This window comes from Miscanthus floridulus, chromosome 8 (genome assembly GCF_019320115.1).
Source record: "Miscanthus floridulus cultivar M001 chromosome 8, ASM1932011v1, whole genome shotgun sequence".
Taxonomy (NCBI): Eukaryota; Viridiplantae; Streptophyta; class Magnoliopsida; order Poales; family Poaceae; genus Miscanthus; species Miscanthus floridulus.
This window is the reverse complement of record NC_089587.1, coordinates 44001501-44073589: the sequence shown is the minus strand read 5'-3', so window position 1 is coordinate 44073589 and position 72089 is coordinate 44001501. Positions and strand designations below refer to the sequence as shown.

The window sequence follows — 72089 nt, the reverse complement described above, 5'->3', positions numbered from 1 at the left end:
ATGAGTTTAACTTTCTCTTCAGCTTCCTTGACCACATCCGGTCCAAAGAACCAACGTTCTCCAGATTCTGACCAATTTAAAGGTGTTTGGCACCTACGGCCATACAGTGCTTCGAATGGTGCCATTTTAATACTCTCTTGATGGCTATTGTTATACGAGAACTCAGCTAAGGGAAGGCACTCATCCCATTTAGCACCAAAGGAAAGAACACATGCTCTCAACATATCTTCAAGAATTTGATTTACCCTTTCGGTCTGTCCGTCTGTTTGCGGATGATAAGCAGAACTACGGATAAGTTTAGTTCCTAAAGACTCATGTAGACTTTTCCAAAACTTGGATATGAACAATGATCCTCTATCAGAGACAATGGTCTTGGGTGCTCCATGCAGACTGAAAATTCTATCAAGATAAAGCTTTGCATACTGCTCCGCTCGATATTTATCTCTGACTGGCAAGAAATGAGCTATTTTGGTTAGACGATCAACAATAACCCATATTGAATTGTAGCCTACAGATGTCCTAGGCAACCCTACTATGAAGTCCATACAAATATCTTCCCACTTCCAAGATGGAACTGGCAACGAATGTAATGGACCTGCAGTCTTCATATGAACTGCTTTGACTCTCTGGCAAATATCACACTTGGCCACATATTGAGCTATTTCTATTTTCATTTTGGTCCACCAATATCTCTTTCTCAGATCATGATACATTTTGTTGCTACCCGGATGAATGGAGTATCTTGTAGAATGAGCTTCATCAAGAATCTGCTTTCGCAGCTCTGGATTTTTGGGTACTACCAACCTATCCTTGAACCATACAACATCTGATTCATCAATCTTGAAACATGTTGGTCTTCCAGATCTGACTTTATCCTTAATATGGGCTATGCCCTTACTTTTCTGTTGAGCAGCAATGAGCTGATCTTTGATAGTGGACTCAACTACAATATTGGACAGGGAACCTTGTTCTAAGATTTGTAAATCCAGATGCTCCATCTCTTGACACAATGTTCTCTGCATAGTTTCTACAATTAGGTAATGACAATGACTCTTGCGACTCAGGGCATCGACAACCACATTAGCCTTGCCCGGATGATAATGTACTTCTAAGTCATAATCTTTAATAAGTTCCAACCATCTTCTTTGCCTCATATTCAGCTCTGACTGGGTGAAGATGTATTTCAAACTCTTGTGGTCCGTATAGATATGACATATATTGCCTAATAAATAATGTCGCCAAATCTTGAGTGAATGGACAACAGCAGCTAATTCAAGATCATGGGTAGGATAATGTTCTTCGTGCTTCTTGAGTTGTCTGGAAGCATATGCTATGACTCTGCCTTCTTGCATAAGAACACAGCCAATACCAATTCCAGATGCATCACAATAGATATCAAATAGCCTCTCGATATCAGGTTGTGCTAATACTGGTGCAGTTGTCAACAACTTCTTCAATGTTTGAAAGGCCTCTTCACATTCTATTGACCATATAAACTTAGTTTGATTTTTCAGCAATCCAGTAATTGGCTTCGCAATTCTGGAGAAGTCAGGGATAAACCGACGGTAATACCCTGCCAACCCTAGGAAACTACGAACTTGATGAACAGTTGTAGGTGCTTTCCAGTTAAGGACTTCTTCTACCTTGCTCGGATCAACAGCTATACCTTCAGCAGATAGCATATGACCCAGAAATTGTACTTCCTCCAACCAAAATGCACATTTGCTAAACTTGGCATATAGTTGGTGATCTCTTAATCTTTGTAGAACAATACGGAGATGTTCTGCATGTTCCTCTTTGCTCTTAGAGTAGATAAGAATGTCATCAATAAACACCACGACAAACTTATCTAACTCAGGCATGAAAACTGAGTTCATCAGGTACATGAAATGAGCCGGGGCATTGGTTAGCCCAAAAGACATGACTAGATATTCATATAAACCATATCGGGTAGTAAATGATATCTTCGGCACATCTTCACGTCTGATCTTAATCTGGTGGTAGCCTGATCTTAAGTCTATCTTTGAGAATACCTTAGCTCCCGCAAGTTGATCAAAAAGCAAATCAATTCGGGGTAAGGGGTATTTGTTCTTGATGGTGACTTCATTTAATGGCCTATAGTCAACACATAACCTTAAGGTTTGGTCCTTCTTCTTCACGAAAATAGCAGGACATCCCCAAGGTGATGAACTGGGTTGAATGAAACCCTTGTCTAACAACTCTTGTAGTTGCATTTTTAATTCTGCTAATTCTTTCGGTGGCATCCTATATGCTCTTCTGGACATTGGTGCTGTCCCTGGTTTCAGATCAATTCTAAACTCTACGTCTCGGTCTGGTGGCAGACCAGGCAGGTCATTGGGAAAGACATCCATAAACTCACATACCACTGAAATTTCCTCGGCTCCTTCAACACTAGTTGCACAGACTATCTCCACTGTACTCTTAGGAAAAGGAAGTTGGATGAGAAGTTGGGTTTTGCTATCAGGTGCATTTACCCTTATTGTTCTACGCAGGACATCTATGATAGCCCCGTGTTGAGTTAGCCAGTTCATACCAAGGATCACATCTATATCTTGATCCTTTAATATCAGCATATTGGTAGGGAACTCATAACCTCCCAAATCAATAGGTACATGCTGAACTACCTCCCTTGTACAGATTCGTCCCCTAGGCGATTGTATATGATAGGGTTCTTTTGTTTCCCCAATAGCTATCCCATGCTTCACAACAAATGTACGATTGATGAATGTATGGGATGCACCAGAATCAAATAAGGTAATTGCAGGATGCTTAGCAATGGGAAACATACCCATCATAACCGGTTCTCCTTCTGGAATAGATTCCACTTGCGTATAGAATACCCTTCCAGTTTTCTTCTCAATGGGACCCTTTTGATGGTTCTGAGCATTGCCCTTGTACTGATTTTGAGCTTGATTAACAGGGGCTTTGGTTGCATCAGGATTGTTCTTCCTAGGATACGGACATTCTCGGGAAAAATGCCCGGGTTTACCACAATTATAGCATGGAAAATTGTGATTCTGGGGAGTAGCATTACGGTTTGCATTATTGGCATTGTTCTGCTGCTGTGGTGCTTGATGAATATAAGGTGTATTAGTTGCAGGGCGAATGAAGATTTGCTGCCTGCTTTGGCCATGTTGTGGGCGAAATGGCGTACGACCATGATTCTGAGGATGGTATACTATCTTCTGTCGCTTGCCACTTGATGATCCGGAAGCAAATATTTTCTTTTTCTTCGCCTCCTTGTGTCGGCGGTAATTTTCTTCCGAAGCGATAGCAATGTTGATTGTTTCATGGTAAGTTGCATTACCACAGGCTGCCATCATTGTCTAAAGTTTAGTGTTCAAGCCTCGAAGAAAATGATTCTTTTTCTTCCTGTCCGTGTTCACATACTCAATAGCATACTGAGACAGGTGGTTGAAACGCCCAACATAATGCATCACCGAGTGCTCCCCTTGCTTAAGAGCCAAGAACTCTTCCAACTTCATGGTCATCATACCGTCTAGAATATAATGTGCCCTAAAGGCATCCTTGAACTCCCTCCAGTTGATTTGGTGACCAGCGGGCTGTACTGCTACCAAATTTGCCCACCAGGCACCAACAGCTCCTCGGAGTTGCTGTGCCGCAAACCTTGGTTTTTGAACCTCAGTACAGTGGATCAGCTCGAACTTTTGCTCTATTGTCCTAAGCCAATCATCGGCTTCTAAAGGTTCGTCTGCCTTTGAGAACATAGGCGGACGTGTGTCAGTAAAATCCACATAGGTTGACTCGTCGTTTCCATTATTACGACGGCCACGATTAGGGTATGGTGCCTGCTGGTTCTGCGCCAACTCCCTTAACAGCCTGGCATTCTCTGTCATTGCGTTGACGAGTGCGGCTATGGCATCTGCCATAGTCGAGGGCATTGGTGGAGGATTTGGGCACTCATCATCGTCGTGCGAGCCACTAGCACCAGTTCGGGTGATAGGACGAGGCATATGTTAGAGAAACACATTTACTTACATTATTCTTTATTGAAAGCTTTTAAAAGGTTGCATACTACAAAGGGTTCTTATTTATATTACATGTCTTGTATCCCACAAGACAACCCTGGTTTTCTAGGAAAGCAGTAAGGAACTACTTCTACTCCAAGCTCTCTGTCTTCGGCATCCGTGCCTGTATCGGACGAAACCTCATCTTCCTCTGAGAAGTACACTAACTCCTCAGGGTCCTCCTCCTCTTCTTCATTCTCGACTTCTCCTGGAGCTACAATCATTTCTTCATCGGTAACTTCACCATCCCCATGAGGAGGATGAAGTTGAGCATACAGCATATGGACATTCTCATGCAGAATGGCATTGTCCATCTCTAGGTCCTCTACGTAGAACTCCAACTCATTGACGTGTTCATTGGCCGCATCTTCTCGTGTCCAGGCTTCATTCCGCAGCTCCATGGTCATGGTGATACCCCTTTGCATTTCCGCCAGCTCTTCTTGGTCTTTGGCATGAGCTCAACGAAGAGTGTTGAGCTCCTTGTTAAGGTTCTCGACGTTGGCGGGGTTGCTCGAAGATCCTTCCTCTCCTAGGTTCTTGGAACTTCCTTCACCAAGCTCATGATTTCTTGGTGCCAATTGGTGACGAGGGACTCCATGAGGTCCGGTGGACTTGCGTGCGGTTTTCTTGGTCTTTGCCATAGCCCAACCACTATTAAGGGGAATTATTATGCAATGTGCTCAAGCATGATGTATGAATCGATCTTACGAATCTAAGTACAAAAGATTAATATAATCATAAGTACTAGATTTTCATAATACATAGGACAAACCTAATCATATTATCCGCCACAAACTTTTCAAATAAGTCAGGATTGAGTCCAGATCAAAGCTAAGAAGAAAGAAATTGAACTTTCAAAATATCATGTTTACTTTCCTTGATCCAAATCATTTTGAAGGTTTTCCAAAGTAACCTACAATGATCTTAGATGGGAACTGCTCTGATACCAGCTGTGGCAGAACCTCCTAAGGAATCGGGCCCACATGCACCTATCGTTGTCTTAACAGACCTCGGATAGCGTACACGAGTTCCCAACAACTCAATAGGTCTGTCGGGTGTCCTCGGGAAACCCGAATCATCCACGTTTCTCTTTTCAAACAGGATCCCAATCACAGTCATTGCAGATTACAACAGTTTATTCAAATATATACCAGAGTAAAAGATAGCGGAAGTCTTAAGATAACATAATTACAAACCGGTTGTTTTCAAACTTACAATACCAAAAGTGTCATACAACCATAGTAGCGGGATAATATTACATTAACTTTATTTATCATACAAACTAGTGCCTTGTCCAAAGGCCATTCATTACTCCTCATCGTCATTGACTTCGAACACAGATATGCAGCAGGGACCAAAACAAGCCTGCGCATGCGACTCACCTGCAACAAGGGTTAACAAACCCTGAGTACAAAAGTACTCAACAAGACTAACCCGACGTAACGGGGTGTAAGACTTTAGAGATGTAGGGATTTGGGACAAGGTAAAGATGTGGAAAAATTCAAGTCCTTTGCCAAAAGCTTACTATATTTATCCTATTCTCAAATTTTACCCCTAAGTCCTTTTAGTTCTTTATCTCAAACTAAATGAAATTTTTCCCATATTTCATTCCTTCTCATTCCATTCTTTTTCTCATATTTTAGTAATTCACCAGTACTACATTGCTTCTGTAATGAATTGAGTCTCTATATCCGCGGAGCACTGGCAATTCGAATTGATTCAAGTCCCAGCTGGGGATTCCTTATCACACGACATATGTAGAACTTAATCTTGCATATATCAACCTCGCTACAGGATCCTCCTATACTAAGCCATCTCCACGCCACCCGAGAGCACAGCACACCTCAAATCCGGCCACATTCCAGCCACGAGGGTACACGCTACTCCCGCCATCTCTCCACTCCTAGTGCGCGGGCATTCGTCTTAGTATCGGATTAGCCGAAGTAGGCTTACCGGAGTATGTGACCAGTACTACAAAGTGTCTCGTTCAGAAGATCCACAATGAGTGGCCTTTAAGCGACATAGTCGGCAACATTACCCAACGTTCAAGATAAGTCACCCGACTAGTCTCTAGTTCATTCAACCTTCTTTCTTTCTTTGGCCAGTATGCCATCTTTGATTGTATCAAAACTTTTACTTTGAAAGCCTACCATAAAGCATACTAAGCAATCTACGCCTTTATAAATGAAAACATCTTCAAGGATGGTAAACAAGTAACAAGGTAGGTAATGCATCAAGTAGGTAATATTTGAATTGATCAACTTAATGCAATAAGTAACATAGGTGATAAACTTTTCAAAGTAACAAGGTAATGGCTTAATGCATAAACCGGGGCTTGCCTTCGTTGACGATCTCAGGTTCCGGGTTAGTACCACAATTATCAAATCCCATGACAACCGGGGATTCTTCCAGAACTTGCTCAACTAGGATCGTTTCGTTCTCGGGTTCTACACAAAATGATAACATATGCTTTAACATAATGATAATGTAAACATGATGCTTTCACAGTACATGAAATGTAAAATACCCGCAAATGATTTTATTTCACGGTACAGTTGCAAGCCAACAAAACCAACTTGAAATCCTACCATTATGACCCACACATGTGACTTGACCAAATGGATCTTGAAACCCTACTAGTCACAAAACATGACCAAAACAAGATCCAACACTAATCAAACACTTAGGGTTTGCTTTTATCTATTTTTGAATTAATTTGGAATTAAGCCCAAAAATAAACTTGTTCCAAATGACCTAAAAATTTTATGTAAGCTTCCTTATGACAAATTAGTGTATCAAAACAAATTTCATAATTTTTGGAATTATACAGTGACCTACAAAAATCATGGAAATTGCATTTTTTTCAATTAATGGACTGAATATTTGAACATTCAAAATTTATCTAAATTTCAAATTTCAAATTTTTAAATCATACTAGAACATGTACAGAAGCTACACAAAAATTTTCAGAATTTTTGGATGTGTAAATAAATTCCTACAAAATTGCAAAATTGCTGCACTATTCAAAATCAGAAAATAACCAAAGCTCAGTATTCTTCTTCCTCAGCTTCACTGACAGCCTGACCCCACACATCAGCGACAGTGAGCAAGACACGGCGGCGCGGCCAGCTCCGGCCAGCAAAACGTGCCGGTGGTGACTCTCCGGTGAGACGGGCTGCTCCTACATGATCTACACCAAGTCGCGCATCTATCCCAAGTCTCAGAACAAAAAAGAGCACACCGGATGGCACTCAACGCCGGCCATGGCGGCTCAGACCCGACGGCGGTCGATGTAACTGGGGCTACGGCGCAGTAGAGTCAAAGTAAGAGTGAGCAACACGCTCAGGAGCTCACCGTGATCGCGATGATGTGCTTGGTGCAGGCGGAGACGTACGGAATCGCCCTGGCCACGGTGAGGTGGGTTGCGACGGAGCTTCGGCCGGCTCCGAAGAAGATGACGTCGCGCGGTGGTGCTGATCGGCTAGAAGCGAGGCGAGCAGGTCAGGAACGAGCGGCAGGGTAAGGCGGAGCTGATGGCCAACGCAATTGGCTTGAGGTGGTCCGACGAGGATGAATTGGGTGATCGCGGCAATGTCACCGGCGGCGAACAGTCGACGGGAAAACTCCGATCGACGACGATGTACTCCTATTTATAGCCAGCTTGAGGGCGTACGGTGATGACAGCACACGGGCGAACTCGCCACGGAGGTTTGGGCGTGTCACAGCGCGTGAAAGCGGTGAAAACCGATCGGCGGTGAACTCCGCGTGGCGCCGGCGGCAAGCAGTGAGGTGGAGTTGAATTTTTGAAATAATTACAGAACTGCCACTGCATTCATTTCTCAAATTACTCAGAAATTTTCTAAAGAAGTTGAAAATCTCCAAAAATAAAAGTTGTTTAATTTTTCAAACTCTACAACTTTGCTTCTAGGAACATTTTCAAATTCTGCCTCCATTTTGAAATTTGAATTTGGGGTGCATTTGAGCATTTGAATCATTTCAAAATTACTCCAAATTTTATATGTAAACTTGAAAAACTTTGAATACCAAAGTTGATCCTCATAAAATAATCTTCAACTTTGCTTTTTGCCTCAACTCCAAATTCCTCATGGATTTTGAATTAGTTAAAAGGGGCAAAAAGGACTTTTATAATTTGAATGTGAATTCAAATTTGACTTGTCTCCCTTTTACTTAGATTTTGATTTTTGACCAATAACATGGCCCATTAGGATTATTTGAGTCAAAGGACATATGACCTCACATGATCACATGAAATTTAACCCCTGTGGTCATGATCTGTATTTAGGGTTTTTGAAACACATCACATGAAATAACAACATTATGAAATAAACCTTATTTAGTGAATGCATTCAAAACTTTATACTAAATGAATGCTTTGCAATGCACATGATGACATGTCAAATTTTAGTATTAGGTCAAAACACCAGAGGTGTTACACCAAGGCCTCCCCATCTTTCTTTCACGGGTTAGAGTGAGTGACCCGAGGAGGAAGAGTGTGTTGCAGTTTACTTTATATGTGGGTCATTTGTAGGGGCGACTGGTGATAGAGCCGTCCCTACAAATCGGATGTATTTATACGTGGGCAGCCGCCCCTACAAATAGTAATACCGGGGGCGGCTGGTGAGTGAGCCACCCCTACAAATTCGACCCATTTGTAGGGGCGGCTCGTATGACCAGCCGTTCCTGCTGTTCCATTTGTAGGAGCGACTAGTCTCTGGACTCCCGAACACGTCACTATAGGGACGCCTCCATCACCAACCGTCCCTAAAAAAAATTATCCCGTTGCGGCAGCCCGTTTTTTTACGTAGTGCATGTACCCCCGATCCACCACCGAGTTCGTGAGCCTACGGACACGTATTAACCAAACTTTAATTTCCACTGTGTCCAGATTAATGGCAACATCATGACGCCTTCTTAAGACCCACAGCCTCGAAGATGAAGTAGTCCAGCACGCTCATTGACTTGACGAAGATTTTGACAGATAGAATAGAAAACGAAAAGAGATCGAGATGAAATCGGGCTACATCTACTTGCAATGGATGTTGTTGGATCGGATAGCAGCCATGACGATGTCATCAATCAAGACAACAACTACTAATTAGTACGTAAATAAAAAGAAAAAGGAACGGTGAATGGTCAAATTTAGCAGCCCATGGTTTTTGGGTGCGAAACAAACAAAACAACGGGCTGGACTGGAACTGACGGTTGGGTTGGTTGGGCTGTTGTTGCGCGGAAACGGTTGCAAAGGTCGGCCGGCCGGGCTGCGTCGTTGTTGGAGGCTGACATGCGCTGCGCACCGTTGCCTCTGACTCTGACCAGCTGGGCTGGATAGCTTCAACCGCATCGTACATGGAGCTAAGGCTTTGGTGATCTGCCGCACATTCGTTTATGTTTAAGGTTGAATTTGTCTCTTAATGCCCTACCAAAATCCCGGTATCCTAGTTGAAGGTTCTTGGATTTGTGACGATGAACATCCCGTATCCTCAATCTACCATCTGACGAGGAGAATAGCTTAAGTCTGCACAGGGGAATTAGAATTTTTACTCTTATAATTTCAAATTATATAAGTTATTTTAGTCTTTCTAGACATATATGGATTTTATTATGTATCTAGAAATATTGTATATCTAGATACATATAGCTCAGGAAAATCAAAACGACTTACAATTAAAAACATAGGGATTATGTATTTTTCTTAACCACACTCAGCGGTGATGAGCATTTAGGGAATGCTTGGTCAAAGCAAGCCAGGCGATCGAAATCCATAGCCTGGAATAGCTGCCTAGTAGGCAACTCTGTTTGGACACAAAAACAAACAAGCTACTCCCTTCATCCGGGATTTAGACCTTGAGGTACCACTACTACAAAAACAAATTTGCGCAGCGTTGCGATAACGCTCTCCGCGGCGGGCTCCTATTTTTGCCCGCTGCAGTAAATCCCACGATTTACCGCGGTGGGCATTTTTTATTTACTGAGACGGGCACTTTTGCCCGCCACGGTAAATCGATTTACCGTGGCGGACCTCTTAATATGCCCGCCACGGAAAATACCTATTTTCCATGGCGGGCATATTAAGAGGTCCGCCACGGTAAATTGATTTACCGCGGCGGGCATCCTATAAAGCCCGCCTCGGTTAAGGCCGAGGCCCAATAGGCCCAGGGCGAGGCCCGTAGCGGGTACTGGTATAAAATGAACACTTAGGGTTTCAGTCCTCTTACCTCTCATTCCCCTCCGCCGCCCTACGCGCAACAGGTCCCCGTCCAGATTCATCCACTCCTCTTCCCCTCCGTCTCCGTCCGCTCCGCCCCTTTTCCCCTTCTCGTCGTCGCAACCGCCGCCCATCCGGGGCTTGATTGGCCTTCCCCCACTGCTGCTGGTAGGCAAGGAACCCCTTCCGCTCTTCGCTCCGACGGATTTGCTCGTTCCGTTTGTCTCTGGTAGAATCTGTTCGCCTACCGGTGCCTCGAATCCGTTTGTCTCCGGAGCAGCGACGGAGCACTAATACTTACAATTTTCCGATGGTTTGTCATGTTCCCAGGTGGATGTGCCCTTGACTGCCCAACGCCCGCCCGCCCGCCTGCCTTCCCGCAGCAGCAATGGACGACGGGGACCTGGATTTGTCCAACCCGAACATGTACCTATGCCCGGCGCTCGGCACTGACCCGCCTAGCAGCTGCTCCATGGACAGCTACTTTGACAAGATCCTCAAGGACACGAAGCACCACGCCTGCACGCCGCCGTGCCTGGTATCTCTCTCTCCCACCCTCTCTCTCCTCTCAGTACCTCCCTCATCTCTCTCTCGTAGGCGAGGAGCTGCGTGGCGCGCAGGGACGGGTGATCCACACGGCGGCGGATCTAGGCGGCCGCGTCGAGTCCCTACGATGTGGATCCACACGGCGGCGGATCCAGGGCAGCCGTGTCTACTCCCTGCTCCCACGACGTGGATCCACACGGCGACGACACAGATCCACGGCGAGACGGCCCCAACCTACGGCAATGGCGCAGATCCTGCGAGGATGACCTCCCCGGCAGCAGATCTGGCAAGGTGGAGACCCCGGCGGCGGATCCAGCGAGGTGCGGTGGCGCCAGTATTGGGTTGTGAATGGGCTCGTCAGTGGGCTCGAGAATGGGCTCGCTGGTGGGTTCCTGGGTTTTTTTTGTTTTTTTGAAACGTTTAACCGCGGCGGGCATCCTAACGTGCCTGCCGTAGGAACTCGATTAACCGCAGCGGGCAAAGCGGTCCGCCGCGGGAAGGCCACAATTTACTGTGACCTTTTCACGCTGGCGGACGCGTTTGCCCGCTGCGCAAAAGCAAATTCGCCCTCCGCGGAAAACGTTTCTGTAGTAGTGTACAACTTTGACTATGTTTTTTTTTCAAACTTTATACTACGTTCTTCAACAAAAAGGTGTGATTCAAGTTTTTCCTTAGCCAAATTTATAGCAATCTAAAATAGTGTTATAGAAAATAGTACAAATATTTATAATAGGAATCGCGAACTGATCATAGATATTAATCGAGGCGGTTGCGTTAGGTTGCCCGCCTCGGTTAAGCATTCACCGAGGTGGTTGCTGGGCCGGCTGCCGGCCATCGAATAACGGAGGCGGGCAACCGGCCCAACCGCCTCTGAGCCCATTTTGAAAACGCCTTACAAAAGATTGTGTGGTAGTGGTTCATGTACTAAATTTACCATCAATAGCCACACTTTTTTTTGCCTCCCTGTCCTAAGTTCACTTCATGAAAATTTTGCCACAATTTGGCTTGACAAAAACAATATTGTCATACTTTTTTTAGTCACTGACCCATTGGACCAAAGCATTAGGAAAATAATCTTATCATACTCCAGCAGGGGCACCCAAATCAGGGCCCTTACTTTTGATTTGGGTGCTTCCCCCTATTTTTGTTGGCCCAATTTTTTACTTCCACTCTGGCAGCAGCACCCAAATTTAGGCCCCCAGATCCTTTTAGGTAGACACTGACGAAAGGGATCCGCTCGTCATTCTCACGCTCTATCTACTGAGCTATACACGGATAGAGGGGAAGTGGTAAGCATCGCGACATTGCGGCGGAGCTCGTCGAGGCGTCGGGGAGCGCAGGAGACGGAGCTCCGCTCATCGGGCTATCGGGCAACGCAGGAGATGGCAGAGGAGGAACATCGGGGAAGCCAGCGAGGGGCATGCCGCGTCAGGGAGGAAAGCTATCGGGAATCGCACGAAGCAAAGCAGGAACGTCGGGGAAGCGCAGGGAGGGGCGCGCCTCGTCAGGGAGGAGGCCGCGCTGTCGAGCCATGGGGCCGTGCTGGGAGGAGCTCTCGGCGGGCAGGTGGCCGCGCTGGAACGCTCGCGCGCGGGCAGGGAGGGGCCACGTGCTCATTAGGAGGGGAGGATTGGCGCTCGCAGGAGCCTGGAGGGGAGGGCGGCTGCTCTTGCGAGGGGAAAAACCGTAGCTACGACAGGATGGGGGCCGAGGGCTGAGCCCCCATTCTCGCATAGGAATAGGGCCTGGAGGATGAATATGGGTGCCCACCCCAAATTGGGGGCTCGGGTAGGGGCTCTGCTGTAGCTGCGTTTTTTATCTGGGCATCCAAATTTAGCTATGGGGACTGGAACAGGGGGTCCTGCTGGAGTTGCTCTAAGCGTGTCTACAAACCAAAACAGGTGCCTAAGTCCCACGGATATTAAACTATTAGGTTTGTTAGAGATGCTCTCCTCCAATGCCCTGGTGCCACTTTTTTTTTAAGTCATTGGGCACTGTCCCATGAGGCAGCCATGGACACCTGCTGCGGATTTCACAATTAGTGTCCGTGCATAATCAATTAATCATCTAATGCATGAAAGGAGCTGTGGTTTCTCTATCTAACGTCTCCTGAATTTACGCAGTAACCCCGTAGGTGATTACGACTGTTCCACAGAGACTATTCCTCCCACTGTCCCCGTTTTATGGTTGCTGCTAGTGCTGGGTGGGATCAGATCACGGGGGTGGCCAGGACCCTGGAGTGGGGGACGGCCGGTAACTCCAACTGCCCAACCATATGCTTGGGTCATCTATGATGTCATCCGCGGGCCAGAGAATAGAAGTATGGTGTTATGGTGTCTGGGCTCCGCTAGACAGACGATCGTGTGGGGGTGCCTGGGAGGCAGGCAATTAGGCAAACATGCTCCCCGTCATCCTCGATCTAGCTAATGGTTCTACCAGACGATTTAGTGATGCTCTATTTGGCACAGCTTCACCAACGACTTAACGAGCTGTTGTAAGCTGTTTTTTTAGCTAAACATATTTTTTTTCAAAACAGTTTCATCGACGAAGCTTCTTTTTTTTCTCACACATACGAATGAGGTAGGATGAAACAAAAAAAAATAGCTCCCAACTTTACCTGACACATGTAGGGCTAGCATGCACAAATGACAAATTACATGGCAGCCTTCTACAATTTGACGCAGGGGAGGTGGGGCTCCGACCGATTGAAGGCCGGCAGCGAGGCAGGGCCACATGTGGGGCCTAGTATGCAAAAAAAGACAAATTACACTACAGCCTTCTTAAGCGAGGCAGGGCCGCTGCGGCTGCATGGCTGTTGGCTGTGCCCGCGGAAGGCCCAAGCTCGGCTCGCAACGGCCCGTGGTGGCTACGGCTGTGCAGCGGCATAGCAGACCGGTAAAGGGGCACCGGCTCTTGCGTATGGCGGTGGAGGAGGTGTTGCCGAGCTCATTCGGCTGGAGGAGGGAGCGGCGGGGCTAGAGAATGAAGAGAGGTCGCCGTGCCTCTGTTTCGGCGTGCTCTGCTCGCCCTGCAAGAGCGCACAGCAGCGGCAGAGCCTAGTCGGCGTCCTGAAAGCCGTAGTTTTGTTTCGGTGCATGTACTAAGTTTACCGGCAATAGCCACAATTTTTTTGCATCATATTTGTCCGGTAGTAAGAAAAGAAAAAAAAAAGATGTCATTTCCTATGCGTTCAGGGTGACTTTTGAACTAGCTCTGCATTTTTTTCATATTCTAATAGAAGAGAGAGAAAATGTAGCTTTGATCAAGAGCTAAACTTTTACACACATTCTAGTATCACGGGTGTCTAATCATACTATAACTTATTGTTAAGGGAGACGAGAAGGTGACAGACTGACACGGCACGGGCCAACTCATCTACCGCTCCACATCTTGCCAGGCCTCCACGCCACGATCAACCTGAACCACCCGGCGCTTCCACGCGAGCACCGACATCTTGGTCTCTACCAGTACTCTCTGTACATGGAACGATGGAAAGGAAAGGAGGAGTATTTCTTTTCTTAGGCGCTGCAGGAATTTCACAATAATCATTCTATCTATTATAAGATATTTCACTTGATGCATTTCAACAGCACGATTTCAAGCTAGAGGCTGAATGATCATGTTTCGTTGATCTTGATGCTTGACAATCAACAATTATAGCGAACAGTAAATAATAGTACGATTATTTTATTTTATTTTATTTTAACTAGAGTATTTTATTTCAACAGTATTTTATTTTATTTTATTTTATTTTCATGAGGAGATCAAATACCTTAGTCGTAGTTTGACCACCACGATACATGGCAAAGTACAAAGTATGCTTGAATCATTATCATTTTTCCTTTTTTTTTATCACAGCAACCTTTATTCATTGATGATGGTTACATCATTTATCAAACAAGGATAACAATGATTCAACTCGAGCATCCGTCCATGACTCCTGTCCGGACGCGGCTCCCTATGAGTAGGCCCCAAACAAAAAAAAAACAAAATGTCCCACTCCCTCGTGCTTATATGTCCGCCCACCCCTAACTCCTCCGTCCTTATCCGCCAGGCCCTGAAGCAGCTTGCCCTCTCATTATCCGCGCCCATTCCCCCACCGCGCGCTTGTTCGCTGCCACGCCGTGCTCCACCGCCCTACGCCCCATCACCGGCCGTGCCGCGCACTCGTCCGCTGCCGCGCCGTGCCCCACCGCCCGGTGCCTCATCCCCGACTACGTCGCGCACCCGTCCCAGACACCTGTGCCACTCGCTCCCTCGCCGTACGTCTGTCTCCCATCGCCGTTGCGCACGCCGCTAACCCCACTATGGCCGCTAGGGCAAATGTGCAGTGGCGCCTCAAGTCTTCCATGGGCGAGCCAAGTGCACCCACGAGTGCAGGCGGTGTTGGTTGTGCTCACGCGCCGCGGCTCGCCGGCGGCTCCGACCCCGACGACCAGAATCAACTAGCCCGGCCTTCCTCTCCCCTATGTTGCATATATATGTTTCAAGTGTTTCATACATTTCAGAGGCATGTTGCAAGCATTTGTTCAAAATATTTCATCTATTTCCAGGCGTATGTTGTAATCGTTTTTTATCTAAATGTTGCATATGTTGATACAATATCTTTCCAAATGTTTCAGTCTTATGTTGCAGCAAGTGGTTTAATGTTGCAGGTTGCAAGTGTTTTATTATGGATGTTTCATGTGTTTCACACACATATTGCAAAAAGCATGTTTCTAAATGTTTGATCTGTTTTCAGTCTGATGTTGCATTCATATGTGCAAGTGTTTTATGTTGTTCGACCAGGACGAGCTGGGGGCCGACCGACGGGGCACGCGGAGCAGTGGGGGCTGGCGAACGGGTGCGCACGGGGGGGGGGGGAGTGGGGGTGCTCATCCTCAGCTGCTCATCGTGGCTCATGAGTGCCGCCCGCGTGAAGAGAGAGAGAGGAGGAGGGGGTCAGGGGCGACCCGCGGGTGCAGAGACGGAGGCGGAGTGCGCGCGTGGGGCGGGGCAAAGGCGGACGGGGTTGGGGCGAAGGCGGATGGGGGGCGAGCTACGGTGGGCCTGTGACTGGGAGCTAGGCTACGATTCGGTTCGCTGGGATTGAGAGTTGCGTCCGGATGTGCTGTAGGCACCGGACGTCCGGACTCTGGTGCCTCCGGAAGAATAAAGCTACCAGGCGGCTCATCATCCAAGTACAATTTGTAGCATAGCTTTCCATGGATTGGATCCACACGATCACACCCACACCGGCCCTGTCACCCTTCTCGCCCGGAAGTTTCTCTCCACCCCCGATCTTCATCGGAGATCGGACCATGAATATGTGCAGCGCCGGCGCGCTTCGCTCTGCTCTGACGTCACCACGCCGCGGGCCGTGCCGGTGGCAGACCACGACTGGGGGTGTTTGGTTCCACGGACTAAATTTTAGTCCATGTCACATCGAACGTCCGGATGCTATTTAGGAGAACTAAATATGAGTTAATTATAAAACTAATTACACAGATAGAGACTAATTTACGAGACGAATTTATTAAGCCTAATTAATCCGTCATTAGCACATATTTACTGTAGCACCACATTATCAAATCATGGATTAATTAGGCTTAAAAAATTCATCTCATAATTTAGTCACAATCTGTGCAATTAGTTAATTTTTTTGTCTATATTTAATATTTCATGTATATTTCAAACATCCGATGAGATAGAAATTAAAATTTTCCTGTAGCAACCAACAGCCCTCGGCCCGCGGCAGACCACGACTAACGCACGTCACGTCGCACAGCTCAGAAACAGGGCCGTCCCTTGGCACGTGCAACGTGTGCGACGGTACAGGGCCTCCACTTTTCAGGGGCCTCCAAATATATATAGAGTATATATACGTATATATGTATTGCTTGGTAAATAAGAACGTACAGCAGTAGCTTTGGCCTTTGGCCCATTAGCAAAGCGACGTGTACAACAATTGACCAAAGCCCAATAAACAATGGCTTGTTGCCCGGCCGCTGTTCAGTTGGCAATGTTGCCGATCCCAATTCCCCAACTGAATCAGATCGCAAATCTTAGGTCTCACGTACTACCTCTCGACGTCTCGTCTCGTGTCGCCGCCATCGCCTGACGCCGTACCGGCCGCCGGCAGCGTTTCGCGAGTGACAGGGCGTGAGCCGTGACGATCTAGCTGCAACCGCAACAGCGAGAGCGAGGCGCTAAGGCCCTGAAGGTAATATAAATCATTCATATTTATTTTTCAATTCATTCACTGGTAGCCGCGAACAATAATAAGTAGTTGATCGATCTCTAAATTTTGTTTTTTTTTATCTTTTGATCTAGACACCTACTGGAATAGCATTCAAAGATTGAAGCCATGTCTTCTACAAATCGTTCTAGAAAATTTGAATCAGGTTTTCAAAAGCGTAAGAAGAAAAATCTGATATTGATGCCAAAGAACTATATATGGAGCTGAAGTTTCTACAAGACTTCATTCCAGAAGAAAGAATGGGGCCTGTTGAAATTCTGCGGTTTTTAAAGGAGCATGGTTGTTTTCCTAATGCAACTATTGCATATAGAGTTTTGTTGACTATTCCTGTGACTGTTGCATCAGCAGAGCGAAGCTTTTCTAAGTTAAAGCTATTGAAGACTTATTTGCGTTCCACAATGACACAAGAAAGACTTAATGATTTGGCTATAATAGCACTTGAAGGTGAACTGTTGGAGAAGATTGATTATGAGCATATTATTGAAGACTTCATTTCAAAGAACACTAAAAGAATGATGTTATTCAAGTAAAGATTATGTAATATAGGTATTATTCTTGAATCTTGATATATATTTTATTGCAACATACTGCATGCTTTATAATATCGTATATTTAGTTTTTTTTTCTAGGCTAATAGGCCTCATTTCTTAGTATCGTACAGGGCCTCTAATTTTTCCGGGACGGCCCTGCTCAGAAATGCCGTGGAGAGCGAGAGACGGAGACAGCATCTAGCAGCCAGCAGATCCTCTCGTGGGCTGTCCTTCTAGAAGAACGAGTGTGACGCAAAGCATGCCGTGTCTTCGATCGGCCAGGGAGATGTGTCCAGCTAACGAGGTGTCATATCAAGATTGTTGTTCCGCCGAAAGGTTAGGATCGGACGTGCATATATTTTTTTTGTGACTGGATTTCATGGTCTCACTCAGGCCCGTTCGCTTGGAGGAATCTGGAGGAATCTAAATGAATCTGGAGGAATTTGTGAGAGGAAAAATCTGTTCCGGATGAAAAAAAGAAGCAGATCAAGCCAGGTTTAAGGGCACGCGAACAGGGCCTCGTTCGTGTAAAATTCTGATGGATAGTCGAAACGGATCATACGCCCATATGTATTTCTATTGTTTCAATTTCGACTCAACTAGCCAACTGTACGTGGCGCGGCTTTGTTCGATAAAAACTTGCGAATGGAAAATAGAACACTTTCTAGGAATGAGTTTATATATTATACAACAACTACTCGCATATATATTGATTTTCTAAAAGAAGCATTCTCCATCTTAAGCCTACCAACTTTGAGAAAGCGTTTTCATGGCCCCTTGACTTATAGCTGAGGTTGCTCATAGGATATTCTTAGTGAAAAGTTTCATAGTACCGTTTTTAAGAATGTAGAATACAATGAAACAATCACTCTCAACTTTATTGTTTCATCCATTGGATTCATAGGCATTTAATTTTATGACTCATCTAGAGTTGGAAAACCAAGCCAAGTGAGCTTCATCCCTCGTGAAACTCATTTATTCTCTCTCTTTTTAAAAACATTGTGATGCCATAAAAAATACTTATATGACAACCTATTAAATGCAGATGAAACTTCTCCTGAGATTGACCTTATGACCATCTTAGGAAATAAAAGAAGGTGTCTAATAAAAAAATGTAGTTGTTGCATGTTCCTGAAAAACCCACGGGCATCACACGTTTAGGGTCTATTTGGAGTTGTGAAAAAGCTAACGTGAGCTACTGTGAAAATATTATTGTGAGCTATGTGTTGTGAAAAGTTATAATCTATTTGGCTAAAGCATGTATAAAACCTACCCCCTCTCTTTATCTCCCTTTAAACATATGTAAAAATAACTCTAAATTTTCCACCCATTTTGAAAATCAGAAAGCCAAAACCAGGCTCCAAGGTGCTTCCAAAATTGTGCTACACGAAAGCAGCTGCTTCTGAAAGGTAGCTTTGGGCTTCACCTAGTTGGTTGGCCTTTTGATAGCAGAAGCAGCTTTCAGAAACCCAACCAAACATAGCTTTACACCGCCTAACCATCTGCAGTCTTTACAAGCATTCTTGCACAACCTTTATGCAGGAGTGCTTCTAATGGGAGGAGGAGCTAGTGGGATCTAGCCGCTCGACTTTACGGACTATGGAGACCCTTCTAAGGCAACTTACAATATTTGGCCATGGATTAAGAAAAGGAAGAAAAAAAGAGGGAGGGAGAGGAGAAAGAGGAGAGAGAGAAAGGATGGAGCATGCATAGGCGGATCAGTCCTGAGTCCCCTATGTGGCAAGCCTGTATATCTATGGCTGCTTTTACTGTTCACTTAGCTTTTAGGACCGCATTTTAGGTACTCCCTCAATCCTTAAATAACTGTCGTTTTTTATTTCCGTGTCATAAGTTTGATTAGATTTGTAGAAAATACGTGCAATATTTATATCTTTAAATAAATTTATTATGAAAAATAGATTCAACGATCTATCTAATGATATTAATTTTGTACTATAAATATTAATAAAATTATATATATATATATAATCAAAATTGTTTCCGGAAAGCGAAAACAACAGTTATTTAGGGATAGAGGGAGTAAATGGTTAATTTCCTAGAGATCACATATGCATGCTCACCTTTGTTTCTAACCCAACTTCTGGATCCACCACCGCGGTCTAATAATATGACAATTGTTTTAAGTAGAAATTATATTAATAATATTATAAAAAATGTTCAATGAAGAAAGATCCTTACTTACACGTGCTAGTGCTAGGAACCAGAGGTAGGATTATACAGCTAGCGGTATGATGAGAGATAACAATGCACGTGCTAGTGCTAGGGACCAGACACCAGAGATCGGATTACAGAGCTGCTGCTAGTGGCTGGCATGAGAGATACTACAATGAAGAGCATACGGAAATGGCACGAGGTCCACGCAGACGCAGGCAGATGCGATCTGTTACCCAAACAAAGCATACGTACGTACTATCCTGTCCGGTGTCCACATGACTTGTACAAATCTGGCTCATGCAAATCACTGCACTGCAGTACTCCCTCCGTCCCATTAAGGCCCTCTTTGTAATGGAGATGGTTATGAACGACGTATAGGAATATGAAGTAAAGAATCAAACTATAGAGGAGACACACGATTTTAACGTAGAAAACCCCTCCGATGTGAAGGGAAAAAACCACGGGCACCAGCCAGCAACAATCTCACTATCTCAAGAGTTTTGGGTTACACGCCTATGGCGGCTTACAAGAGAATCAAGTCTCCACGAAACCCTAGCAAGGGTGTATATACCGTACCGTACCGCGGGGGGCTCCGCCCCCCGCACCCCCCGAGCACAGGGGCGAGACCTGATGGGCCAGGCTTCAGACTCCGCTACGCTCCGGCCCAAGCCTCCGGCGACAGGCCTCCGCTTCGCTCCGTCAGAAGCCTGGCCTATATCCTGGAGTGAATTTGGAACAACTCCAACAGAGATGACTCTCAGCAAAAATGTAGTAGGATTCCAATTCCTGAGGATTTGGTCCCTATAGAAGCCTTTGGTTTGTAGGAATAGAGCATAGGGAAACTAAAGGGAAAATTCCTTTGCCTCTGATTCCATAGGAAAAGCGTAGGAAAAAAGAATCCACTCATACCTTATGGAAAGTTTCCTGTCCACGAGGAACGAGGACAAGCAAAGGATTAATGGCTGCAATGGGTGATTACCTAGGTTGAACAAAGAAATAACATGAGTTTGTCCTAAAGATTCCTTTAGAATTCCTTAGTTTTTTCTGTACCCACCCAAACACATAATCCTACATAGTTCCTGTGTTTTCAATTCCTTAGGATTACATATGCATTCCTATATTATTTTTGTATTTTTCCTGTTCCACTGATTTCTCATTCCTGTGTTCCAAAGTGCCCTAAAGGTGACATTTTAGGACCGGACACGCTGACCAAGGAGGAGGAGGAAAGACTTTGCCCGCCGGCGTGGAAGCCGCGACCGCTCTCGCCGGCGGCCTAGCGCCGCTAGCCTCGCCCTCGTTGGAGGCCTCGCGCCAGTGCCATAGCTGTCAAGGGAGTCTCATAGATCCAGCACGGTGTCCACGCCCACCACGCCGTGCTGTGCACTGTCCTCACCGACGAAGGAGAAGAGGAGGGAGGGCGTCGACGAAGAAGACGAGGGAGAGGTCGTCGGAGAAGAAGAGGGCAGGCGCACCACCTCTTTGCCCGGTGACCACGCCTACCTGAAGTCACACCGCCTTGGCCTCCTTCGTCGTGCATGCATGGCACCAGATCTTGGTGGTGTGGTAGGAGAGCACCTGACCTTGCGCTTGCCGGTGCCTCTGTCTCGACTCTGCCGGTGCCTCTGTCTCGACTCCGGCAAGGATGCAACTGTGACTCTCTAAGAGCAAGTATAATAGCAGGCTGTAAGTCGACTAAATGCTAAGGTGGAGGAGAGAGATGAGAAGCGGGCTGTAAGCTTACAGCTGGCTTACACACAAGAACCAAGAAAGTCTGTGAGAGAGACAAGTGGGCCATGTATTAACTGTAAAGAGCCAACTACTATATGAGTGGGCTGAGAGAAAACTGCAAGGAACCTTACAGCCAGCAAGCCGGTTGTATTATTAACCTTGCTCTAAGGTGGATGGAGAGGATGAGGTGGGTAGGAAGGAGCTAATGAATTGAATGGCGCTTTGGCGTAGGAGTAGTAGGTAACAAAGCTAGTGGATGGTGCAGTAGTGAGCCCATAGTGTAGAACTTCACTTTTTATAGGACACCGTTCAAGGGAGTACTCCCTCCGTCCCAAATTAATTGTTGTTTTGGATTTTTGTGCTGTAAGTTTGACTAGATTTATAAAAAAAAACGTGCAACATTTATATCTCCAAATAAATTTATTATAAAAATAGATTCAATGATCTATCTAATAATATTAATTATATACCATAAGTATTAATATTTTTATAAAAAATTAGTCAGTTATTTCTTAGGAAGCGAGAACGACAGTTATTTTGAGACAGATGGAGTATGTGTACCTTGTTTATCTCCTCACAGCAGGTTGCTGTTGAAATAAATAAATCCATATTTGTTGTCAAATAAAAGAAAAATATATAACGGAGCACCTCTGCACCTGGTGGCCGGTGGGGTCGGCACAGATTTGGATCCTCCCATCAGCAAACAGGATAAAGGTAGTAGCAAATTGTAAGTGCAATCAAGCTCTAAGTGGGTTTTAGTGATGTTGACCATATAATTAAAGGACTAATGGCTTTAACAAGTGTTTGACAACATATCTTTAATCGTGGATGCAAAGAAACAAAGGAGGAGACCCCCCAACTTGAATGGATGGCTTGCCACGGCTCCAAGAGCTAGTTTAATTCATTTTATATTTTGAAATTGAGTCCTAGGACAAGCCATACTATCAAGGGGGATACTAATGGTGTGCTGGGGGGAACCAAATGCTCAAAACACTATCTACATCTCAAATAATCTTAGCCATAAAAGGCCAGCCGAGCTGAATTCTTATCTGCTCTAGCTTGCGCGGAACCTCTGCTTCCTGACGCGGAGGCTCTGGGGTCTGACAGACCCGATCGTTTTGTGGGTGACGTGGGTGGTATTTATACCATACCCCTTCACCCCAACGGTAATCTTCTTCCTCATTCACTCAGACTCACAAAAGAAGCTCTCTCTCTCTCTCTCTCTCTCTCTCTCTCTCTCTCTCTCTCTCTCTCTCTCAAAGCTCAGTGCTCCCAACTCCCTTGCTCAAATCTTTGTGATTCCTTAAGGGATTTGGCTCTCTAGAGAGTGTGAGAAAGATCGAGAAGATCCTTCTCCTCCGTTCTTGTGCACTTGGTGAAGCCCTAGCCGCTTGTTGTGTTCGTTACTCTTGGAGCCTGGTTCCTAGACGGCTAGTGGTCATCAGGTAGCTTTCAATCCACTGTGGTTGAACACAGGGAAGTTTGTATTACCCTTTGTGACTTAGTGGAACCCTCTAACCTATTGCCTTGGTGATAGGTTGGAGAAGAGGAGCAAGTTGAAAGAGACTCCATAGCCTTTGTGGCTAACCTCAACAACGTGGATGTAGACAAGACTTTGTGGCGAGTTGAACCATGGGATAAATCCTTGTGTTCACTGTGATTGCTGTTGTTGTTGCTATTACTTGTGATTTGGATTGATTTTTAGGGTTGGCATCCGATCTACGAATTCCTCATCTTCTAGGTGCAACCGGCTGTTTGGATAGCTCAACATACTCCCCAGAAAGGCTGGTATTACATTCAATCTATTTTTATTCGTTAAATTCTGCAGTAGATTGATTTCATACTCTGATCCCTGGAGGTTCCACGCTCAGTCCCAGAACCTCTGCGCCTCGAAACCTCCACGTTCAAACTCGGAGGTTCTGCGTTCTGACTATTTTCATAAGTTGATTAAATTTTAGAAAATGGTCTATTCACCCCCTCTCTAGGCCACTTGCTAGATCCTTTCAATTGGTATTAGAGCAAGGTTTCCTCGTGATAGCACTTAACCGTGTAAGGAAATGGCAAGTCCTAGAGAAAGGGTATCAGAGAAAGATGGAGAGGACCGCTTTGAGGATGTTCCTAGTGAAGAGGAACCCGAAGCTCCTGAGGATGATGCCATAGCAACGCTTGAGCGACTTCCAAAGCTCAAGCTTGGTGCTAAGGGATCCTCCAAGGGAGACAAGCAAAGGGACAAGAACAAGAACAAGGAGGAGAAGAAATGCAAAGCAAGAAGAAAGGTGCAATCAAGTCCTCAACCAAGCAGCGAGTCGGAGAATGGAGATGATGATGATGAGTACTATGCTCAAAGGCTACCAAAGAGGACACTCAAGTCTAACACCAAGAGATCATATTCGAGTGTATCCTTTAATTATGATTCTATAAATTTGCCTACTAACACTCACATCATCATACCCGTGGGCAAGTTACCCCAATTTGATGGGACTAACTTTGCCAAGTGGAAGCATATGATGAAGGCTTATCTTATTGGATTCCATCCGGAGATGGGGAATATTATGTGTGTAGGTTTTGAAGATCCCATTGATCCCAAAAATCCCACACCAAGAGAGATTCGCATGATACATCATAATGCTCAAGCTACTAGTGCTCTTCTAAGTGCATTAAGCCCGGAAGAGTACAACAAAGTGATTGGTTTGGAGATTGCTAAGGAGATTTGGGACACCCTTCACCTTGCACATGGAGTTAGTAAGGTAAAGAAGTCCAAGATTGATCTATTGATGGCTCAACTCAATAGGTTTGTTATCAAGGATGGAGAAGGCCCTCAAGAGATGTTTGATAGATTGATGGTGATAGTTGGCAAGATTAGAGGCTTGGGTGGGGATGACTTGGATGATCATCATGTTGTAAAAGTGATGTTGGAAGCATTTGCACCAAGAAACCCAACTCTTGTGACATTGATTAGAGAGAAGAAGAGGTTTAAAGAGTTCACCCCTAGTGACATCCTAGGAAGAATATTCACTCATGAGCCCATGGAGATGGAGATACAACAAAGGAAGAAGTTTGGAGAGCTAGAAGCAAAGATGGAGAACTTGAAGGTCAAAGAGGTAGCTCTCAAGGCAAACAAATCAAACAAGGCCTTCACCTCAAGCAAGCCACCAAGACCGAGATCAAGCAAGGTTGAGACGGTTGATTCATCAAGTGACTGTGATGATGAAGATGATGAAGTGTCTTCCGGTGAGATTGGTGATGTTGCTTTGTTCATGAGAAAATACAAGAAAGGGTTGAAAAGAGAAGGGTACAAGTTTGTGAAGAGGAGATTTCCCAACAAGCAAAAGAGGACAAGAAAGACAAGAAGAAGAAGCACTACAAGAAAGATGACAAGACCCAACACAAGAAGAAGAACTATTCGGGTCAAGCTCATATTGGTCATGAATGGGATTCAAACGATGATATCTCAAGTGAAGAAGAAACAAAGAAAGTTGCAACCATTGCTATCAAGAAGCATTCTTCTTCATCAAAGCTCTTCACCAACTTGACCGATGATGAGGAGAGATCTACACTCTTTTGTCTCATGGGCAAAGGAGAAAAGATAAAACCAAAATCCAAGCCTAAACCCTCTCCACCATCTAGTGATGAATCCGACATAGACTCTAGTGATGAATCTAGTAATGATGAAGTAAACAACTTGGTAAGTAAAATAGATAAAAAAAATCTAAGAACTTCATAGCCAAGGTGGTAGATGAATTAGAGAGAACTCAAGCTACTCTTGCCAAATAAGAGAAACTCTATGTTACTTGCAAGAAAGCTCTTGCATCGGAAAGAAGTGAGGTTGAAACTTTACATTTGGAAATTGACCAAGCGGAAAGTGTCATAGCTACCCTAAAGGATGACCTAAATACTCTTCAAGAAAAGAACAATGCTACGAAGGCAAGTGAGATCTTTAATGCATCTAGTAGCAAGGGTTGTGATAGATGCTACAATGTTGATTTAAAAGCTTGTGCTACTAACCTTGCTAATATGGAAGCTATAAAGAAGGAAATTGCAAGACTCAACAATATCATAGCTAGTTGGTGCATGGATGATGCAAGCAAGAAGCCCAAGTTCATTCAAGGAAGACATCCTTTTATCAAGGATGGTCTCGGCCACAAGAAGGGTGGCAAGACCGGTGAAAGGAAGATGGTGAATGGAGTGTCTTGCATCAGGTTTGAGAAAAAGGAGACCATTGGAGAGGTACAACTAGTGCAGACCGTGGAGGCTCCATGCAGAAACACGGAGGTTCTGTGCCCTAGAGGCTCCGTGCCAAAACATGGAGGTTCCAGGGTTTGGCAGAACAGTGGCATCAATAGAACCAAGGCACCATCTCAACCAAGACAACAAGTTCCTAAAACATCTAACACTCGTCTGTAGGTCAAGGAGAACCCAATCATACCAAAGAGGAACAAGTATGCTTACAAGCCCAAGGCCCATGCACCCCATGAGAGCATGTCCTCTAGCTATGTGTTGAGACTAGGGATGAAAACGGTATGGATATTTTCTGACCGTATTCGAAACCGAATCCGTTTAGAGGGGTTGAGATCTGTCCATATCCGAGCCTGGATATCCAACATCCAATACCGTATCCGTATCCGAATACTCAAATCGCATATTTATGATGTTGATATCCAATCGTATCCTATCCGACATAGTTGACACTATCCGTATTCGAATCCAAATCCGGACAGAAATATGAAAACAAATATAATATTGGTGATATCCGTCCGTATCCGATCCATTTTCATCCCTAGTTGAGACGCAACAACCTAGGTAAAGTTGTTGCCATGTATGTTGGAAATGAGTCCAACATATATGTGAAAAGATCTCTATGGGTTCCTAAGATTCTAGTGGCTAACACTCAAGGCCCCAATGCTAATTGGAGACCTAAAAGAAGGAACTAAACTTGTTTTGCAGGCATACTCCTCCGGTGGATCAAGTTGGGTGCTTGATAGTGGATGTACAAATTATATGACCGGAGAGAAGAGTATGTTCTCATCTTATGCCCAAATGGAAGGTCCAAGTGAAAACATAGTATTTGGGGATAATTCAAAAGGAGAAGTGCTTGGTGTCGGTAAAATCTCTATAACTCAAGATCATTCAATTTCCAATGTTTTACATGTTGATTCGTTAAGTTATAATTTATTGTCTATATCACAATTATGTGAGATGGGCTATGATTGTCACTTTATGGATAAGGATGTGACCACCATTAGAAGGGAGGATTCCTCTATTGCTTTTATGGGTCGCTTGAAGGGCAAGCTTTACATAGTTGACTTTAACAAAAGTAAAGCAACACTTGAGACTTGTTTAGTGGCAAAATCTAGTATGGGTTGGTTATGGCATCATCGACTAGCTCATGTTGGGATGAGAAACTTAGCCAAACTTCTAAAGGAGGAACACATCCTTGGACTAACGAATGTTCAATTTGAGAAAGATAGGATATGTAAAGCATGCCAAGCCGGAAAGCAAGTAGGCGTACCACACCCACCAAAGAGCATCGTCACTACCTCAAGCCCATTGGAGCTCATCCACATGGATCTCTTTGGACTGGTTGCCTATGTTAGCATTGGCAGTAACAAATATGGTCTTGTTATTGTTGATGATTATTCTTGCTTCATGTGGGTGTTCTTTGTGTATGATAAGAGTGAAGTGCAAGGGAAGGTGAAGACCTTCGTTAGAAGAGCACAAAGGGAGTTCGGGCTACCTATCAAGAAGGTGCAAAGTGACAATGGCACCGAATTCCGCAACACCAACGTTGAAGAGTTTCTTGATGAGGAGGGCATCAAGCATGAATTCTCGACTCCATATACCCCTCAACAAAATGGCGTGGTTGAGAGCAAGAATCGCACTCCCATTGACATGGCAAGAACAATGCTTGATGAGTACAAGACTCCGGACAACTATTGGGCCAAAGCAATCAACACCGCTTATCATGCTATCAACTACCTCTATCTTCACAAGTACTACAAGAAGACTTCATATGAGCTCATAACCGGTAACAAACCCAAGGTGTGTCATACTTTAGAGTATTTGGGTGCAAATGCTTCATTCTTAACAAGAAGTCCAGAAGCTCTAAATTTGTACCTAAGATTGATGAAGGCTTTCTTCTTGGTTATGGTCCAAATGAGCACGCCTATCGGGTTTTCAATCTTTCTACCGAAAGAAATGAAATCACAGTAGACATGACGTTTGATGAATCAAATGGCTCTCAAGTGGAGCAAGTTGATCTAGTTGTTGTAGGAAAAGAAGAGCCACCTTGTGAAGCAATCAAGCATATGGCCACAGGTCATGTGAGACCAGTTGAAGCTACTGAAGAAGAAGATCCTCCACTCCAAGATTCAACACCACTCTAAGGGCCAACTGTTGTTCTAGGTCCTATGAACATGCATGACGCAGAGGCTCTGAGGCCTAGAGGTTTCGCGCCAGGACATGGAGGGTCCAGAGTCTGGGACAACAATCAGCAAGAGGATGAACATATTCAAGATGATGAGCCTCAAGCTGATGAAGATGATGACAACCAACCCCTACATCAACCTTCAGGCAGACCATCTCACCCAAGAGTCCATCAAAGTGTACAACGGGGCCATCCCATTGACAACATCCTTGGGAGCATAAGAAAGGGGGTAACAACTCGATCTCGTCTAGCAAATTTTTACCAATTTTACTCGTTTGTTTCCTCCTTAGAACCACTTAAGGTAGATGAAGCTCTTAAGGATCTAGATTGGGTGATAGCTATGGAAGAAGAGTTGAACAACTTCGAGAGAAATCAAGTATGGAAGTTGGTAGAAAGACCCAAGACTAATGTGATTGGCATCAAGTGGGTCTTCTGAAATAAGCAAGATGAACATGGTGTGGTGACAAGGAATAAGGCAAGATTGGTTGCTCAAGGGTTCACTCAAATTGAAGGGCTAGACTTCAAAGAGACATTTGCACCGGTGGTAAGACTTGAAGCAATTCGGATGCTTCTAGCCTCTACTGTCCATCATGATTTCAAGCTATATCAAATGGATGTGAAGAGTGCTTTCCTCAATGGTCCACTCTCCGAGCTAGTCTATGTGGAGCAACCACCGGGATTTGAAGATCCTAAGCATCCTCATCATGTCTACAAACTCCATAATGTGCTCTATGGGCTTAAGCAAGCACCAAGAGCATGGTATGAATGCCTTAAGGATTTCTTGCTCAAGCAAGGCTTTGAAATAGGCAAAGCCAACACTGCTCTCTTCACAAGAAAGATTAAGAATGATATATTTGTGTGCCAAATATATATCGATGACATAATATTTGGTAGTACAAATTAAACTTTTTATGAAGAATTTAATATGATTATGACAAAGAGGTTTGAGATGTCTATGATGGGTGAATTAATGTTCTTCCTCGGGTTTCAAGTCAACCAATTGAAGGAAGGGACATTCATATGCCAAACTAAGTACACAAGGGATATACTCAAGAAGTTTGACATGGCAACGAAAGGTTAGGATCGGACGTGCATATATTTTTTTTGTGACTGGATTTCATGGTCTCACTCAGGCCCGTTCGCTTGGAGGAATCTGGAGGAATCTAAATGAATCTGGAGGAATTTGTGAGAGGAAAAATCTGTTCCGGATGAAAAAAAGAAGCAGATCAAGCCAGGTTTAAGGGCACGCGAACAGGGCCTCGTTCGTGTAAAATTCTGATGGATAGTCGAAACGGATCATACGCCCATATGTATTTCTATTGTTTCAATTTCGACTCAACTAGCCAACTGTACGTGGCGCGGCTTTGTTCGATAAAAACTTGCGAATGGAAAATAGAACACTTTCTAGGAATGAGTTTATATATTATACAACAACTACTCGCATATATATTGATTTTCTAAAAGAAGCATTCTCCATCTTAAGCCTACCAACTTTGAGAAAGCGTTTTCATGGCCCCTTGACTTATAGCTGAGGTTGCTCATAGGATATTCTTAGTGAAAAGTTTCATAGTACCGTTTTTAAGAATGTAGAATACAATGAAACAATCACTCTCAACTTTATTGTTTCATCCATTGGATTCATAGGCATTTAATTTTATGACTCATCTAGAGTTGGAAAACCAAGCCAAGTGAGCTTCATCCCTCGTGAAACTCATTTATTCTCTCTCTTTTTAAAAACATTGTGATGCCATAAAAAATACTTATATGACAACCTATTAAATGCAGATGAAACTTCTCCTGAGATTGACCTTATGACCATCTTAGGAAATAAAAGAAGGTGTCTAATAAAAAAATGTAGTTGTTGCATGTTCCTGAAAAACCCACGGGCATCACACGTTTAGGGTCTATTTGGAGTTGTGAAAAAGCTAACGTGAGCTACTGTGAAAATATTATTGTGAGCTATGTGTTGTGAAAAGTTATAATCTATTTGGCTAAAGCATGTATAAAACCTACCCCCTCTCTTTATCTCCCTTTAAACATATGTAAAAATAACTCTAAATTTTCCACCCATTTTGAAAATCAGAAAGCCAAAACCAGGCTCCAAGGTGCTTCCAAAATTGTGCTACACGAAAGCAGCTGCTTCTGAAAGGTAGCTTTGGGCTTCACCTAGTTGGTTGGCCTTTTGATAGCAGAAGCAGCTTTCAGAAACCCAACCAAACATAGCTTTACACCGCCTAACCATCTGCAGTCTTTACAAGCATTCTTGCACAACCTTTATGCAGGAGTGCTTCTAATGGGAGGAGGAGCTAGTGGGATCTAGCCGCTCGACTTTACGGACTATGGAGACCCTTCTAAGGCAACTTACAATATTTGGCCATGGATTAAGAAAAGGAAGAAAAAAAGAGGGAGGGAGAGGAGAAAGAGGAGAGAGAGAAAGGATGGAGCATGCATAGGCGGATCAGTCCTGAGTCCCCTATGTGGCAAGCCTGTATATCTATGGCTGCTTTTACTGTTCACTTAGCTTTTAGGACCGCATTTTAGGTACTCCCTCAATCCTTAAATAACTGTCGTTTTTTATTTCCGTGTCATAAGTTTGATTAGATTTGTAGAAAATACGTGCAATATTTATATCTTTAAATAAATTTATTATGAAAAATAGATTCAACGATCTATCTAATGATATTAATTTTGTACTATAAATATTAATAAAATTATATATATATATATAATCAAAATTGTTTCCGGAAAGCGAAAACAACAGTTATTTAGGGATAGAGGGAGTAAATGGTTAATTTCCTAGAGATCACATATGCATGCTCACCTTTGTTTCTAACCCAACTTCTGGATCCACCACCGCGGTCTAATAATATGACAATTGTTTTAAGTAGAAATTATATTAATAATATTATAAAAAATGTTCAATGAAGAAAGATCCTTACTTACACGTGCTAGTGCTAGGAACCAGAGGTAGGATTATACAGCTAGCGGTATGATGAGAGATAACAATGCACGTGCTAGTGCTAGGGACCAGACACCAGAGATCGGATTACAGAGCTGCTGCTAGTGGCTGGCATGAGAGATACTACAATGAAGAGCATACGGAAATGGCACGAGGTCCACGCAGACGCAGGCAGATGCGATCTGTTACCCAAACAAAGCATACGTACGTACTATCCTGTCCGGTGTCCACATGACTTGTACAAATCTGGCTCATGCAAATCACTGCACTGCAGTACTCCCTCCGTCCCATTAAGGCCCTCTTTGTAATGGAGATGGTTATGAACGACGTATAGGAATATGAAGTAAAGAATCAAACTATAGAGGAGACACACGATTTTAACGTAGAAAACCCCTCCGATGTGAAGGGAAAAAACCACGGGCACCAGCCAGCAACAATCTCACTATCTCAAGAGTTTTGGGTTACACGCCTATGGCGGCTTACAAGAGAATCAAGTCTCCACGAAACCCTAGCAAGGGTGTATATACCGTACCGTACCGCGGGGGGCTCCGCCCCCCGCACCCCCCGAGCACAGGGGCGAGACCTGATGGGCCAGGCTTCAGACTCCGCTACGCTCCGGCCCAAGCCTCCGGCGACAGGCCTCCGCTTCGCTCCGTCAGAAGCCTGGCCTATATCCTGGAGTGAATTTGGAACAACTCCAACAGAGATGACTCTCAGCAAAAATGTAGTAGGATTCCAATTCCTGAGGATTTGGTCCCTATAGAAGCCTTTGGTTTGTAGGAATAGAGCATAGGGAAACTAAAGGGAAAATTCCTTTGCCTCTGATTCCATAGGAAAAGCGTAGGAAAAAAGAATCCACTCATACCTTATGGAAAGTTTCCTGTCCACGAGGAACGAGGACAAGCAAAGGATTAATGGCTGCAATGGGTGATTACCTAGGTTGAACAAAGAAATAACATGAGTTTGTCCTAAAGATTCCTTTAGAATTCCTTAGTTTTTTCTGTACCCACCCAAACACATAATCCTACATAGTTCCTGTGTTTTCAATTCCTTAGGATTACATATGCATTCCTATATTATTTTTGTATTTTTCCTGTTCCACTGATTTCTCATTCCTGTGTTCCAAAGTGCCCTAAAGGTGACATTTTAGGACCGGACACGCTGACCAAGGAGGAGGAGGAAAGACTTTGCCCGCCGGCGTGGAAGCCGCGACCGCTCTCGCCGGCGGCCTAGCGCCGCTAGCCTCGCCCTCGTTGGAGGCCTCGCGCCAGTGCCATAGCTGTCAAGGGAGTCTCATAGATCCAGCACGGTGTCCACGCCCACCACGCCGTGCTGTGCACTGTCCTCACCGACGAAGGAGAAGAGGAGGGAGGGCGTCGACGAAGAAGACGAGGGAGAGGTCGTCGGAGAAGAAGAGGGCAGGCGCACCACCTCTTTGCCCGGTGACCACGCCTACCTGAAGTCACACCGCCTTGGCCTCCTTCGTCGTGCATGCATGGCACCAGATCTTGGTGGTGTGGTAGGAGAGCACCTGACCTTGCGCTTGCCGGTGCCTCTGTCTCGACTCTGCCGGTGCCTCTGTCTCGACTCCGGCAAGGATGCAACTGTGACTCTCTAAGAGCAAGTATAATAGCAGGCTGTAAGTCGACTAAATGCTAAGGTGGAGGAGAGAGATGAGAAGCGGGCTGTAAGCTTACAGCTGGCTTACACACAAGAACCAAGAAAGTCTGTGAGAGAGACAAGTGGGCCATGTATTAACTGTAAAGAGCCAACTACTATATGAGTGGGCTGAGAGAAAACTGCAAGGAACCTTACAGCCAGCAAGCCGGTTGTATTATTAACCTTGCTCTAAGGTGGATGGAGAGGATGAGGTGGGTAGGAAGGAGCTAATGAATTGAATGGCGCTTTGGCGTAGGAGTAGTAGGTAACAAAGCTAGTGGATGGTGCAGTAGTGAGCCCATAGTGTAGAACTTCACTTTTTATAGGACACCGTTCAAGGGAGTACTCCCTCCGTCCCAAATTAATTGTTGTTTTGGATTTTTGTGCTGTAAGTTTGACTAGATTTATAAAAAAAAACGTGCAACATTTATATCTCCAAATAAATTTATTATAAAAATAGATTCAATGATCTATCTAATAATATTAATTATATACCATAAGTATTAATATTTTTATAAAAAATTAGTCAGTTATTTCTTAGGAAGCGAGAACGACAGTTATTTTGAGACAGATGGAGTATGTGTACCTTGTTTATCTCCTCACAGCAGGTTGCTGTTGAAATAAATAAATCCATATTTGTTGTCAAATAAAAGAAAAATATATAACGGAGCACCTCTGCACCTGGTGGCCGGTGGGGTCGGCACAGATTTGGATCCTCCCATCAGCAAACAGGATAAAGGTAGTAGCAAATTGTAAGTGCAATCAAGCTCTAAGTGGGTTTTAGTGATGTTGACCATATAATTAAAGGACTAATGGCTTTAACAAGTGTTTGACAACATATCTTTAATCGTGGATGCAAAGAAACAAAGGAGGAGACCCCCCAACTTGAATGGATGGCTTGCCACGGCTCCAAGAGCTAGTTTAATTCATTTTATATTTTGAAATTGAGTCCTAGGACAAGCCATACTATCAAGGGGGATACTAATGGTGTGCTGGGGGGAACCAAATGCTCAAAACACTATCTACATCTCAAATAATCTTAGCCATAAAAGGCCAGCCGAGCTGAATTCTTATCTGCTCTAGCTTGCGCGGAACCTCTGCTTCCTGACGCGGAGGCTCTGGGGTCTGACAGACCCGATCGTTTTGTGGGTGACGTGGGTGGTATTTATACCATACCCCTTCACCCCAACGGTAATCTTCTTCCTCATTCACTCAGACTCACAAAAGAAGCTCTCTCTCTCTCTCTCTCTCTCTCTCTCTCTCTCTCTCTCTCTCTCTCTCTCAAAGCTCAGTGCTCCCAACTCCCTTGCTCAAATCTTTGTGATTCCTTAAGGGATTTGGCTCTCTAGAGAGTGTGAGAAAGATCGAGAAGATCCTTCTCCTCCGTTCTTGTGCACTTGGTGAAGCCCTAGCCGCTTGTTGTGTTCGTTACTCTTGGAGCCTGGTTCCTAGACGGCTAGTGGTCATCAGGTAGCTTTCAATCCACTGTGGTTGAACACAGGGAAGTTTGTATTACCCTTTGTGACTTAGTGGAACCCTCTAACCTATTGCCTTGGTGATAGGTTGGAGAAGAGGAGCAAGTTGAAAGAGACTCCATAGCCTTTGTGGCTAACCTCAACAACGTGGATGTAGACAAGACTTTGTGGCGAGTTGAACCATGGGATAAATCCTTGTGTTCACTGTGATTGCTGTTGTTGTTGCTATTACTTGTGATTTGGATTGATTTTTAGGGTTGGCATCCGATCTACGAATTCCTCATCTTCTAGGTGCAACCGGCTGTTTGGATAGCTCAACATACTCCCCAGAAAGGCTGGTATTACATTCAATCTATTTTTATTCGTTAAATTCTGCAGTAGATTGATTTCATACTCTGATCCCTGGAGGTTCCACGCTCAGTCCCAGAACCTCTGCGCCTCGAAACCTCCACGTTCAAACTCGGAGGTTCTGCGTTCTGACTATTTTCATAAGTTGATTAAATTTTAGAAAATGGTCTATTCACCCCCTCTCTAGGCCACTTGCTAGATCCTTTCAATTGGTATTAGAGCAAGGTTTCCTCGTGATAGCACTTAACCGTGTAAGGAAATGGCAAGTCCTAGAGAAAGGGTATCAGAGAAAGATGGAGAGGACCGCTTTGAGGATGTTCCTAGTGAAGAGGAACCCGAAGCTCCTGAGGATGATGCCATAGCAACGCTTGAGCGACTTCCAAAGCTCAAGCTTGGTGCTAAGGGATCCTCCAAGGGAGACAAGCAAAGGGACAAGAACAAGAACAAGGAGGAGAAGAAATGCAAAGCAAGAAGAAAGGTGCAATCAAGTCCTCAACCAAGCAGCGAGTCGGAGAATGGAGATGATGATGATGAGTACTATGCTCAAAGGCTACCAAAGAGGACACTCAAGTCTAACACCAAGAGATCATATTCGAGTGTATCCTTTAATTATGATTCTATAAATTTGCCTACTAACACTCACATCATCATACCCGTGGGCAAGTTACCCCAATTTGATGGGACTAACTTTGCCAAGTGGAAGCATATGATGAAGGCTTATCTTATTGGATTCCATCCGGAGATGGGGAATATTATGTGTGTAGGTTTTGAAGATCCCATTGATCCCAAAAATCCCACACCAAGAGAGATTCGCATGATACATCATAATGCTCAAGCTACTAGTGCTCTTCTAAGTGCATTAAGCCCGGAAGAGTACAACAAAGTGATTGGTTTGGAGATTGCTAAGGAGATTTGGGACACCCTTCACCTTGCACATGGAGTTAGTAAGGTAAAGAAGTCCAAGATTGATCTATTGATGGCTCAACTCAATAGGTTTGTTATCAAGGATGGAGAAGGCCCTCAAGAGATGTTTGATAGATTGATGGTGATAGTTGGCAAGATTAGAGGCTTGGGTGGGGATGACTTGGATGATCATCATGTTGTAAAAGTGATGTTGGAAGCATTTGCACCAAGAAACCCAACTCTTGTGACATTGATTAGAGAGAAGAAGAGGTTTAAAGAGTTCACCCCTAGTGACATCCTAGGAAGAATATTCACTCATGAGCCCATGGAGATGGAGATACAACAAAGGAAGAAGTTTGGAGAGCTAGAAGCAAAGATGGAGAACTTGAAGGTCAAAGAGGTAGCTCTCAAGGCAAACAAATCAAACAAGGCCTTCACCTCAAGCAAGCCACCAAGACCGAGATCAAGCAAGGTTGAGACGGTTGATTCATCAAGTGACTGTGATGATGAAGATGATGAAGTGTCTTCCGGTGAGATTGGTGATGTTGCTTTGTTCATGAGAAAATACAAGAAAGGGTTGAAAAGAGAAGGGTACAAGTTTGTGAAGAGGAGATTTCCCAACAAGCAAAAGAGGACAAGAAAGACAAGAAGAAGAAGCACTACAAGAAAGATGACAAGACCCAACACAAGAAGAAGAACTATTCGGGTCAAGCTCATATTGGTCATGAATGGGATTCAAACGATGATATCTCAAGTGAAGAAGAAACAAAGAAAGTTGCAACCATTGCTATCAAGAAGCATTCTTCTTCATCAAAGCTCTTCACCAACTTGACCGATGATGAGGAGAGATCTACACTCTTTTGTCTCATGGGCAAAGGAGAAAAGATAAAACCAAAATCCAAGCCTAAACCCTCTCCACCATCTAGTGATGAATCCGACATAGACTCTAGTGATGAATCTAGTAATGATGAAGTAAACAACTTGGTAAGTAAAATAGATAAAAAAAATCTAAGAACTTCATAGCCAAGGTGGTAGATGAATTAGAGAGAACTCAAGCTACTCTTGCCAAATAAGAGAAACTCTATGTTACTTGCAAGAAAGCTCTTGCATCGGAAAGAAGTGAGGTTGAAACTTTACATTTGGAAATTGACCAAGCGGAAAGTGTCATAGCTACCCTAAAGGATGACCTAAATACTCTTCAAGAAAAGAACAATGCTACGAAGGCAAGTGAGATCTTTAATGCATCTAGTAGCAAGGGTTGTGATAGATGCTACAATGTTGATTTAAAAGCTTGTGCTACTAACCTTGCTAATATGGAAGCTATAAAGAAGGAAATTGCAAGACTCAACAATATCATAGCTAGTTGGTGCATGGATGATGCAAGCAAGAAGCCCAAGTTCATTCAAGGAAGACATCCTTTTATCAAGGATGGTCTCGGCCACAAGAAGGGTGGCAAGACCGGTGAAAGGAAGATGGTGAATGGAGTGTCTTGCATCAGGTTTGAGAAAAAGGAGACCATTGGAGAGGTACAACTAGTGCAGACCGTGGAGGCTCCATGCAGAAACACGGAGGTTCTGTGCCCTAGAGGCTCCGTGCCAAAACATGGAGGTTCCAGGGTTTGGCAGAACAGTGGCATCAATAGAACCAAGGCACCATCTCAACCAAGACAACAAGTTCCTAAAACATCTAACACTCGTCTGTAGGTCAAGGAGAACCCAATCATACCAAAGAGGAACAAGTATGCTTACAAGCCCAAGGCCCATGCACCCCATGAGAGCATGTCCTCTAGCTATGTGTTGAGACTAGGGATGAAAACGGTATGGATATTTTCTGACCGTATTCGAAACCGAATCCGTTTAGAGGGGTTGAGATCTGTCCATATCCGAGCCTGGATATCCAACATCCAATACCGTATCCGTATCCGAATACTCAAATCGCATATTTATGATGTTGATATCCAATCGTATCCTATCCGACATAGTTGACACTATCCGTATTCGAATCCAAATCCGGACAGAAATATGAAAACAAATATAATATTGGTGATATCCGTCCGTATCCGATCCATTTTCATCCCTAGTTGAGACGCAACAACCTAGGTAAAGTTGTTGCCATGTATGTTGGAAATGAGTCCAACATATATGTGAAAAGATCTCTATGGGTTCCTAAGATTCTAGTGGCTAACACTCAAGGCCCCAATGCTAATTGGAGACCTAAAAGAAGGAACTAAACTTGTTTTGCAGGCATACTCCTCCGGTGGATCAAGTTGGGTGCTTGATAGTGGATGTACAAATTATATGACCGGAGAGAAGAGTATGTTCTCATCTTATGCCCAAATGGAAGGTCCAAGTGAAAACATAGTATTTGGGGATAATTCAAAAGGAGAAGTGCTTGGTGTCGGTAAAATCTCTATAACTCAAGATCATTCAATTTCCAATGTTTTACATGTTGATTCGTTAAGTTATAATTTATTGTCTATATCACAATTATGTGAGATGGGCTATGATTGTCACTTTATGGATAAGGATGTGACCACCATTAGAAGGGAGGATTCCTCTATTGCTTTTATGGGTCGCTTGAAGGGCAAGCTTTACATAGTTGACTTTAACAAAAGTAAAGCAACACTTGAGACTTGTTTAGTGGCAAAATCTAGTATGGGTTGGTTATGGCATCATCGACTAGCTCATGTTGGGATGAGAAACTTAGCCAAACTTCTAAAGGAGGAACACATCCTTGGACTAACGAATGTTCAATTTGAGAAAGATAGGATATGTAAAGCATGCCAAGCCGGAAAGCAAGTAGGCGTACCACACCCACCAAAGAGCATCGTCACTACCTCAAGCCCATTGGAGCTCATCCACATGGATCTCTTTGGACTGGTTGCCTATGTTAGCATTGGCAGTAACAAATATGGTCTTGTTATTGTTGATGATTATTCTTGCTTCATGTGGGTGTTCTTTGTGTATGATAAGAGTGAAGTGCAAGGGAAGGTGAAGACCTTCGTTAGAAGAGCACAAAGGGAGTTCGGGCTACCTATCAAGAAGGTGCAAAGTGACAATGGCACCGAATTCCGCAACACCAACGTTGAAGAGTTTCTTGATGAGGAGGGCATCAAGCATGAATTCTCGACTCCATATACCCCTCAACAAAATGGCGTGGTTGAGAGCAAGAATCGCACTCCCATTGACATGGCAAGAACAATGCTTGATGAGTACAAGACTCCGGACAACTATTGGGCCAAAGCAATCAACACCGCTTATCATGCTATCAACTACCTCTATCTTCACAAGTACTACAAGAAGACTTCATATGAGCTCATAACCGGTAACAAACCCAAGGTGTGTCATACTTTAGAGTATTTGGGTGCAAATGCTTCATTCTTAACAAGAAGTCCAGAAGCTCTAAATTTGTACCTAAGATTGATGAAGGCTTTCTTCTTGGTTATGGTCCAAATGAGCACGCCTATCGGGTTTTCAATCTTTCTACCGAAAGAAATGAAATCACAGTAGACATGACGTTTGATGAATCAAATGGCTCTCAAGTGGAGCAAGTTGATCTAGTTGTTGTAGGAAAAGAAGAGCCACCTTGTGAAGCAATCAAGCATATGGCCACAGGTCATGTGAGACCAGTTGAAGCTACTGAAGAAGAAGATCCTCCACTCCAAGATTCAACACCACTCTAAGGGCCAACTGTTGTTCTAGGTCCTATGAACATGCATGACGCAGAGGCTCTGAGGCCTAGAGGTTTCGCGCCAGGACATGGAGGGTCCAGAGTCTGGGACAACAATCAGCAAGAGGATGAACATATTCAAGATGATGAGCCTCAAGCTGATGAAGATGATGACAACCAACCCCTACATCAACCTTCAGGCAGACCATCTCACCCAAGAGTCCATCAAAGTGTACAACGGGGCCATCCCATTGACAACATCCTTGGGAGCATAAGAAAGGGGGTAACAACTCGATCTCGTCTAGCAAATTTTTACCAATTTTACTCGTTTGTTTCCTCCTTAGAACCACTTAAGGTAGATGAAGCTCTTAAGGATCTAGATTGGGTGATAGCTATGGAAGAAGAGTTGAACAACTTCGAGAGAAATCAAGTATGGAAGTTGGTAGAAAGACCCAAGACTAATGTGATTGGCATCAAGTGGGTCTTCTGAAATAAGCAAGATGAACATGGTGTGGTGACAAGGAATAAGGCAAGATTGGTTGCTCAAGGGTTCACTCAAATTGAAGGGCTAGACTTCAAAGAGACATTTGCACCGGTGGTAAGACTTGAAGCAATTCGGATGCTTCTAGCCTCTACTGTCCATCATGATTTCAAGCTATATCAAATGGATGTGAAGAGTGCTTTCCTCAATGGTCCACTCTCCGAGCTAGTCTATGTGGAGCAACCACCGGGATTTGAAGATCCTAAGCATCCTCATCATGTCTACAAACTCCATAATGTGCTCTATGGGCTTAAGCAAGCACCAAGAGCATGGTATGAATGCCTTAAGGATTTCTTGCTCAAGCAAGGCTTTGAAATAGGCAAAGCCAACACTGCTCTCTTCACAAGAAAGATTAAGAATGATATATTTGTGTGCCAAATATATATCGATGACATAATATTTGGTAGTACAAATTAAACTTTTTATGAAGAATTTAATATGATTATGACAAAGAGGTTTGAGATGTCTATGATGGGTGAATTAATGTTCTTCCTCGGGTTTCAAGTCAACCAATTGAAGGAAGGGACATTCATATGCCAAACTAAGTACACAAGGGATATACTCAAGAAGTTTGACATGGCAAATGCCAAACCCATCAAGACACCTACATCAACAAATGGGCACTTAAGCTTGGATAAAGATGGGAAAGCTATTGACCAAAAGGTATATCATTCTATGATCGGCACCCTACTTTACTTATGTGCATCTAGGCCGGATATTATACTTAGTGTGTGCATGTGTGCTTATCGACAAAAGATGCTCGACAGTCCTCCGAGTGGTATCCCATGAATGTAGATTTGTCGGTAGAGGTGCACGTGATAGGAACTAGATGGTGACACAAGGCGCAGAGACAGTGATTTAGACAGGTTCGGGGTGTTTAATCAACGTAATACCCTATGTCCTGTGTCTTTGGTGTATTGTATTAAGATGTAGTCCAGCGACTAGGGGACCCCTGCCTCTCTTTATATACTCTGGAGGGGTAGGGTTACAAGGAAAGTAGCCTATTTTGTACAATACAATATCTTATAGTGCACGTCGACCAGTGCAGTGCATGCCTTGATCTTATGGGCTAGGCCACCTCTGATGGTGTGGCCCATGTCTTGTCTTATGGATACCAGGGGCCATACTCCCACAGCTAGTCCCCGAGTCTGATAGTAGGTGACATGGTCACATGGTGCCAGGACCAAAAAGTAGAAGAAAGGCAGAAGACCGGCCGAGCGGGCAACCAATCCACGGGCGGAGCCCCGAATCGAAAAGCGCACATTCACCGCAAGGTGAAGTGTGCTCACTTAGTCCACAAACCTGTTGGAATATGAAGAATGAATCTTGTAGTAGGGTCAAAGAAAAAGAAGTCTGAAAGCTTGTCGACGTCGTCTGACATGCGCGTATCAAGACCCCAGATATGCTGCCCAAGATCAGCACCCTGATCCGAATAGCATGGAGCAGCTTGATAGCACACCGACGAGATGTAGCAAGATCCGACCACCAAGGGAGTCCTCGGCATAGCTGATGATGTCCGAGCACCGAGGAGTCCCCGGCGTAGCTGGCGATGTCCGAGCACCGAGGAGTTCCTAGCATAGCTGGCGATGTCTGAGCATCGAGGAGTCCCCAACGTAGTTGGCGATGTCTGAGTACCAAGGAGTCCCTGGCATAGTTAGCAATGTCCGAGCACCGAGGAGTCCTCGGCGTAGCTTGCGATGTGCGAGCACCAAGGAGTTCCTTGCGTAGCTAGCGATGTCCGAGCACCGAGGAGTCCTTGGCGTAGCTAGCGATGTCCGAACACCGAGGAGTCCCCGACGTAGCTTGCGGTGTCTGAGCATCAAGGAGTCCCCGGCGTAGCTGGCGACGTCCGAGCACCGATGAGTTCTCGGCATAGCTGGCGACGTCCGAGCACCAAGGAGTCCTCGGTGTAGCTGGCAATGTCCGAGTGCCGAGGAGTCCCCGATGTAGCTGGCGATGTCCGAGCATCGAGGAGTCCCCGACGTAGCTGGCGATGTCCGAGCACCGAGGAGTTCCCGTCATAGCTGGCGATGTCCGAGCACCGAGGAGTCCCCGGTGTAGCTGGCGATGTCCGAGCACTGAGGAGTCCCCGGCGTAGCTGGCGATGTCCGAGCATCGAGGAGTCCCCGGCATAGCTAGCGATGTTCGAGCACCGAGGAGTTCTCGGAGTAGCTGGCGATGTCCGAGCACCGAGGAGTCCCTGACGTAGCTGGCGATGTCCGAGCACCAAGGAGTCCCCAGCATAGCTGGCGATGTCCAAGCACCGAGGAGTCCCCAACATAGCTGGCGATGTCCGCAAGGTGAAGTATGCCCACTTAGTCCTCAAGCATGAAGAATCCGAGTGCCGAGGAGTAATCAATGTTGCTGGCGATGTCCGAGCACAGAGGAGTCCTCGGCGTATCTGGCAATGTCTGAGCACCAAGGAGCCCCTGGTGTAGCTGGCGATGAAGCACAAGCGACGAACAGTCTGGTCAACTGGTCAGCGACAAAGTGAGCATTGAGTAGAAGCGATCGGTGAACAGTCCGATCAACTAGTCGGCGATGAAGTCCATGAACCTAGCAGTCCGACCAGTTGATCGGTGGAGAAGTCCAAGCACCAGGTGGTCCGATCACCTAGATGATGATCCTGCAATACGAATATGTAGAACGGGTAGTACATGATGTAAAAATATATGAACTCCGGAGAAAAATCAGCAATGGCGATGAAATAGCATATGTAGCTCGGCGATCAGTTGGTGTGAAGATTATTTATATTTAATATAAACCGTCCAACCAGTTAGTGTGTAGCTGAGTCTCTAGCCCTAGCTAGCCTGTTAACCATAACACGGAGCGTAGAGCCCGTGTGCGTGTAGGAAGAACAAAGCGTCTCTAAGGAGCCGCTGCTGACCACCCATAACGCAGAGGGCAGACGCTCGTGCACGTGTAGGGAGGAGCCAGAGACAGGGCCATCTCTGGGGACATCCGAGCGTCAACATGACTATTTGGGGGTTCAAAAAATCATTTGGAGAGCAAACATGGAGAAAACAGCTTGGAGAAATATTATGGCAATATACGGAGATTGGAGAATATTTAGAAGAATATTAAAGCGTGACTTAGCTTTAGGCAGAACGTCTAGTCGGCCTTAGTCAGATCAGATTCAGAGAGATCAATCACATAGGACTTGGGCGGCATCGAGGTCAGATCCTAAAGGTATTCATACGGCAACAAGCAATGGAAATCGTGCTTGCCTACTTAAGGTGTACGTATATGCATATATGCATACAAGCCTTAATTAGTTTTCATGCCTTTAATGTAGTACTCTTTCCTTCTTCATGGCTAGACATGCATGGTAGGTGCATCGAGACTGGATTCTTGGGAGCCGCCGATGGCATCGGCAAGTGATGTGTAGACGGCGGGGTCCTCTAACACCGGGTTGCCGCAGGACAACAGTGACGAGATCGACGATTGTATTGAGATCAAGATGTAGATGAATTCTACATGCTTGCGTGCATGCAAATGTAGATATATCAAAATCCGAATCGCGTGGCCCTTCATGAATGCATGCTGGATGTGTACGCCTCCTCCTGGGTGACGGCTTCGAAGTGTGTCACAACCAAGTCCGATCTATTAGGCTATCCTAGGCTACGGAGAAAGCAAAGGGCCGCCGCTAGACTCATCTTGCCATGACACCCCACTGCGAGTGGCGTCATGATGTTGCCTCGATCAGCCGAGTGACCACAAATGATGTAGATCTTGAGGTACGCCATCTGGTTCACCATGGATCAAGCGCACAGCCCCAACCTGGTGCGCCAACTATCAACAAAAGATGCTCAGCAGTCCTCCGAGGGGTATCCCACAAAGGTAGATTTGTGGGTGGAGGTGCACGTGATAGGAACTGGATGGTGACACAAGGCGCAGAGACAACGATTTAGACGAGTTTGGACCGTCTAATCGACGTAATACCCTACATCCTATGTCTTTGGTGTATTATATTAAGATGTAGTCCAACGACTAGGGGACCCCTGCCTCTCCTTATATACTCTGGAGGGGTAGGGTTACAAGGAAAGTAGCCTATTTGGTACTATACAATATCTTACGGTGCATGTCGACCAGTGCCGTCCACGCCTTGATCTTGTGGGTCGAGCCACCTCTTATGGTGCGGCCCATGTCTTATCTTGTGGATACCGGGGGCCATACCCCCACAGTGCTAGATTTCAAGCTAACCCGAAAGAGTGCCATCTTATGGCCATTAAGAGAATCTTGAGATATTTAGTACACACTCCTAACTTTGGCTTATGGTATCCTAAGGGCTCCAATTTCAATCTACTTGGGTATTTGGATTTCGATTATGCCGGTTGCAAAGTAGAAAGAAAAAGTACATCGTGGACATGTCAATTCCTTGGAAGGTCCCTAGTGTCTTGGAGCTCTAAGAAGCAAAATTCGGTAGCCCTTTCCATCACTAAAGCCGAGTATGTAGCCGCCGGTGCATGCTGTGCACAACTACTTTGGATGAAGCAAACCCTTAATAATTACGGATGTTGCTTTACCAAAATCTCACTTTTGTATGACAATGAAAGTGCCATAAAGCTTGCAAACAATCCCGTGAGCCACTCAAGAACTAAGCATATAGACATCCATCATCATTTCTTGAGAGACCATGAAATCAAAGAAGATATCGCAATTCACCTTGTGAGCACCAAAAAACAACTAGCCGATATCTTCACAAAGCCTCTCAATGAGTCAAGGTTCTATGCTTTGAGGAGTGAACTAAATATACTTGACTCTCGTAACATGGTTTGAAATCTTACATGCTTCTGTTATTTTCTATTTAAACTAGATAGGTTTGCAAAATATTCATAATTGTTTCAAAATGTTGGTTCTTATGTTCAATCTTGTCTCAAGTAGCTATTGTTATGAATTGTTGATCTGCTGGCTAGCTACAAGAGACAAGAAGTTCATGATCATAATGAAAACACTAAGAAATTACCTTGAAATACAAACCTAGTCTCAGCTCGGTGTTAGTTCATGGAGGCTCCATGTTTCCACGCGGAGGTTCCACGGCCCTGAGGCTCTGTGGCCTAGCGCGGAGGCTCCATGCCCTGATGATTCGGTTAAGGTTTGGGTAACAATCAAAATAGTTTTTCATCTTTCCCGTTTTACGCCTCCTAGTAACTCCCCTGAGTTACTGGGGCCTCATTCGAGCCACACCGCTTCCTTCTCTCTCGCACGCGCTCTCGCACTCGCTCTCGCCATCGCCGTCATCGCGTCATCTCTCGCACCGCTGTTGCACCATCGCTCAGCCTATCCTAGTTGTGCACGAGTGTGCCGTGGTGGTGCCCAAGGCCGAGACTCAGGGGGAGTCCATGGAGGAGGAAGAAGGAGCAGTCGTCATCAGCCAAAATCCTTGGCTCCCCGGCTACGCCCGCAGTAGAGGAGCAATCCTTGAGGCCATCTGTGATCATCATCGTCCTCCTCCCCTTCGATTTCTCGCATACAAGGTGAAACCCTAATTCCACCATTGATTCAATTTGGGTTATCTTTTCGATCTATTTCTTACGTAGACAGAGTTGTTTTAGTTATTTAGTGCTACATTTGATGGTACATTGTGCTATATTCAAGTTGATAGTTGAATCAAATTAAGGGCTCATCCACCAGAACTCAGAGGCTCTGGGCATCTACACGGAGGCTCCAGGTCAGAGCGCAAAGGCTCCACGATCTGGACAGACTAAGTGACTTGATTTGCTTCAAAACTCAACTCAAACCTACTATGATGTTGCTATTATGTTTAAGCATTATTTCTTATCCTCTCTGCGTGATCTTTTTGTTAGATGGAACGTGATCTAGGTCAAAGAAATGAGAAGAGGTCGAAGCGCTCTAATGATCCTGTCGACCACCAGATCAGAGGGATAGTTGTTCAAGAGCTTGCTGGTGGTGGTGAAGATGTTGGTCAAGGCAGGGGGCAGCTGGGCAGAGGTTGAGGCAGCCAAAAAGCTCAACCTAGAAGAGGCAGTGGCAGTGGTGCTGGTGCTGCTGGACATGGAGAAGGACCTGCTGATTATGGAGGAACAGAAGGGAAGATCATACCTGCAGTTGGTGCGCTAGACACACCCCCTCAGTTCTTAGAGTTTGATCAGTCCTGTATGGTTCAGCATCAGGGTGCCCCAGTGAGGAGAGAGCCAGTGATCTATGATCATGGAGTCCAAAGGCAGCACAGTAACTACCACAATTTGGGAGTGCAAGTCAAGAGAGCTAGGGCAGAAAATCCCTATGTGTGGCTGAATGATAGAGGGATAGACTACCGGTTTGGTCTCTATTTCAGTTTGACTTCTACAAGACTGTGATTCTTGCCAAAGAAAAGAAGATAGTGCAGATGAAGTATATTGACCGGGATCACATTGAGAGCATGAACACCCTAGATTCCAAGAGAGTGATAGATATAGTGACTGAGCATGGGCTGAAGGACATCATGGGTTTCCAATATGATTGGAATCGAGAGATCCTAGCTCAGTTTCATGCCACTTTCTTCCATAATGTGGCAAATGAGACCATTCATTGGATGATGGAAGGAGTTCACTACAAGGTAGATTTCACTACTTTTGCTCGTCTTCTAGGGTTTGGGAGTGGAGATAGATATGCAGACACCATTCCGATAGAGAATATCATGAAAGCTGAGGATATTGTATTTGCATATGAGAGGAGAGATCTAGCTGATGGAAAAATAGTAGGGCTGAAGCCTTTCTACTATGCCATGAACAACCTTTTTAGAGAGACAATCAACCCAAAAGGCGGTGACTCAACTTCACTAAGGAAGTATGTAAAGAACTTGCTTACAAGGATGGCTCTAGGAAGTGATGCTTTCTCTGTTAGTAGGTTTATTTAGGCTGAGTTGAGTGACTCACTAGATGATGCTAGAAATGATCTCTCGTATGCTCCTTATATCATGTATATCAATGAGAGGGTGTCCGGCATTGAGTTTAAGAAGGATGTGGAGCATAGGCCATATAGGTTGACTCAGTGGCAGCACGTAGGCTAGGAGGCACTGGTTGGGCCTATTGGCACGTTAGCTACAATAGGGGCTCCACCCTCAGAGAGACCTAGCAGTAGCAGGCCTTCCTCTTCCCACCATAGATCTAGGGGGAGCAAGCTCAAGGAGTTGCTCAAGAACATATTTTACATATGTTAATATGTTGTGGATGCCGCTTATGAGGGAAGGAAGGACATCAATGATATGAAGAGGCAGCTAGGACTTGAGGTTAGAGAGATTTCACCACCGCTAGTGTTTCCACCCTATGAGGAGACGCTTGGTGAGAGGATGAGCATCCTTAGACATGAGAGAGGACAGTCCATGCCACAGAGGCACACAACTACTACACACAGAGCCGACATGGCTATTGTGAGTGACAGTGACGAGGAGTCCGGTGAGAGGACTGTTTCAGGCAGTAGGCAGTAGACTGACCCGACAGATGATGATTACAGTGACATTGACAGTGACTAGAGCAGGGAGTAGTGAGACGACCGTGCCTTACCTCTCTTGTTCTTTCCCTTTTTGGCACCTGTTGACAAAGGGGGAGAGAGGCAAGATTGAGATGTTTCTTTTATGTCGTCGTTGTCTTTTGTCATAGTGTCATCATGGTAGTATAGCATTGAGACGTTTAGTTGTGAGTTGTGAGAGTCGATGTTGAGTCGATGTCATTTTCGAACTCTTTTTTATCTTAGTGGTTTGAAATAATACTTTGTTTCGCCTTTGTGTGGCGATTGGAGGTCATGGACATGGATATGTTGACTTTATGCTTGTAATGGATGCTAGAACTGTGGTAGAACTTGTTTATATTCATATTTACTAGCATATTAGAACTGTGTGGTGTTTGTTTATATATCTGAGATGCTTCTGTTGCTGTTGAAAAAGTTCTGTGCGCAGAACACGGAGGCTCCCAGCTTAGGCCCGGAGGCTCCGCGCTCTGGCCCAGAGGCTCCGCAGTCTGCAGACCCAAGATATTTTCTTTTGTGCATAAAGTGTTATACGCATCACGGATTATTATTTGACACACTTATTTTGCACCCCACGATGGCATGAATACAATGTATCTTTCACACTTCCTCTTAATATATGCAAAGTATGTCTTGAATGGACATTTTTATAATTCCAAAAAAATCTTGCATATATTAAGGGGGAGCCCTTGTATTCATGCTATCAAAAGCTCAATCTTTCGATTAAATGTAAGCTTTAATTGTGTTGTCAGCATTTACCAAAAAGGGAGAGATTGTAAGTGCAATCAAGTTTTAAGTGGGTTTTAGTGATGTTGACCACATAATTAAAGGACTAATGGCTTTGACAAGTGTTTGACAGCATATCTTTAATCGTGGATGCAAAGAAACAAAGGAGGAAACCCCCCAACTTGAATGGATGGCTTGCCACGGCTCTAAGAGCTAGTTTAATTCATTTTATTTTTAAAATTGAGTTATAGGACAAGCCGTACTATCAAGGGGGATACTAATGGTGTGTTGGGTGGAACCAAGTCCTCAAAACTCCATCTACATCTCAAATAATCCCAGCCATAAAAAGGCCAGCCGAGCTGAATTCTTATCTGCTCTAGCCTGCGCAGAACCTCCACGCTCTGGTGCGAAACCTCTGCGTCCTGACGAGGAGGCTCCGGGGTCTGACAGACCCGATCGTTTTGTGGGTGACGTGGGTGGTATTTATACCATACCCCTTCGCCACCAACGGTAATCTTCTTCCTCATTCACTTAGACTCGCAATAGAAGCTCTCTCTCTCTCTCTCTCAAAGCTTAGTGCTCCCAACTCCCTTACTCAAATCTTTGTGATTTCTTAAGAGATTTGGCTCTAGAGAGTGTGAGAAAGCTTGAGAAGATCCTTCTCCTCTGTTCTTGTGCACTTCGTGAAGCCCTAGCCGCTTGGTGTGTTCGTTACTCTTAGAGCTTGGCTCCTAGACGGCTAGCGGTCGCCCGGTAGCTCCCAATCCTCTGTGGTTGAGCACCGGGAAGTTTGTATTACCCTTTGTGACTTAGTGGAACCCTCTACCCTATTGCCTTGGTGATAGGTTGAAGAAGAGGAGCGAGTTAAAAGAGACTCCATAGTCTTTGTTGCTAACCTCAACAACGTGGATGTAGATAAGCCTTTGTGGCGAGTTAAACCACGGAATAAATTCTTGTGTTCACTGTGATTGCTGTTGTTGTTGCTATTACTTGTGATTTGGATTAATTTTTAGAGTTTGCATCCGATCTATGAATTCCTCATCTTCTAGGTGCAACCGACTGTTTGGATAGCTCAACATACTCTCCAGAAAGGCTAGTATTACATTCGATTTATTTTTCATTCATTAAATTCCATAGTAGATCGATTTCATACTCTGATCCCCGGAGGTTCCATGCTCAGTCCCGAAACCTCCGTGCCCCGGAACCTCCGCGTTTAAATCCGGAGGTTCCACGTTCTTTTTGTTTTCATAAGTTAATTAAATTTTAGAAAAAGACCTATTCACCTCGTCTGGACCACTTGCTAGATGTTAGGGATGGCAACGGGGCGGATTCGGATCAGGTGGAGTCTCTGTGCACCCGAACCCGAAACCCGAAACCCGAAACAAAAACCCAAAACCGCACCGAACACCGATTCGGGTGATAATCCGTCCCCAAAACTAAACCCGCGGATACCCGAAACCCGAATGATACCCGAAACCCGCTTTGTATAACAGCATAGTAAGAGAAACAAAGACTTTCTATAAACATATGCATGATATATATACACATATTCACATGTATAAACAAGAGGCAACAAATAATAAATATTTTCATGAGTCAACTTAGAATAAATTTAATAATACAAGTAAACAAGTTATTGTTAGCATATTATAAAACATGAGTTTTAATTCCAAATGATTTATTTCGAATATCCATTGGATATCCACGGTGGAAAACCAAACCTGAAACCGAACCCGATTGGTTTCCGGGCCCTGAACCCGAAAACCGTGGGTGAGAAATCATCCCCGAACCCGCAAGACCCGAAACCCGCGGATATCCGATCCAAAACCGCCCCGTTGCCGTCCTTTCTAGATGCTTTCACAAATCCGACGGTGCTAATAATGAAATGGCATTCATTATTCCCAGCATCCTCTGCGATCCGTTGTTGGGAGTTGGGATGTACATCTAGCTGCATTCAAAAATCAAGACCGGACAGAAGTGACGATGCACAGTACCGTTCCAGAAAAAAAAGTGTTGGCGCAGAGCCTGCCACGTCGACCTCTACCTCTACGGTCAGTATATATATGGGCCATCAGTTCGCACGGCCATTACCACGCAGCACGACTTGATCGCGTCACTTGTATCTAATTCTAATGCGTACCATTAGGCCAATGTGGTATAGTTTAAATAAAAAGAGAGATGAAAATAGTTTTATGGGCCGAAATGAGTTTCATGGGAATGAAACTTTGTTTACACTGTTTCTAACATCAAAGAGTCTTGGAAACAGAGCTATGAAACTCCCACTAAGACTAGGCTTGCATAGATGGAAATTGATGTTACGTTTTCCTCCCAATAAAACCACACTAGTTCAACCGTCCATTTTCACATATGTCCGTCCCGTCCGACCACTTTTGCCGACGGTCTGTCTTTGCCGACTGTCTTTTGCAGTCGGCAAAGACCTCTTTACCGACTGCCAGCCTTTGCCGACTGCTAGGCTCTTTTTCGACTGCCAGAGAAAAACAGTCGGCAAAGAGCCCCTTTGCCGACTGCCTGGAGAAAAGCAGTCGGGAAAGAGACTGGCAGTCGGCAAAGCCTGATTTTCCTGTAGTGCATGGAACTTGGACAGAAATAAGTGCTATTTAGAAATGCAAAAGGTGCTGTTAATAATTAACCCCCCCCCCCCCCCCCCCCCCCCCCCAACCCCCCTCAGTCCCAAAACTCGCATTTGAAAAGTCAATTTATGGAAGATATTATTTACATTTGTATCTGTAAATAAGTTTAGTATAAAATCACAAGGTCTGATTAATCTAATGATGTTTATTCATTATCGTAAACATTAGATGCACTGTGTATACGTCCCCCGTAATTTAGTTACTCTTTGTTTGGTGCTGATTCCAATGGCTTTAGCTTCTCCAGCAAAAAAATGATGCAGTGATATTGTAAGAAGTTTTTTTTTGAAAGAAATATTGTAAGAAGTATTGAGCGGCCAGTTCAGTGAAAAGCCCTTCCGCTCTCCCTCCAACTTAAATGAATTATATATTAGGAAGGGGGAGAAACCAACAAAATCCAATTGAAGGGTTTCTGCTACAATAACGATATAGTGTAGGTAAGACCCTCAAACAGACCTTTATAATATTTTTCTCTTAATGAAAAACTTATGCCCCGGCGTATGTTCGCGGAGAAAAGACCTTTATAATATCAATATGCATGTTACATGTGCTGGGAGGTGGAGTGGTGGAGGCTCAAATTGAATTTGTTGTTACGATCGATTATTATTGTTATTTATATTACTAAACGCATGTGCCATGAGAAGAAGCCAAGAAGGTGAAAAGGAGGACGGCGGTTTAATTCATAAAGTTTGTTTTAGCAGGTGTCTGTAGATAAGAGCATCTCCGAGAGTTCCAAAACAACCTCCCGATCCTATATTTTTCCATCTCCAACAATTCGCCATCCAACCTCTCGGTCTTTTAGCACTCAGAAAAAACGACCTCCCAGCACGCAAAGTTACGCGCGGTGCCGCGTCGGCGTATCCTCCTCGCGACGTCTTTCTTCTCCCTCGCGCGCCTCTTCGTCGAGTCCGAAGCCAAGAGATCCCGACGTGCGCCGCGCTGATGCTTCGTGATCGAAGATGCTTCGGACGTTGCAGCAGATGCAAGAGATCACGACGTTGCAGCAGCCAAGAGATGACGTCGTGGATGCTCTTGCCGACCGGCTGCAGATTCCGCCCGTCGTGATCTTCGACTCCGCTGCTGCTTTTGGCGCACGTAGCGAGCGATTGCAAGGACCTGGACCTGCGATGGAGCAGCTGGCCAATACATGCGTGTTCTACTTCTACCTGGAGGACGAAGGGTCCGCCAGCAATGCCAGGTACCATGGGGTTCGGCATGAAGCTCAGCTTCTCCGCCTCACGCACATACGAGCAGATCGGGGGAGATGGGCGAAGATGAAGTTTTGGAATCTAATTTTGGGAAGCTATTAGAATCTAATTTTGGGAAGCTATTAGAGTTGCAGCTTTTTTTTTTTTTTTTTTTTTTTTTTGTCTCCCAGTATATTTTTGTAAAGGTTGGAAAACTAGTTTTGTAGGAGTATTTTTTTGGGTACTCAGAGATTCTCTAAGGTAGTTTTGGTTAAGCAGCGTTGCATCAGGTTACGGCTGGATTCAGATGATATTCTATATGAGTATAGTGATTAGTGAACACTGGTACAGAAATAAGCCGGTTAGTATTACTAACTGGGACTAAATATTTTTTTTCTTTTTTTTTTGTTTCTATTTCTATTTTCTTTTTTTTTGTTCTATTTCCTTTTTTTTCTTTTTGTTTCTATTTTCAATTCAATTCGTTTTGGTTTTCGAATACGCATTCTACGCTGCTACTGGACTAAAAAGGTTTTCTTTTTTTTTTCTTTTTTTTTCTTTTTTCAATTGATGATTCGTTTTGGTTTTCAAATACGCATTCTACGCGGCTAGAATATACGTATTCTACATGTTTATAATGTTCAAACATTTTGTATAAACTAAAGTATGAAGGACCTTTAGTCAAGGATGCAGCGGTACGATCTGTTCTGTTCAAGTAAGGTTGTGCTGCATGGCTCGAGAGCTGACCTTTTAAGTTAGCTTTCACTCTTTTGAGCAAGTGAGGTGGTGCTAATAGGTGGGACTGCCCAGCAATTCTAGCATATTGCGTACTAAGCCGCTCCATTTTGGTATATGCTCGTATGTGTGGGCTTCAGGTCGAGTCGGTCCATCGAGGCTGCATTAGTCTCGGTTGGTAGCTCTAATCGGGACTAAAGGCCCTCTATAACAAAAGTTTACGGCAAATAACAGCCTGATATTATCTTTAGTCTCGGTTCGTAATAACAGCCGCGACTAAAGATCTTGGTGCAGATGTACCTTGGTACAGGACGATTCAGCAATGGCTACAACATCGCTGACTACCTCGGTGCGGTAACTATACTAGCTAGTACTTGAGCTACATCGTCAGATACATATCGCTGATCCATCCTTGTCTCGATGCATGCATTTAGGCCATGTTTAGTTGCATTCCAAAACGTCAAATTTTTCAAGATTTTCTGTCACATCGAATCTTTAGACGCATGCATGAAGCATTAAATATAAATAAAAAATAAAATTAATTACATAGTTTAGACGAAATCCACGAGACGAATCTTTTAAGCCTAATTAGATTATGATTGGACACTAATTGTCAAATAACAACAAAAACACTACAGTAGCGTTTTACCAAAAATTTTGACATCCAAACTGGCACTTAATTTGCAGCAAAGAGCATGGGGTTCGCATCTAGTCCTCCGCCATACCTGTCGCTGGCACAAGCACCTCTCTTCTGGTCTTCACAGCTCACGCCAGTGGTGTCAGCTATGCTTCGGGACACGCACCCACTATTGCAGCCGTCCGGCCAAGCTAGCCTTTTTTATTTTTAGTCTCGGTTAGAGACAACAACTAGAATTAAAGGTCACTTTCTAGTTCTGAACGAAGTCTCTAGTCGGAAGTAGACTTTTACTCCCGGTTGAAGGTATCAATCGGGAATAAAAGTTAACCTTTAGTCCCGGTTGGTAGCTTCAACCGGGACTAAATGTCTCCTGTAGTAAAAGCCTGCCGCAGTAGCCGTTGGGCAGGGACCTTTAATCCTGGTTGGAGCTATCAACTGGAACTAAAAGTTTTTTTAGTCTCGGACGCAAAAAAAAAAAAATACAGAAACAAAAGCCAAATTTCAAAACGGATCAAAACTCGTTTGTGTACTGGTGGATGGTATTTGTGTTGCGGATGACCAGGTCCGCCCGCGACTGCGGCACGAGATGCGCACGCTTGGCGGTTGGTGGCTTACTAGCCTGGTGGGTGTGAGGCTTTTTTTTTACTTGCTGGTCTTCCGTTAAAATCAATCGGCCGAAGCCTCAAACATCACCAGGTCAGACACACACGCCGGAGTTATATGCCACCTCTTCATGTTTTGCGTGCCCTGACTTGTTTTGCTAGAACATGAACAATCTTATTAAAGTATCTATTAACATAAGAAAAAGAAAAATCCTAAAAGGCAAGCCTGAGATTCTCAGTCTCCTTCAGCGTCGGGCCAACGATGGATCGCTGAGTCTTTCTTCTTCCACGGATTAATGAGCTCGAGGCAGTCTGTCTCCAGCATCACACGTTGCTCATCGAGCGGCTTCGCAAGATTCAGTTCGTCTCTACATCCATCGTGCTGGCATCAAGACCCCTCTCATACCAACGCGCTTGCGCCACCCGGAAGGCTCCCCGATATGATGATTACGAATGATAATGCAGTAGCTCCATTATTGCCATTCGCCTGACGCTGCATCCATGTTAACTTTTCAGGGTCCGGCGGCCTCCACATTGGCGCCCCTTGTGCCTATCCTCTTTGCTTCATCGAATGACTGAGTTGCCACAGATCATATATACGCCGTATCTCTAGCCCTGCCATAGCATAGCCTGTTGCACACTCATCGCCTGCTCACCATGGCGTCTTTTGTTCCTCATCATCCACATAGTGCACGCATTCCACATAGGATGATTGCTGTGTCCCTCTTAGTGCAGATACCCGAGATGAGATCAGCAGCACGAGTTGCCGGATTTAGGTTTGGGATTTTCACCCCTGTCCCCATATATCCGAACCTGGCGCCAGAACTCCTTGGCTACCGAGCACTCAAGCAAGGCATGTCAAATAGATTCGTCTGGATCACCACACTCTTCACAAAAGGCAATCAGCTCAATATGTCTGCCTTCCGAGAAGGAATTCATGAGCAACTCTCCACCAGAAGACCCTCACTTTGGGAGGAACCTCAAGCCTCGACAATGTGTTTCACAATCTATATCCGTTGAGGAGCGAGGCAGCTGAACATGGACCTCCCTCAACCTTTTTCTTGTATATATAGGAGCCTATATGCAGATCACACCGAGTAGACCCCAGACCTCTCCCATTTCTAGGCCCAGAAAATCTAGAGCATCACAAACCATGGATTGTCTGAGAATAGCTTCGGCGTCGATTGCAAGGAAACAATTCCTAACCAGCTGCGTATCCACCACTTGCCGTTATCAACTCGGATACATTCACGATATCCTGGCCCTCCTTCGGTGTGATCGGCCGACCGTCAAAGTGATTTGAAATCCACATGTAATCTCAAATATCTGTTGATGCCCCCGTCAACACCCCTTGTGGTCAAACCATTTTGCAGAGACTGGGACTGGCCGACTGGCCCTGGAGCCCAACCTGATCGACCAGTCCCGCTTACAAGCTAGCGGCTTTTTTTCAGACAGACAAAATAATGCTAGTAAAACGCACGCTTAAGGGCGTGTATAACCCACAGATATGTTGATGTCACGTGACAAACAGTTTGGCTGTCTCTTGTTTATTTGATGCTTGCATGTAGTTAAGATCAAGCGTGAATATTATTCATGTAAACAATTGTGATGCTTATTGATATAAAATAGATCAAACAAAATAATAATAAGATGATCATGGTTACAATATTTTTTGAAATCATCAATATAAATAGTACATTTATATAATATGTAATGTAATATAATGGAATTTTTTTTGGAACCTTTTTAAGATCTCCGTATATCATTTTGTTGCTTTTTAATGAGATCTTCAGAGTGGCAGAGTTGCATTCATTCATCAATACGTAATATAGTACATGTACAACATTTGGTCGTGCAAACGCAACTTAAACAACCCCACCCCCCCCCCCCCCCCAAAAAAAAAAAAAAAAAAAAAAAAAACTAAGCTAGAGTGTCTGCATCATCCTGCAGACCCAATAATCATCGTGCTCCCACCGATCTGTCTGCACGCCCCCAGCCAAGCAGGCGGACATGCTGGAGCCTGGAGGCATCTGCTCCATGAAACACACGCTTCGCTTGGGCATTGCGTCGAACAGGCTCCAGGACATCGACGCCTTCCGCTTCACAGATACTTCTCGGCACTGTCGCGCGATGCTGCATCTGGCGGCGTGGAGAACTGAGAAGAGATGACGGGTGCGAGACGGGGACATTTAGCACGCGAAAATCAGATTTTGCCACCAGCCCCGCGCACCACGGCTCGCTGCTACAGCGGTAGACGGAGCCGTCGTCTCGCTCTCTCTTCACATTGAATACAGAGGGTGTTTCCGCAAAAATAGCCTTCCGAAGCGCGCTGTACGTGCCTGGCCCTTAGCCGCGTCAATCAGCGACAAACTCTCCTGCGGTGCGAGAGGTTGGTTGGTAAAAAGGCTGTCTTTCGACTGGGTTTAATAAACTTTATAACGTGCCAAATGCATCAATTAATAACCTACCGCTGTCATGTGCGAACAGCTGCTCACTTGGCTGAGACCAGGTCAACCCTGCCCTAGTGCCATGTGCCATGTGGATCATCGTCCATCGACGACTCGGTCGGAAGGCCTTGGCCTCCAAGTCCCCAGCTCGCGCTGCTTTGGTACTGCTTGCCTTCTCGGTTTCCTTTTCCTTTCCATTTCGTTTGTTGCCCAAGAAAGCTGCGGTCGGCCGGTTCCGGTTCTTGCCTGCCAGTCCGAGCGAGAATGACGTTAATATTGTGTTTCTCTAATTCTCTCCAAACCATTCTGGCCTGCATATACGCCGTTAATCTGGGGACCGTTGGCGCTCGGACGTCTGATCGGATAGTGATCCATCGGACTGTATCGTAGACCGGGCCGATTCGTTTCCCCTGCGTGTGTCTGCACTCCACGCCTCCTTTTCGCGTGCCCACCCGGGGGTCCGTGCCGCGGGGACCGCTCGCGCCATCTCTCGCTTTCCATGCGTATCTCATGTGCAATAACCGATCTACTTTTCAAACATACAGATGCAACACTTGCTACATATGTCTAGAGGCAGATGGAGCACTTAAAACATGGGTTTAAATCACTTGCAAAAAAAAAACTTGAAAACCATTACAAACAAACGCAGCATCCAGATAAAACACTCGCAACATATGTGTGAAACATATGCAACATCCAGATAAACACACTTGCAACATACGTCTGAAAAAACAGATGAAACATTGGGACACATGTTTGCAACATACATGCACAACCACTGCAATATATGTAACATCTGATCTACTTTTGCAACATCTGTATGAAAGATTTGCAACATATCTCTAAAAAAACTGAAACATTTGAACTGTACACTTGCAACATACATCGTTCCGATGCAACCTCCTTTGTTGTCCGCATTAGGACGCCGGCATGCCATAGCTGTAGCAGGAGACGAGGCCAGAGCTTCCACGTCAGGGCCCAGCGCTTCTCCTTGCGCTGACGGCGCCTGTCGGTGTCGTCGGGCGGGGCGGGCACGTAGAACAGGAGCAGAAGTAGCGGCAGGAGCAGTGGGACGGGCATGCAGAACAAGAGCAGGAGCAGCGGGGCGGACAGCAAGAGCAACGAAAGTGACAAACTAGCGGTGTCTATTGCGCTGGTACCCAGGCGCATGAAGGGGCGTCCTGACGGGACGAAGGCCCTACACATGCACATAGCATTTCCGATTAATTTGACACTTTTCAACTCCTTTGGTACCGTACGCCATGTAATAAATATTGACACCACTGGTTTGCTCGCTACTCTTATCTTAGAAATAATAACACAAATTAGTATTATTTTGGGCAGAAATTCACGTAGTTTGCTTTAAGGGCGTCCGCAATGGCTAGCTATTTGGCTAGCTAGATGTGACGTGTCAAGGAAAAAGTAGGAGAGAGAGTTGTCACTAGCGACGAGCAAATAGCCTATCTATTTCACGTAGCCCAAGAACATATGAGAGGAGCATGTGGGTCCACTAGAACAAGAAGGTATAAAATAGTCATTTCTCTTTTCTCTCACCTCCACATCAGCTAGCTACGTAGTTAACACCATTGCGGACGCCCTAAGCGAGAGTCATCCCAATCTTCAAACGATATCATTTGTCGGAAATAACTCATCGTTGAATAAATGATTAAGCCATGAAGGAAAAGGACGCGAGGAACCATTAACCTTTGATTCCAGTCGAATATATAATAGGTAGCCGCCTCTTGCTAGCGTTGAGTGCATCTCCAAAAGTATCAAAACAATTGAATCTTAAAAACCTAGCTTTGAAAGCTTTTCTAAAAACTATTAGCTATAAAGCATCTCCAAGAGTACCTAATATTTTTTTCATAGAAACATAAAATTTTACAACTCCTAAAAAAACATTGGAAGGAATAAAGAAGACCATCTTCAAGAGTTTCTAATAATCCACTCCTAAAATATCAAAGATAATTTTACATCAGGAATACTATACTATTTCTAAATTATTCTAACCACTTTTATATATTCTGTCTCTCTTATACATTTACATCAGGAACCATTTCTTACTATTTATTTTTTCTATGTCCTTCTACCTTTAGATTAGCCGACAAACACGCACGTGAGAGAAGATACGCGTGACTCCAAAGCGCGAAACTTTACGCGCAACATGGTGACCTTTTCCAAATTCTAAAAAAATTAGAGAAATGAATTAAAAATTATTGGAGAGGGTTTTTTCTCATCTTACTAAAAACTAAAGATTAGGAAGAGAATTTAGGGAACTCTCGAACAGTGACGAAGCCAGCGGGGGGCTACCCGTGCTCCAGCCCCCCCTACGGCCATGATTTACATGGAGCCCGGGCTAAGCCCGGGCTACCGCCATGAGGAGGAAGAAGAAGGCAAGGAGAGGCTGGAGGAAGAAGAAGAGGAAGCCAGCCCTTTCTTCGTCGATTCCTGGCTTCGTCGCTGCTCTCGAAGATGCTTATCTGTTTCTGGAAAGGATGGGCGGTGGCAATGATGGTCGGGGGGCTCCAGACGGGACCGGACGGGCAAATTGCGTCGGTGGTGCTTGAGCAGCAGCTGGAACGCGGGCGTGTGTGTGAGGAGATAATGAAATATTTGGGGGCGGGGAGATACTATTTCTTGTCCTTTAAAAATGAATGTAGTAGTCCAGTAGTACTAGAAATGATAACGGAATACTCTCTCTATCACAAAAGAGTGTAATTATAGATTTGAAGCAGATATTTTTTTTCTTAAATTTTACTAGTTTTATAGTAAACAATAATACCAAAAGTATGTCTCGAATAGATTTAATGTAAAGATATTTTTATAATTAATTTAATGATACTAACCATAAATATTTGTGATTTTTATAGATCGGATCAAATTTAAAATTACTTGGTCTAATAAAAGTTGTACTCCTTCTATCCTAAATTATAAAACGTTTTGATCTTGTTTAGGTACGAAGCTTTTTCTATTCACTTAAATTATAAAACGTTTTGATCTTGTTTATTAACCTCTTTCTTTGTTTTGCCGCAAATTATTTATGATGCTATTCTCATCATTGCTGCGCTCCTCGTTATTGCCGCCAATAAACTTGCTTCCCCCCACGGCGCAACACGGAACACGTGCTTTGCATTCCAGCCTCCCCGACACGCGGGCCCACTCCCAGCCCCAACGCGACGCCACCGAGCCGAGCGGCCACGCTTCTCCTCCGTCTGACCGTCTCCCAAACCTACCCGCGCTGCACCGTGTCCACGCAGCAGAGCCCCCGCTAGTCGCAGCGAAGCCTCTGCCTCCCTCCCTCCTCTACGACGGCGCGGTGGTCGGTGGTTTGACCACGCCGCGCCAACCCCGCCGCCCGGCCACCTATAAAAGCCCCCGCACCTCCCACGCCTCGCCGGCAGCAGCCGTTCCAGCAGCTGTTGTAATTACACGTACACGTACAGTACCCATTGCCGCTGCCGCGTCCGATCCAGGCCTTCCCCTCTGCCATCCATCGCCTCACCTACTACGGTACCACCACCGCCACCAAACCACCCCCTCGGTCGCCAAGTGACGTACGTGACCATGGACTCGGCGACGACGTCGGGGGCGATGGAGCTGGTGGCCGCGCTGCTGCGCGGCCGGGTGCCGCCCGAGCTGATGGGCGGGGAGGGCGCCGAGGGCCGGGCGCTCTTCGCCACGCTCGCCGCCGCGGTGCTCGGCGCCGCGCTCTTCGTGCTCTGGAGGCGCGCCGCCGCCGGCAAGAAGCGCAAGAGCGAGGCCGCCGTCGCGGAGGCCACGCAGGCCAAGGCCAGGGGCGGCGCCGAGGACGAGAAGCCGGCCGATGACGGCAGGAAGAAGGTCACCGTCTTCTTCGGCACGCAGACCGGCACCGCCGAGGGGTTCGCCAAGGTGCGTGCGTCGCTCCCTGCCATAACCAAATCAATCAATCAATCAATCATCATCTCTGATGCCCCTTAGTTTCGCCCCGTGTTTGACGAATTCTAGGTGGTGAACTGCTACTCTTGTTTATGTTAGCACGCAATTTTCATTTTTTTCAATAATCCTAAGGGAGTGGGGGAATTTTTGTTAATGATGAAGGGAACTAGTTCTTGGTGGGTGATGCAGACGGGTTTTTTAAATTTTCTCCATCACTGTCATGCCGGCCTTGGGGGTTGCTTTCGTAACGGCACGAAATTTCACTGCACGCGAGTCATCTACGAAAGTTACCGCGAGATTTGGAGCACATGTGAGCAAAACTTGAATTTTATGTATGGCCCTGATCGCTTCTCTTATCATCCCAACTTTTCAGCTTGTTTTTTTCAACCAGAAGAATGTTTTTCTCTCGCAACGAATCAGACGGCTGTTTTTTCAGCGAAGTAAACTGGGCCATTAACTTCTCGAAAAAAAAGGAATAAACAAGTATTCTAGTCCAACTATCGCGCCTATCAGCTTGAGAAAGTCAAACCCGCAAGTTCTTCACCATCCATAAGACTTTTTCAAACTTCTACTAGCAAAGGCCAACGACATGTGCGGTAGCAGAATGTTGACCACAAATAAGCCCGCAACAGCAAGCACCTGGCTGCGAATAATATGGGTGTCAATGTCAAACCTCCAGGAGGGGTTGGTGGGCTAAACAAACCTTCTTCCTCCTACCTTCTCTCTGGGCCCAATCGATACATCATTGTGTTTGGTTTTGTGCCTAAAAGCAACAACAAAGGAGAAAGCAAAAAGTGAGTGGTTCGGTAGATTGGGTGGGAAAAGGCAATTGTCTTTTCTAGTTTGAATCAATCACAGGTTTTCGAAAAAAAGTTTGAATCAATCACCCTGATATAGTCTTCAGTATATGGAATTCTTTCGTTGGAATATGTCTTCTGAATATTCTGATCTGCTATATACATAACAGACGCTTGCTGAGGAGGCGAAAGCAAGATATGACAAGGCAATCTTCAAAGTTGTGGACTTGGTAAGGAACCGATAACTAATGTGTGGTATGATTGATCTGGGAGAAGGATCACTTCAGATGATCTTACCCACGAACTATGGTTGTTTGTAGGATGATTATGCAGCAGAGGATGAGGAATATGAGGAGAAGTTGAAGAAGGAGAAGTTGGCGTTGTTCTTCGTGGCAACGTGAGACATTTGTTCTCTCTGTTGCGTCCTGTATTTTCTTACTGAATATTGCACTTAAATTTGGAGCAAAATGCGGATACAATTAGTAAAACTCAGTGTATGCATAATTTCACTGGCTGAATTTGGACAAGAACATCATGTTTCCATCACTGGATTCAAAATACCAACATTTTTTATGTGTTGCCCTAAAAATTACAATGAAATCTATATTTTGAAGCATTGGAAGATTTGGAATAGAAATGATAATTCAGTTAATGTTCAGGGGTTGCCAACATTTGGATTATTTTTTCATTGATTTTGGAGTACAAAAATAAGGAAGCCTTCCTAATGTTACTTTTGTTCAAATTCAGGTATGGAGATGGTGAGCCGACTGACAATGCTGCTAGGTTCTACAAATGGTTCACTGAGGGAAATGAGAGGGGTGTCTGGTTAAATGACTTTGAGTATGCTGTGTTTGGTCTGGGCAATCGACAGTATGAGCATTTCAACAAGGTACTCAGATCTTATCAGATCATTTTACTATATATGTTCCCATTTGTAAATTCTTTACTATATTGCCATTCATTGTCTTCTTAATGTTTTGCTTCTGGCTACAGGTTGCCAAGGTGGTTGATGAGATCCTAACAGAACAAGGTATGCCCCTTTGAGTCTTCAGTATCGTATCACGCTGGCTTTTTTCTAGTTAATATGTTAAGCTGATCTTAAGTATTTTATGTTTGCTTAGGTGGAAAGCGCCTTGTTCCAGTTGGTCTTGGAGACGATGACCAATGCATTGAGGATGACTTCAATGCATGGTATATATTCTGGTTTCTTTTGAGCAGATTTTTTTTTTTGGGCATTTGACTGCTTCAGTGTTATTTATGCTACTTTTCTGAACTTTGTTGTGTTCTTAGGAAAGAAGCTCTCTGGCCAGAGTTGGATCGATTACTTCGGGATGAAAATGATGCCTCTACAGGCACTACATACACAGCTGCTATTCCTGAATACCGGGTTGAATTCATCAAACCTGAGGAGGCAGCTCATTTGGAGAGAAACTTCAGCCTTGCAAATGGCCATGCAGTCCATGATGCCCAGCATCCTTGCCAGTAAGAATGCCACTATTCCCTACATCTGCAATAATGGCCGAAGTTGATGGCCCCAAGTTTTACTGTAACATTGGAGTTCAAGCTAATAAGTCGAAACTTATGTGCATATTTAGGGCTAATGTGGCTGTGCGGCGGGAGCTCCACACCCCTGCTTCTGATCGTTCATGCACTCATTTGGAGTTCGACATTGCTGGAACTGGTCTCACGTAAGTCACCATATAAATTTGTTAGTGGTCAGGAATAGGATCTAATTGTAAAGTTCAGAAAGTGGATGGGGATAGATTATTCTAACACACGTTGAATGTGATTGCTGATGGAGTTGTATTGCTTCAACATCAGAGTTTGACCATTGTTATAATTCTGGTTCTTCATATCCTTTCTTCATTGTTTGTAAATATAATTTCATCATGCTGCTTATTAGGTATGAAACTGGGGACCATGTTGGTGTGTACACCGAGAACTGCCCTGAGGTTGTAGAGGAGGCAGAGAGGTTGTTGGGCTACTCACCAGACACATTTTTCACCATCCATGCAGACAAAGAGGATGGTACTCCACTAAGTGGCAGTTCTCTTGCTCCTCCATTCCGCTCCCCAATCACAGTGAGGAATGCACTTGCTAGATATGCTGACCTTCTAAATTCACCGAAGAAGGTGAGTGTTTTATTAGTGCACAAATCCTACAGGGTTTATGAAAAATCAATGAAAATCTCCCCAACCAAATGATATTATGATTTGCAGACTTCTCTGGTTGCATTAGCTACTTATGCGTCAGATCCTGCTGAGGCTGACCGCCTGAGGTTCTTGGCTTCTGCTGCTGGGAAGGTCAGTTGCTTTCTCAGGGATCTGTGCAAGCTTTGTTCTTTCTATGGAGCCCCTAGCTTTAATGCTTAACACGTTTTTTCACTGTGCAGGATGAGTATGCTCAATGGGTTGTGGCAAGTCAGAGAAGCCTGTTGGAAGTCATGGCAGAGTTCCCTTCGGCAAAGCCTCCACTAGGAGTCTTCTTTGCAGCTGTTGCCCCTCGTCTTCAACCAAGATATTATTCTATTTCATCTTCACCAAGGTAAATAGCCCCACTCATAATTTTCCCTTCTCATCATGAATATTTGTTTTCGTGTTGACTTACATTTCCTTTCATCCGTCAGTATGGCAGCAACCAGGATTCATGTCACATGTGCGCTCGTGCATGAAACAACACCCGCTGGAAGGGTACATAAGGGAGTCTGCTCAACTTGGATTAAGGTAACTTATTGATGTTATGATTTTCTTTATGTGCTGGCTGATATCTCAATGTTTTGATCTCTCTGTTCTCATCTGGCAACTGAAGATTATAGAGCTGTCTGTTTTTATATAATCAGTTTTTGACCATTTAATGTTTGTTTCTGCAAACCATGCTTACTCCTAACAATTGCCTTGATATTTGGAAAAGAAAGTAACTCTTGCTTTACAACCCCTGCTTCCCAATTTGCACTTTTTAAGCCAATTCACCAGAACGATTTTCATGTTTGAGCTTTACCTGAAGTTGCTTGGCCATCCCAATTGGATTTGCAGAATGCTGTTCCATCGGAAGAGAGCAAGGATTGCAGCTGGGCTCCCATATTTGTGAGGCAATCAAACTTCAAACTACCCACTGATCCTTCAGTGCCGATTATCATGATTGGCCCTGGGACCGGTCTTGCACCCTTCCGTGGCTTCTTGCAGGTTTATTGCAGCCTTGGTACTCTATATTTATACCATTCATTCACTGGTCAAATAGCTAACATGCAAATTTTGCTCATGATCCCAGGAGAGACTAGCTCAAAAAGAATCTGGAGCTGAGCTTGGTCGATCCGTGTTCTTCTTTGGATGCAGAAATAGCAAGATGGTACACACCAAACAGATGATCGACTTAACACCAAAGGTCTTCAATGTTGTAGGCTGTAGCTAATGTAATTATGATTTTGCAGGACTTCATCTATGAGGATGAGCTGAACAATTTCCTTGAGCAAGGAGCACTGTCTGAGCTGGTTCTTGCCTTCTCGCGTCAGGGCCCTACTAAGGAATATGTGCAACACAAAATGTCACAGAAAGTAATTCAGCTGCTCCTTTTCTGATAAACTTCTGTTACCCTCCAGTCCATAACCCAGTGGCTCACAGTTCATGCCTTTGTCCATTTCCAGGCATCTGAAATCTGGGACATGATCTCCCAAGGTGCTTACATCTATGTCTGTGGTGATGCCAAAGGCATGGCCAGAGATGTACATAGAGTTCTCCACACCATTGTTCAGGAGCAGGTACTGATCCAAGGCCTAGTTAAAACTTCATAATACTTATATATACTATAAATATGCTTCTTTCTCTGCATCTGTTGTTTTTCATGCAATTGTTGACATTTTTGACAAACAGGGCTCCCTCGACAGTTCTAAGGCCGAGAGCTTTGTGAAGAATCTCCAAATGGAGGGCAGATATCTGAGGGATGTGTGGTAAAAGGCGATTGTGAAATATGAAGGAAAAAAAAAACTGGTATTCAGGGGATAAGCATCCATTCGTATTACACATGTGTACAACTATTACCGGAAGAGTACTGACAATGGACTAGATCTGATATTTTTATTGGCTCTGTATTTATTTTTTATTTTCTCTCATTTTCTTTTGCTTTTGATGTTCTCTCAAGAGTTTTTTGTTTTCTTTTGTCTTTGAGGTTCTCTCAAGAGTTTTTTGTACCTATGTATTATATATTCTTTATATATGTATAAGATGAGGACAATTTTGGCAATAAGCCTCCGGTGTTATTAGTATTGCCAAATAGGGTTTCGTGTGATTATAAATCTTCTCTACTATAATAAATCAATCAAAATTATACTAGGTCTCTCCAGAAAAATGTCCCCCACTGAGAGTCTTTAACCATTGTATACCCAGAAAAATACACGCAGCAAATCGTCTCCGTTAAAATCAAGTACTCCTAAAACACCCACGCTAGATCCGATGGCCGGAAGAAGTTTGATGTCTCGCCAGGGGTTCGATTCCCTGCCCCGTTCCCCTCACGGCCTTTTTTCTTTTGCTTTTCTTCCGAGAGGAGGGTTGGGAGACAGGAAGCCAGGCAGGGTCAGGAGAGGGCGGCGGCGGCTCCACGTGTCGGATGTACCTCCAGGACGCGCAAGCCTAGGCGCGGGGCAGCCGCCGGCCTTCGAGGAGGCATCGTCGTCTTCGGCCGCGGCAGCACAGGAGGCTGCTGCCGCTGTCGCCGTTGCGTGCGCCCCGACGGCCGCGCCTCCGCCGGCCACTGCTGCCTGGTCGTGGCGCCACCCCGCCGCACTCCACCGGCGCCATGAGTCCTTCTCGATGGCACACGTGTCCTGACCCTACTGGCTTCCCGTCGGCGTCGTCTTGTCCGTTGCCTGCATCTCCTCTTCAGCCACGAGTGTCCATGAGGTATTGATCCCTCCCTCAATTTGCATATGGATGATTGAAGGCTTTTAATTAAGCCACAATTTTTGCATGGTTGCCTTGAGGTGGCTGAAGATCCACTCGAGCATGGCACTAGGTGTTTGAATAGGGGGCTTTTACATTTTTACCATTATAAAGATTAGCACTCATCCGAATATCACTCTTAGAATGACACTTACAACTTTACCAGATGAGAGAAGTTTTAGTTTTAGATTTACCACATTTGCGCATGTGGCATGCCATGCCAGCTCGACACGCTGTCGCCTAGTCAGCCTGAGCACGCGAAATGTCGTTGCTACCCCTGCCTTGCTCCTCTCTCTCCATCCCCGACAGCTAGGTCCCGCGGCACCTGTCACTTCTAGGTGGACCCCACTCGTCAACTTCGTCTTCCAGCTCCAACACCTGGATGGGAGACAGCCAATCGGCCAATCTATCCAGCGGCAAGGATAGGAAGATAGGGAGTCACCACTCACGAGTCAAGACAAGACGCCAGAGGTGCTCACATGTCACAAGCAGGGAGCCAAGGAGGATAGCGGTGACCGATGTCCAGCTCCGGACGGGCAACCGGCGGATGCATAGGCGCACGTTGCACCCGCACAGCGACCAATGCGGACGCGCCAAAGAGCTCGGAGCAGCACGACATGAGGAAGCCAAGGAGGAGGCGCGCGAGCAGCTCCCCCACGGCCTCATCGGCGCACGTGCGAGCAGCAGCTCCGCCGTGGCCTCGCGGGCACGCATGCAAGCAACTCCGCAGCGGCCTCACGAGCGCGCGGAGAGGGAGGCCGAGGTGGTGGCTCACCCGCTGGGGAGCTCGCATGGGGAGCAGCTGCTCCGGCGAGCTGGGCGTGAAGGCTGTGCCAAGCCTGTGGTGCGTGCCACATCTAGGCGCTGGGCGATGGAGCTCTGGCCATGGGCGATGGAGCTCCGGCGAGCTGTCTCCCATCCAGGTGCTGGAGCTGGAAGACAAAGCTGACGAGTGGGGTCCACCTGGAAGTGATAGGTGCCGCGGGACCCAACTGTTGGGGATGGAGAGAGGGGAGCAAGGCAGGGGTAGCAACGACATTTCATGTGCTCAGGCTGACTAGGCGACAACGTGTCGAGCTGACGTGGCATGCCACATGCGCAAATTTGGTAAATCTAAAACTAAAACTTCTCTCATCTGGTAAAGTTGCAAGTGTCATTCTAAGAGTGATATTCAGATAAGTGCCAATCTTTATAATGGTAAAAATATAAAAGCCCCTTTGAATAGGTACGCCGAAGATCCATCAAAGCTATCAGGGACACAACACCAATTCACCTGCTGAACATATACAAGGTCATGTCTTCCCTCCCCTCCTCTTCTTGTTTTTCCAGATTGGTTAATGATCCATCACGTGCATACAAGTTCATAAAAATGATTTGAAATGGTTCAATTCTAATCTGCACACCATGTGTTTGATAAAATGTTTCTAAGAGTTTGGGAAATTATTTCCACGAATGCACTTTATTCCTTAAATGGTTGTACATAATATATCACTAGCCACTGCTGCCCGTGCTTCGCTGCAGATGATGTGCTTGGTATAGGAAAAATCTTGGGAAATATGGCTCATATGTCTAATATGTTTTCTCATCGCGTTGCTACAAAAGGTTGGTCTATTTGGTACATTAAATAGAAAAATATAGGAAGGAAAGGTAATATGGCTTTTTTCATTACAATGTTGTAAACGAACATAGATGTTGGTTATCATTATATGGTGCCTATTCTAGGCCAGCAAATCAATGACATGTTAGTGGAAAAGAAGTATTTGATGGAGTTGGGCTCAAGCAACTAACACACTAAGATTTAAAGCACAACATTGGCTAGGATTCCATTATAGGTGGAAAGAGCAAAAACTACAACACAAGTACGTCTTCTAACGCGAGGGTTTACAAAAGAGTGAATTAGGATCCACTCCCCTTAGGTGAAACTCCAACATATTTACACGAAAGATTACACGACGTCGAACACTAAATTACACAGGGATTTAAAGTTACATGGTTAAGAGCAAACTAGTACAACCAAGGCTTACTCCAGAAGTCGGGATAGACGAGGGCAATGGAGAAACAACAAGATAATTATTATCCAAAACATGGCGTATGACCAACAGACTATCGGTGCGGGACCCACAGGATACCCTGCAAGGAAGGGAGAAGATCTAGTCTAACTAGGATTCTTCCCATGTAATCTTAGTAGTAGTATTATTCTGTAATCCTACTAGGAACACTCATTATAAACCGACTAGAATTCTAACCTCCTGACTATATAAAGGAGGGCAGGGTTCCTAGAGCAGGACAGAGATAACACAACACTTTACAATCAATCCAACGCAAAGGCTAACGTCGACTGGACGTAGGGCTATTACTCGATCAAAGATCGAGGGTCCGAACTAGGATAAATTGACTGTCTCTTGCGTTAACCGTCGAGTTCTACATACGCTGAAGCCCGAACATACTGCCCTGGGTACCCCCATGGCAGGCTATCGGTGGTCAAACATCGACAGCTGGCGCACTAGGTAGGGGACTTCGGCGACTTTGCATCTGAGAGCTCGATGGACCTTGACAACATGATCTTCTCGAAGGGATCAACCTTCATCTTCGTTTCGTGGATCTGCGAGGCAGGCGACGATGGCAAGCTCTAAGGCCGTCTTCTTGAAGATTCAGATCATCATCAGGACTTTTCCATTTCGGCGACAACGATAGATCAACTTGCTAGAAGATTCGTGCAGCTCGCGATGTCCGATCCAACTCAAATTTCACAGCTTCACGCAACCGATTTAAACTCAGGCTCCGCTTCCGAGATGGAGTCTTATCCAAGTTCTTTTGGGAAACCGAGTTCTTTTCCAATAAGGCTCTGTCGACAGAATATGCTCGGTAGTCCACCGAGGGGTATCCCGCGATGGTAGATTTATCGGTGGGGTGCGCGTAATCAGAAACCGGATGGTGACACAAGGCGTAGAGACAGCGATTTAGACATGTTTGGGCCGTCTGATCAATGTAATACCCTACGTCCTGTGTCTTTGGTGTATTGTATTAATCTATATGTAGATCTGATCTGATGGATTCTCATGCTAGGGGACCCCTACCTCTCCTTATATACTCTAGAGGAGGTAGGGTTACAAGTAAAGTAGCCTATTTGGTACTATACAATATCTTGTGGTGCACACCGAGCAGCGTCGTGCACGCCTTAACCTTGTGGGCCAGGCCACCCCTAGGGGCGCAGCCCATGTCTTGGGGGCCATACCCCCACAGCTAGTCTCCGAGCCTGATAGCAGGTGACGTAGTCACGTGGTGCCAGGGTTAGAAAGTAGAAGACCAGCCGAGCAGGTAGCCAGTCCCCAGGCATAGCCTCGAGATGAGAACAAGCACAATCACCGCAAGGTGAAGTGTGCCCACTTAGTCCTCGAGCCTGCTGGAAGATGAAGAATGAATCTTGTAGCAGGGTCAAAGAAAAAGAAGTCTGAAAGCTTGCCGATGTCGTCCGACATGTGCGTATCAAGACCCTAGACGTGCTACCCAAGATTAGCACCTTGATCCGAATAGCATGGAGCAGCTTGATAGCACACCGACAAGACGTAACAAGATCCGAGCACCGAGGAGTCCTCGGCGTAGCCGGCGATGTCCAACCAACCAGGGAGTTCCCAGCGTAGCTGGTGACAATCGAGAACCGAGGAGCGAGGAGTCCCCGGCATAGGCGGCGATGACCGAGCACCAAGGAGCGAGGAGTGAGGAGTCCCCGGCATAGGCGGCGATGACCGAGCACCGAGGAGCGAGGAGTCTCCGGCGTCGCTGACGATGACCAAGCACCGAGGAGTCCCCGGCGTAGGCGGCGATGACCGAGCACCGAGGAGTGAGGAGCGAGGAGCGAGGAGTCCCCAGCGTAGGCGGTGATGACCGAGCACCGAGGAGCGAAGAGTCCCCGACGTCGACGGCGATGACCGAGCACCGAGGAGCGGGGAGCGAGGAGTCCCCGGCATAGGCGGCAATGACCGAGCACCAAGGAGCGAGGAGTCCCTAGCGTCACTGGCGATGACTGAGGAGCGAGGAGTCCCCGACGTAGGCGGCGATGACCGAGCACCGAGGAGCGAGGAGTCCCCGGCATCGGCGGCGATGACCGAGCATCGAGGAGCGAGGAGTCCCCACCGTAGGCGGCGATGACCGAGCACTGAGGAGCGAGGAGCAAGGAGTCCCTAGTGTAGGCGGCTATGACCGAGCACCGAGGAGCGAGGAGTTCCCAGCGTCGCTGGCGATGACCGAGCACCGAGGAGCGAGGAGTCCTCGGCGTTGCTGGCGATGACCGAGCACCGAGGAGTGAGGAGTCCCCGGCGTCGTTGGTGATGTCCGGGCATCGAGGAGCGAGGAGTCTCCGGCATCGCTGGCGACGACCGAGCACCGAGAAGCGAGGAGTCCCCGGCGTCGCTGGCGATAACCGAGCACCAAGGAGTGAGGAGTCCCCGACGTAGGCGGCGAGGTCCGAGCACCGAGGAATCCCCGACGTAGGCGGCGATGTCCGAGCACTGAGGAGTCCTTGGCGTAGGTGGTGAGGTCTGAGCATCGACATCCATGCGGTGAAGTGTGCTCACTTAGTCCTCGAGCACGAAGAATCCGAGCGCTGAGGAGTAACCGGCATAGCTGGCGATGAAGCACGATCGATGAACAGTCCGATCAACTGATCGGCGATGGAGTCCATGAACCGAGCGGTCCAACCAGTTGATTGGTGGAGAAGCCCGAGCACCAGGTGATTCGATCACCTGGACGATGATCCTGTAATGCAAACATGTAGAACGGGTAGTACATGACGCACAAATAAATAAACTCTAGAGAAAAATTAGCAATGGTGATGAAACGGCGTATGCAGTTCGGTGATCAATTGGCATGAAAATATATTTATGTTTAATATAAACCGCCCGACCAGTTAGTGTGTAGCTGAGTCTCCAGCCCTAGCTAGCCCATAGTCCACAACATCGAGCGCAGAGCCCGTGCACGTGTAGGAGGAACAGGCGTGACCAAGGAGCCGCTGCCGACCACCCATAACGCAGAGCGCAGAGCCCGTAGCACGTGTAGGGAGGAGCCAGAGACAGGGCCGTCTCTAGAGGCATCCGAGCATCAACAGGACTGTTTAGGGGTTCAGAAAATTGTTTGGAGAGCAAACATGAAGAAAACAGTTCGGAGAAACATCATGGCAATATACGGAGACTGAAGAATATTTAGAAAAATATTAAAGCGTGACTTAGCTTTGGACGGAGCGTCTGGTCGACGACGTATGGTGTTATCTGGTCGGCGTTGGCGGTGAACACCTGGCGAGCGGTGAGTTGTTGGTGAAGGCGACCTCGGAGGTGGTTCTGAGATCGAATCTGCTATCGGAGGGGCTGGTGTAGCAGCGATGAATCGTCATCGTGGACCGGCATGGATCTCCATGAGATTGACGATGAGAACGCGTTGTTGATTTGAGGTCCATCTGGTTTGCCATGGATCAAGCACACACCCCTACCTGGCACGCTAACTGTCGACAAAATATACTCGGCAGTCCACCGAGGGGTATCCCACGATGGTAGATTTGTCGGTGGGGGTGCGCGTAATCAGGAACCGGATGGTGACACAAGGCGCAGAGACAGCGATTTAGACAGGTTCGGGCCGTCTAATTGATGTAATACCCTACGTTCTATGTCTTTGGTGTATTGTATTGATCTACATGTAGATCCGATCTGATGGATTCTCATGCTAGGGGACCCCTACCTCTCCTTATATACTCTGGAGGAGGTAGGGTTATAAGTAAAGTAGCCTATTTGGTACTATACAATGTCTTGCGGTGTACGCCGAGTAGCGCCGTGCACGCCTTAACCTTGTGGGCCGAGCCACCCCTAGGGGCGCAACCCTTGTCTTAGGGGCCATACCCCCATAGGCTCCGGGACACGACATCAACCTATTGAGAATACAACTCAGAGTACACTCAGAGTACTCTAAAGAAGGCGAGTCTTTTTCCGTTCGGTCTCGGCAACATGGCAATGCCTTATCAGGCACAGCTTGAAAGATCTCTTAATCCAGTGCTTGGAATACCACTGATAGGAGCTCAGAAAGGTCTCGTACTAACCGTAACATCTCTAGACTGCATCATCCACTGGCCAGGTTCTGTTCCTAAGGATAGCAGTACCCGGCTAGTTGACACAACAATGACAACAGCTCTACCCTACCAAGAAGGAGACTTGATCTACGACCTTGAAGCCTCTACTGAAGTTATCAACAACTCTGACAGTACGGAAACCAACGCTGATGACAGAACAACTCACGCTCGAGAAGTATTCATGATTCGCCGTCCCCGATCACCATTGGTCCCCCCAGAAGCGTCCGACGTTAGGTCTTCAGATGAATCCGAATCCAATATATCACCATTTACCCAGGGGCACGATGGTGAGACCGAGAGTCAGAGGCAAGCCAGAGAGAGAAAGAACAAATTGAAACAAGGACATCAACGCCGTGCTAAGCAGTGCAAGGAAGGTTGGATCAAATATGAGTCAGACCTAGCCGAGTACAATAGA

The 72089-nt window shown here is 45.4% G+C and overlaps 2 protein-coding genes across 3 annotated transcripts; both read left to right on the top strand.

The window, feature by feature from the left end:
* The first annotated feature begins 40046 nt into the window (after positions 1-40046).
* On the top strand, positions 40047-45427 carry LOC136468963 (secreted RxLR effector protein 161-like). Its single transcript, XM_066467344.1, has 4 exons — positions 40047-40207; positions 42071-42073; positions 43655-44051; positions 45278-45427. The coding sequence occupies exons 1-4, from the start codon at positions 40047-40049 to the stop codon at positions 45425-45427; spliced, it is 711 nt and encodes a 236-aa protein (XP_066323441.1).
* Positions 45428-59128: 13701 nt separating this feature from the next.
* LOC136476261 (NADPH--cytochrome P450 reductase-like) lies at positions 59129-64951 on the top strand. Of its 2 annotated transcripts, none has more exons than XM_066474032.1 (17): positions 59129-59807; positions 60802-60861; positions 60952-61028; positions 61379-61520; positions 61625-61661; positions 61753-61822; positions 61922-62113; positions 62227-62319; positions 62535-62763; positions 62851-62934; positions 63024-63175; positions 63258-63354; positions 63664-63813; positions 63899-63976; positions 64059-64181; positions 64272-64385; positions 64498-64951. In XM_066474032.1, the coding sequence occupies exons 1-17, from the start codon at positions 59481-59483 to the stop codon at positions 64576-64578; spliced, it is 2106 nt and encodes a 701-aa protein (XP_066330129.1). In that variant the 5' UTR covers positions 59129-59480; the 3' UTR covers positions 64579-64951. The 2 variants fall into 2 exon arrangements, with proteins under 2 accessions (XP_066330129.1, XP_066330130.1); XM_066474033.1 differs by lacking the exon at positions 59129-59807 and adding an exon at positions 59888-60144.
* The last annotated feature ends 7138 nt before the right edge of the window (positions 64952-72089 follow it).

What these genes read in the sequence shown, in the direction of transcription:
- LOC136476261 (XM_066474032.1), top strand. Translation starts at nt 59,481, where the DNA reads ATGGACTCGGCGACGACGTCGGGGGCGATGGAGCTGGTGGCCGCGCTG. An exon ending in TCTTCAAAGTTGTGGACTTG is followed by an intron (nt 60,862 to 60,951) that starts GTAAGGAACCGA and finishes GGTTGTTTGTAG; the next exon opens with GATGATTATGCAGCAGAGGA. An exon ending in ATTGCTGGAACTGGTCTCAC is followed by an intron (nt 62,320 to 62,534) that starts GTAAGTCACCAT and finishes GCTGCTTATTAG; the next exon opens with GTATGAAACTGGGGACCATG.
- LOC136468963 (XM_066467344.1), top strand. Translation starts at nt 40,047, where the DNA reads ATGGCAAATGCCAAACCCATCAAGACACCTACATCAACAAATGGGCAC. An exon ending in TAAAGCTTGCAAACAATCCC is followed by an intron (nt 44,052 to 45,277) that starts GTGAGCCACTCA and finishes TCTTTTTGTTAG; the next exon opens with ATGGAACGTGATCTAGGTCA.